Consider the following 72089-nt stretch of genomic DNA (forward strand, 5'->3'; position numbering starts at 1 on the left):
TGCAGTTACCCCTGGCAACCGCCTAAGAACTGTTTCTCTCAAATCTCCGGACTTACATTGGTACTGTGGATTGTAGTTACCCCTGGTAACTGCCTAACAACTGTTAACCCTAAATCTCTGGACTCTCACCGGTACTGTGGGTTGCAGTTACCCCTGGAAACCGCCTAGGAACTATTTCCCTAAAATTTCCGGACTCTCACCGGTTCTGTGCTTTGTAGTTACCCTTGGCTACTGCCTATGTTCAGTTTCTTCATCTTTACCTATCGCTGCAAGTTCTGTTCCTTTCCGGACAAACACCGGTACAGAAGTCGCTGTGGATCAGGGGACTTATCTATCAACTGTTTCTTATTTTTTCCAGTCGCCACGAGTGATATATCAGTCTTGACACCATCCACTCTGTGTCTCAACGTACTCCCTCTTGCACTTCCTACTCTACGGCCTCAGTAACTCTATTCCTGTGTTCTCCCCAGCCAGTGTACATCTCATGACCCTCTTTTTGTCTGCAGCCAAGTCAGTCCCCACCACTAGGAGCAACAGTGAACACCGGACTTTCAGAGCAGACTCAGGGTTTTGCTATACTGGCAGGAGAGGTTCCTTACAGTTATTACCTTGGAAATTTTTAAGAGACTCAGTTTTTATTTTGGATAAAGTCCTATAAGACGGACTTTTCTGGTCTGTTAGACACAAATCCTGAATAACCAATTCTTGAAAGATATTCAGATAACTACTTTTGAACTCAAGTGGATAAAACTTCAAGGGCATTTTAGGCCAGATTTGGAACTGTTCTCGTAATTAGATATCGAAGCATGGTCCTTTCTAGCAAAGTGTCGTTTAAGAGTTAGCTTTCTTACATACTTTTTGATATCGATGTACAATTGAAATTTATTTAATTTCTTATTTGGTGCAAACGATAAACCTTTAATGAGTACCAACTCCTCTGATTTAGATAGAATATGACTTGACAGATTGAAAATGCCATTGCTACCCAGTTGAACTTTGTCCTTTACAGATGTCTCCTCTTGTACAATCTTGCTCCTACTCCGTGACCCTCGTCTTCTACCAGACGCGTTTCAAGGGGGAAACTACTATATTTTCCCTGAGTGTGTGCTGCTGATGTAATAGTTTTTCCCGTGGTGTGGGACCTGGGGATAAAAAATCCTCACCATCACTAGTCTGAAGTTTTTATCCTCTTCTGTTCGTAATCCCTTTTATTACAGATATATTTCCTTTCTTTGATCTTTATAACTTCATTTTCAATCTGATCTAATGTCTTATTAAGCACTATTTTATTTTTATGTGGCTCCAGTAAAGTCTCTTTTTCTTGTATTTCATTCACAATGGCCTCAAAAAGTAACTTTTTTCATGAATAATTAATTTAATAAGGTTCTTTGAGCATTCATGTAGGACATTATCCCACTTGCGAATAAATTCATGGTTATCTTGTCCAAAGGTGGGAGATTTATTGATTATTAATACCCTAGGGCAGCAGTTCCCAAAGTCTGCGCTGCAGTTCCCAGGGGTGCCGTGGCGCTGTCACAGGGGTGCTGCAGCCAGCCATAGAAAAAACAAGCTGCGTGAGAGAGGAGGATGCTGGGTCCCGGCACCACGCGGATTGGTAAGTTTTTGTGTTCTTTGTTTTTTCTATGGCTGGCACGCGGCAGAGGGGGCAGAGTGAGAGGGAGCATGAGAGAAGGCAGAGGAGGGGGACAGCGTGAGAGAGGGCAGAGGAGGGGGACAGCGTGAGAGAGGGCAGAGGAGGGGGACAGCGTGAGAGAGGGCAGAGGAGGAGGACAGCGTGAGAGAGGGCAGAGGAGGGTGACAGCGTGACAGAGGGCAGAGATGGGGGACAGCGTGAGAGAGGGCAGAGGAGGGGGACAGCGTGAGAGAGGGCAGAGGAGGGGACAGCATGACATAGGGCAGGGGAGGGGGACAGCGTGACAGAGGGCAGAGAAGGGGGACAGCGTGAGAGGGGGCAGCGTGAGAGGGCAGAGGGGACAGCGTGAGAGAGGGCAGTGTGTCTGGTTGCAGAGGGGGCAGTGTGTCTGGATGCAAAGAGTGCAGAGAGTCTGGATGCAGAGGGGGCAGTGTGTCTGGATGCAGAGGGGGCAGAGTGTCTGGATACAGAGGGGGCAGAGTGTCTGGATGCAGAGGAGGCAGTGTGTCTGGATGCAGAGGAGGCAGTGTGTCTGGATGCAGAGGGGGCAGAGTGTCTGGATGCAGAGGGGGCAGAGTGTCTGGATGCAGAGGGGGCAGAGTGTCTGGATGCAGAGTGTCTGGAAGCAGAGGGGCCAGAGTGTCTGGATGCGAAGGGGGCATTTTTGCATACAACTATATAAGTATTTCTGTCCTGACCTAAATACTTATTACAATTTTTGACCCAACTACATCTAAAACAGGACTGCTCAGTAATTATTTTGGAGGGGTGCCTTGAAAAAATTATGGAGACTCTAAGGGTGCCGCGAACTGCAAAAGTTTGGGAACCACTGCCCTAGAGATCCAATCTGCTTTAAGGTAGGATTCCAAACTTTTTACATCCCACCAAATTTTTGCCTCTCTAATGAGAAGTTTTTCAACATCCCAAAACCGATTATCTAGAACATTCATATTATTTACTTCATTGACATCATCATTAAAGATCTTTTGACAGAACTCTGTCCTTTGGTTAATTCTATTCCCTGATTGACACATTGTATTAAATAAATAACACAATAAGAACCAGTATAATTTAGCAGCCTGAGTCTAAACCAAATAGAAATAATGTACACCAATTAGACACAATCAGCGCTCTACTTAATATCTGGTAAATACAATATCAACCATAAACAGATCAACAATATATATTCCATATGTACAGGCGGCCTCCCCAAGCTAGAAGACTTCTAAGTGATACATCTTCATATGTTATATTGAAAGGGATCCGACGAATGATTTTGTTAGACTATTAACAGAGATTCTGTTGAAAGGTCTATATAACAATACCATTACAAAAGAAGAATACCAGTAATTAATGATTAATTATCCTATTATTCGTATTTTCTATTTTTTGCCAAAACTACATAAAAGCCTTGTAGATCCCCCAGGTAGGCCCATCATAGCGGGCAATGAATCCCTTACATCCAACCTTTCCAAATATGTAGATGTATTTCTTAGAAAACATGTGGTAAATTTACCTTCATATTTAAAAGACACCACAAGTGTACTGCATATTTTTAAAGCGTTTGAATGGTCGTGTGACTTTTTATGGGTCACTATAGATGTGCAATCGCTTCAATATAACATGATAAAGGCATAGAAGCATGTAAGAAATATCTTGTTCTGGATACTACTCTTAATGAGACCCATAAAGTATTTATTTGTGATCTTATAAGATTCACATTAACTCATAATTATTTAAAATTTCTATTTACCAACATGTGGGACCGCTATGGGTACCATATTTGAACCAAGCTTTGTGAATTTATTAATGGGTCACTGGGAACAGAAGTACATATTGGACCCCAATTCATTTTCTGACAATATCATTCTGTATAAAAGATATATTGATTGTGACTGGATCACTGATAGATAATTTCTGGTATAAATTTATTTAAAGGAAATAGCACATGTGCAATTATATAAATAAGTGCCCTACACTATTTCCTTTAATTAAATTTATACCAGATTTACACTTATCTATGAAGTTCTAGAGATACTGTGATGTCCTGCATCTGATTTTCAGATGCAGAGAATCTAGGAGCCAGTCTTAATTAAAAGTTCCTGCCTGGACCTTCACACATCAAAAGATCTAATTAGCACTGGGCCTCTCTTCAGACAGTCCAGAATACACATTCCCAAAGAAAGGCACAAACCCCAAACAAGCCACTTCCCCACATCACAACACACAAAAGACTTCCATCCACAAAGGCTTATTGCATCAGATATATACTTAAGAAATCATGCATTCCCTCTAGCAAGGTTAAAACAAACGAGTTTCTTCCCTGGTCTCAGAAATTAAAGATTTCCCTTATCAAAATATACACATTATTGAACATTGAGCACTATTTCCTTTAAATAAATTTATACCAGAAGTTATTTATCATTGATCCAGTCACACTCCTCCCCCCCTTGTCCATGCGGCAACCAGAGTGCCATGTCAGCACAATTTGGCTCCTGGTCCGCAGTCTCCTAGGGTTACCAGAGGTGCCGAGACAGTCTATCATACCCCACCTCCCAATTTAGCAGTTTTCTGCTCAAATAGGACACAGGGTGCTCCTGCCCATCTGGCCCCACCTGACTATGTACTGCTCCCAGTTCATAATGTGATGCATCAGTTTGCACAATACAGTCCTTGTCATAATTGGGCTCCAATAGTAGAGGAGCACGAACCAGGGCTTCCTTTAATGACTGAAATGCTAGCTCACAAGCAGGTGTCCAGTCAACTACTTTGGGGAGTTTCTTCTTAGTGAGATCTGTCAGGGGCTTCACTACAGTGCTAAAGTTTGGGATGAAATGTCAGTAGTACTCTGAGGTCCCTAAGAAGGTCAGTACTTGTGTTTGGGTTGTGGGCAGGGGCCAGTCTCGAATTGCCTCTACCTTAGCTGGTTCTGGCTTAACCCTATCTCCCCCCACACGATGACCGAGGTACTGCACCTCTGACATCCCCATTTGACACTTGTCTGCTCTGATGGTCAGACCTGCCCACTGAGTTTTCTCTAACACTTGCCCTACATGTTTCAGATGATCCTGCCAGGATTTACTGAAAATGGCAATGTCATTCAAGTACGCCTGAGTAAAGCCTTTACACCCTTCCAGCAGGTAATTAACCACAAGCTGGAAGGTGGCTGGCGCATTCTTCATCCCAAATGGCATGGACTTAAACTCGAACAGGCCAAATGGAGTGATGAATGCAGACCATTCCTGAGCCTTGGGGGTCAGCGGTATCTGCCAATACTCCTTGCTCAAGTCAAAGGTGGAAATATACTTTGCTCCACCTAACTCATCTAACAGAGAGTCAATTTGGGGCAGGGGATAGGCATCAGACACGGTCACCTCGTTCAACCAGTGTAGTCTACGCAAAACCATGTTGTCTTGTCCTTCTTGGGAACCAACGGAGGATGCCCACGGACTATGCGATGGCTGGTTCACCCCTAGCTCAGGCATTTCCAGTACCTCCTTGTATATACTTTCCTTGGCCTCTGGTGAGACCCGATAAGCAGGTTGCCTAACTGGCCTATGCTCACCAGTGTCCACATGGTGCATCACCAAGGAAGTCCCACCGGGCTTCATACTGAACTGAGTCACAAAGGGCCACAGCACTGCCTCAAACTGCCCCCTCTTGCTGGCACTCAACTGCTCATCCGAGCCTACTTCCTCTACACCACCTTCCTCTCTGGTGTCCACGAGGAGGTCAGAGAGGATCACTTCCTGGTTCCTCAGTCGGTAAGCAGCAATTACCGACTCCATACGCTCGTGGTATGCCTTCAACATATTTACATGGTGGTCCGCTGCCGCCTACTGTCGATATCAAATGACACCACATAAGTGATGTCACTCAGGCATTTTGAGACCGTGTACGGTCCAGCCCAAACAGCCTGGAGCTTGTTCTGGCAAGTGGGCATCAGAACAAGGACCTTCTGCCCTACTTCAAACACTCTGGCACGCTCTCCATGATCATACCAAGTCTTCTGTTTCGTCTGCGCTTCCGTTATAGGTTAGCCTGCGCTAGCCCCATGAGACTCTCTAACGATCTCTGAGCTTTAACACATACTCCACCACAGAGACATCCTGGGTGGGTAGCTCCCCTTCCCAAAACTCCCGGAACAGGTCAAGAGGCCCACGGACATAGAGTAGTTCAAAGGGGGAGAAACCGTCAGAGTCCTGCGGCAACTCCCGATAAGCAAACAGGAGGTGCGGCAGGTAGCGTTCCCAGTCCCCCCCCTCTGAAGTTACAAATGCCTGTAACATGTGCTTCAGAGTGCCATTGAACCTCTTGCACAGTCCTTTAGTCTAGGGATGGTAGGGGATAGTACTGAGTTGCCGCACTTTGCCCAGAGACACTGGACCAGTTCACTCATGAACTGTGTCTCTTGATCAGTTAGGATCTCACTAGGGAACCCTACTCTGCTAAATACTGCTAGCAGTGCATCCGCTACCTTTTCCGCAGTTATGGAGAACAGAGCTACAGCCTCTGGATACCGGATATCGTAGTCCACCACAGTGAGGATGTATCTCTTCCCCGATCTACTGGACACAGGCAGGGGACCAACTATGTCCAAAGCCACTCACTGACAAGGTAATTGTCACTCACCAGACTGTGAGTGCTTCTTCCCGTGTGTTTAGGAACCGTGGCCGTCCACCATCCTGAGGGTCTGCGCATGCGCAGCCCTTTCAAAACCTTCAGTACCTGTTCCTTTAACTTAATTGGCTGATCAGGCAACACTCCCTATTTAAAGCACCTGCTGTCCATACCTCGTTGCCTGATCTTGGAGTCTCATTCCCCATGAGCCTCTGAAGGTGTTCCTGTGTTTCCTCGTGTATTCAGCGCTGCTGATTCCTGTGGTTTCCAGACCACTTCTACTCCTGTGGTTTCCAGACCACTTCAACTCTCCTATGTTTCATCGTGACTGTTAGCTGATTCCTATCCGCTGCCTCCGTGCACTACAGTCTTCAGACCACTTCAACTCTCCTATGTTTCATCGTGACTGTTAGCTGATTCCTATCCGCTGCCTCCGTGCACTACAGTCTTCAGACCACTTCAACTCACCTATGTTTCATCGTGACTGTTAGCTGATTCCTATCCGCTGCCTCCGTGCACTACAGTTCTCAGATTACTTCAACTCTCCTGTGTTTCATCGTGACTGTTAGCTGATTCCTATCCGCTGCCTCCGTGCACTACAGTCTTCAGCTCATCTCAACTCTCCCGTGTTTCCTCGAGACTGCTACAACTGATTCCTATCCGCTGCTCTCCGTGCTCAACAGTTCCAGCTCAGCTCTACTCTCCCGTGTTTCATCGTGGCTGCACCTGCTGGTTGCTATCCGCTACCTCCGTGTACCTGCAGAGTCCTGCTGGCTGCTACTCCTCAGTTCTACTCGTGTCTGCAGCAGCTGATCCGCTCTCCGTGCTTCTCAGTGTTCCTGCTGGTCTCTACTCGCCAGTCTGCATTGGATCTGCGCCTCACTGCTTTCATCTCGTCTAGACCATCGCTACTCTTCAGGGTCCTCCAGGAGTCCAGTTCTACATACTACTGCTTCCTGAGTATTTGTTCCCCTGCTGGTCTACCTACCTGTGCGCTGCACCTACTTGATTACCGCTTCACCCTCCAGGGACTTTGCATCCTGCCGGCCTCCAGCCGTTCAGGTATCTCTGCACTCCTGTCTGACAGCCTGCTCCTGAACCACGGTATGCATACTTCTCATTGACTGTGCTGGTGTATTGCATATCTTGCTGGACTGAGTTGTTCTCCTCTGGAGCTCACTATCCGCTGAGACTTTTGCCATCATTGACTGTGTTATCTTTTGCCCGGATAGTTTCTATGACTTTGTATTATTACAGTGCTGTTCAGTCATTACGATATTGTGCATGTCATTGTGGATCAAGTTCAAGGTGCCCGTGTATCCTCTGTATTGCAGTCTCTCCCCGTGCTCCTCCTCACAAATATATTCAGTGGTACAACTTGCTAGAGGCAGACCACTGATTCCTGTTTCCAGTGTCACCTGTTCCAGTGTCCTCTCACATAGCAGTGGTACAACTTGCTAACGCAGACCACTGACTTCCCGGATACCTTCACCTGGATCCCATTCCTTCACCCAGACAGCGGTACAACTTGCTAAACGCAGACCGCTGACTCTCATCACCTCCTCGTTTCTGTTGGACATTCCTCCTCACTATAGCAGTGGTACAACTTGCTACCGCAGACCACTGACTACCCTCACGTGTCCTTTGTCCATTCAGTTCCTCGTGTATTACTACATATATATTACCAGTGCTGCTAGTCATAGACTTTCCCGAGCATCTCTATCAGTTGCTGTCTCCTGTTCCGTGATCACCCTGCTACAAGAGTACCATATTATCACCTATACTGCTCTGGTAAGCTTATCACCTGGTGATCCCTGGGTAAAGACTCCTAGTGCCCGTGACAGTAAGATCAGGCCATGACAGACCCAGATACGGAACCTACAGCCAAAGAGATGCTGCAGCATCTGGTCACCCGTGTGGAGCAACAGGATGCTCGCCAACAGCTGTTACTTCAATGCTACCAGTCGTTAGCCTCCCAAGGAACATCTGGACAGACCGTTACAGCTAATGTTGAAGCTCCTGTGCTTTCCTCCGTTTCCCCAGTGCCATCCCAGGTGTCTACAGCTCCCACGCTACACCTGCCTACTCCGTCAAAGTACGATGGAGACCCCAAAACTTGTAGGGGTTTTCTCAACCAATGCTCAGTTCATTTTGAGCTCCAACCTCAAAATTTTTCTACCCATCGTTCCAGAGTGGCCTATCTTATCTCATTGTTTTCTGGACAAGCTCTGGCTTGGGCCTCCCCTCTGTGGGAGAGAAACGATCCTGTATTACAAGATAGTGCCAAATTCATTTCTATGTTCCGAAGTGTGTTCGATGAACCAGGTCGTGTGAACTCCGCTGCTTCCAGCATTCTTCGTTTACGTCAGGGTTCTCATACAGTAGGCCAGTACGTCATTCAATTTAGGATATTAGCCTCTGAACTTCAGTGGAACACTGAAGCATTAATTGCCGCCTTCTGGCAGGGGCTCTCCAATAAACTTAAAGATGCACTGACTACCCAAGAGCTTCCTACGTCATTAGAAGATTTGATCTCTCTTTGCCATCGTGTAGACATGAGGTTTCGTGAAAGAGAATCTGAGAAAACAACTTCAGTTAAAGCACCTCTTCGCTCAACCCCTCAATTTCGTCCAGCTTCACCTTCTGTGATTCCCATGGAGATAGGACGTTCCAAATTAACTTTAGAGGAGAGGAACCGAAGAGTAAAGAATAGACTTTGTATCTATTGTGCTGATTCCACACATATGCTCAGTTCTTGCCCTAAGAAATCGGGAAATGCCAGGCCCTAACTAGTTCTGGAGAGGTGAAGTTAGGGTCCCTGGAGTCCTCTCCATCTTCTACGAAATTAAAAGTCTGCGCTTTTGATGTTACGATTTCCTTTGCTACCAAATCCTTTGAGTCTCAAGCACTGATTGATTCTGGAGCAGCAGGAAATTTCATTTCTAAATCCCTAGTGAATCAATGGTCCCTACCAGTGATTACTTTGAAAACACCGATTACTGTGACTGCTATAGATGGATCACGGCTCATCAATGGTCTCATCACCCAGAGTACGTCTCCAGTAACGCTTCAGATTGGTGTGCTACACCATGAAGAGATTTCGTTTTTAATTCTTCCTGTTACGACAAGTCCGATTGTCTTAGGCCTTCTATGGCTTCAATGTCATTCTCCCCAGATTGACTGGCGCACTCCTCAAGTTACGTCTTGGGGAGCTGAATGTCATCATCGTTGTCTTTCTCAAGTCATTCCTCTTAAAATACAGCAATCTTCCATCTCATCTTCCTCACCGGGACTCCCTCCTCAGTATGCTTCATTTGCCGATGTTTTTGATAAAGCTCAGTCTGAACGTCTTCCTCCTCATCGTTCATGGGATTGTCCGATCGATCTTCTACCTGGCAAGACTCCTCCTAGGGGTCGGGTCTATCCACTTTCGTTACCTGAAACTCAAGCTACATCTGATTACATCCAGGAGAATCTCCAGCGAGGGTTTATTCGACCTTCCACCTCTCCCGCTGGAGCCGGGTTCTTCTTCGTAAAAAAGAAGGATGGATCACTACGCCCCTGCATAGATTTTCGTGGACTCAATGCCATTACTATTAAAAATCGGTATCCCATTCCGTTGATCACTGAGTTATTTGATCGCATCAAGGGAGCTCGGATCTTTACCAAGTTGGATCTTCGTGGTGCCTATAATTTAATTAGAATCCGGCCCGGTGACGAATGGAAGACAGCGTTCAACACCAGAGATGGGCATTATGAATATCTAGTAATGCCTTTCGGGTTGTGTAATACCCCCGCTGTTTTCCAGTGCTTCGTTAATGAGATCTTTCGGGACTTGTTATATGTATGTGTCGTTGTCTACCTGGACGACATATTGATCTTTTCACAGGACCTGCCTTCTCATCACCAACATGTGGCAGAGGTCCTTTCCAGACTCCGGAAAAATTCATTATTCTGCAAACTAGAAAAATGTTCATTCGAGTTGCCCCAGATTCCATTTTTGGGGTATATTGTTTCCGGAGTTGGCCTGAAAATGGATCCAGAAAAGGTGAATGCTGTATTACATTGGCCCCAGCCAACTACTCTTCGTGCTATCCAGCGTTTTTTAGGTTTTGCCAATTACTATAGACGCTTCATTCAAGACTTCTCGTCCATTGCATCTCCTATTGTGGCCCTGACTCGTAAAGGGGCCAATACTAAGCAATGGTCATCCGAGGCCCTCCAAGCCTTTCAATTTCTTAAAGAGTCCTTCTCCTCTGCTCCCATTCTTCGACAGCCTGATGTGACACTTCCCTTCTTCCTAGAAGTAGATGCCTCTAATGTGGGCTTAGGAGCCATTCTCTCCCAACGTTCGGAGCAACAAAAATTCCATCCTTGTGCCTTTTACTCTCGGGGTCTCCTGCCTGCGGAGAAAAATTACACTATCGGGGACAAGGAGTTGCTGGCTATCAAAGTTGCATTAGAGGAGTGGAGATACTTATTGGAAGGAGCTCGTCACCCTGTGACGATTTTCACGGATCATAAGAACTTGTCATACCTACAGTCTGCCCAATGCTTGAATCCTCGTCAAGCAAGATGGTCTCTTTTCTTTTCCCGTTTCGAATTAATCATAACCTTCAAACCAGCTGCCAAGAACAAGAAAGCTGACGCTCTATCTCGAGCTTTTGTGACGTCCTCTGACGTTGAAGAGGTTTCCAACCATTCTATACTAGACCCCAAATGTATCTCGCTGGCTGCTTCTTCCACTAAAGTGCTACCATTTGGGAAGACCCTCGTGCCTCCTACTCTTAGGAGGAAAATCCTTTTGTGGTTCCATTCTTCTCGTTTTTCTGGACATGCTGGTGAACGCAAGACCTTTGAGATTCTCTCTCGAAGTTACTGGTGGCCCTCGATGAGGAGAGACGTCAAAGAGTTTGTTGCTTCTTGTGAATTGTGTTCTCAGTTTAAATCCTCCCGCAGAACTCCAGCGGGGTTGCTGCAACCACTACCCATTCCTTCCAAGCCCTGGACCCATATTAGTATGGACTTTGTTACTGATCTGCCATCTAGTAAAAATTGTAATACTATTTGGGTAGTGGTAGACAGATTTTCGAAGATGGCTCATTTTGTCCCTTTGTCTGGTTTGCCTTCCTCATCTACTCTGGCTGAACATTTCGTTAAGGAAATCTTTCGTATTCATGGATGTCCGTCTGAGATTGTGTCAGATAGAGGAGTACAATTCGTTTCCAGATTCTGGCGGGCCCTTTGTAAAACCTTGGGCATACGATTAGCACTCTCATCTTCTTACCATCCGCAATTAAACGGACAAACTGAACGGGTCAATCAAGATCTCGAGACCTTTATAAGGATGTTCTCTTCAGCCAATCAAGACAACTGGGTAGAATTGCTTCCTTGGGCTGAATTCGCTCATAACAACATGTACCATGAGTCATCGTCCAAAACTCCATTCTTTGTGGTTTACGGTCACCATCCGTCTTTTCCGGAATTTCCTGCCCTCCCTCCCACCCAAGTTCCTGCTGTAGAGACTGTTTGTCAGACCTTCAAAAATATTTGGTCTCAGGTCAAAACCTGTTTAAAGAAGACATCTGCCAAATATAAGTCTTTCGCAGATAAGAAGAGGCGGGCTATTCCACCACTGAAAATTGGAGATCGTGTCTGGTTATCTACCAAAAATATTCGTTTGAAGGTCCCATCTATGAAATTCGCTCCCCGTTTTATTGGTCCATATAGGATCATTCAAGTGATAAATCCAGTTTGTTTCAAACTTCTACTTCCTAAGAACCTTCGTATTTCCAATGCCTTCCATGTGTCCTTGCTCAAACCTCTCATCATCAACCGTTTCTCGGCTCCTCCTTCAGCACCTCAGCCAGTTCAAGTTCATCAGGAGGAAGATTTCGAGATTACTCATGTATTGGACGCAAAAATTTCGTGAGGAGTTCTCCGTTTCCTCGTTCATTGGAAGGGCTTTGGTCCTGAGGAGCGCTCATGGATCAAAGCTGAAGATCTCAACGCCCCAGCTCTTCTTAAGAAGTTTTATTCCAAAAATCCGGACAAGCCCGGTTCCAGGCGTTCTGTGCCCACCTTTAAAAGGGGGGGTACTGTCACTCACCAGACTGTGAGTGCTTCTTCCCGTGTGTTTAGGAACCGTGGCCATCCACCATCCTGAGGGTCTGCGCATGCGCAGCCCTTTCAAAACCTTCAGTACCTGTTCCTTTAACTTAATTGGCTGATCAGGCAACACTCCCTATTTAAAGCACCTGCTGTCCATACCTCGTTGCCTGATCTTGGAGTCTCATTCCCCATGAGCCTCTGAAGGTGTTCCTGTGTTTCCTCGTGTATTCAGCGCTGCTGATTCCTGTGGTTTCCAGACCACTTCTACTCCTGTGGTTTCCAGACCACTTCAACTCTCCTATGTTTCATCGTGACTGTTAGCTGATTCCTATCCGCTGCCTCCGTGCACTACAGTCTTCAGACCACTTCAACTCTCCTATGTTTCATCGTGACTGTTAGCTGATTCCTATCCGCTGCCTCCGTGCACTACAGTCTTCAGACCACTTCAACTCACCTATGTTTCATCGTGACTGTTAGCTGATTCCTATCCGTTGCCTCCGTGCACTACAGTTCTCAGATTACTTCAACTCTCCTGTGTTTCATCGTGACTGTTAGCTGATTCCTATCCGCTGCCTCCGTGCACTACAGTCTTCAGCTCATCTCAACTCTCCCGTGTTTCCTCGAGACTGCTACAACTGATTCCTATCCGCTGCTCTCCGTGCTCAACAGTTCCAGCTCAGCTCTACTCTCCCGTGTTTCATCGTGGCTGCACCTGCTGGTTGCTATCCGCTACCTCCGTGTACCTGCAGAGTCCTGCTGGCTGCTACTCCTCAGTTCTACTCGTGTCTGCAGCAGCTGATCCGCTCTCCGTGCTTCTCAGTGTTCCTGCTGGTCTCTACTGGCCAGTCTGCATTGGATCTGCGCCTCACTGCTTTCATCTCGTCTAGACCATCGCTACTCTTCAGGGTCCTCCAGGAGTCCAGTTCTACATACTACTGCTTCCTGAGTATTTGTTCCCCTGCTGGTCTACCTACCTGTGCGCTGCACCTACTTGATTACCGCTTCACCCTCCAGGGACTTCGCATCCTGCCGGCCTCCAGCCGTTCAGGTATCTCTGCACTCCTGAACCATGGTATGCATACTTCTCATTGACTGTGCTGGTGTATTGCATATCTTGCTGGACTGAGTTGTTCTCCTCTGGAGCTCACTATCCGCTGAGACTTTTGCCATCATTGACTGTGTTATCTTTTGCCCGGATAGTTTCTATGACTTTGTATTATTACAGTGCTGTTCAGTCATTACGATATTGTGCATGTCATTGTGGATCAAGTTCAAGGTGCCCGTGTATCCTCTGTATTGCAGTCTCTCCCCGTGCTCCTCCTCACATATATATTCAGTGGTACAACTTGCTAGAGGCAGACCACTGATTCCTGTTTCCAGTGTCACCTGTTCCAGTGTCCTCTCACATAGCAGTGGTACAACTTGCTAACGCAGACCACTGACTTCCCGGATACCTTCACCTGGATCCCATTCCTTCACCCAGACAGCGGTACAACTTGCTAAACGCAGACCGCTGACTCTCATCACCTCCTCGTTTCTGTTGGACATTCCTCCTCACTATAGCAGTGGTACAACTTGCTACCGCAGACCACTGACTACCCTCACGTGTCCTTTGTCCATTCAGTTCCTCGTGTATTACTACATATATATTACCAGTGCTGCTAGTCATAGACTTTCCCGAGCATCTCTATCAGTTGCTGTCTCCTGTTCCGTGATCACCCCGCTACCAGAGTACCATATTATCACCTATACTGCTCTGGTAAGCTTATCACCTGGTGATCCTTGGGTAAAGACTCCTAGTGCCCGTGACAGTAATCCAATTATTGGCAAGGACCTAAGGGGAGCACGAGCACTGGTGTCCCGCCATAGGGATTTCATGGGCAACTGACATTAGTTGCGCGCGAAAGCCCTGTGGTACCACCAGTTGAACTTGTTCCCGGACTGGTCTAACCCCATCTACCTTTCTAGCTATATGGTACAACAACCCTTTATGCCAGCTCACACTCCCCACCTCCATCGATGGAAGGCTGCCGCCAGCCTGGCGCCTCATGTCTTCCAGGGAGGGATCAGAGAGCTGCGCTACCCTGAACTCTTCCCTGCGGCCCTCACTATCGTCTAAGTCAGTATACGCTGCAGGGGGATCTATGTTGGGATGACTAAGTTTAGTTAAAGTGGGGTCAGTCAAAGGCGGGTCACTGTGGTCAGCTATACTCACCGCTGGAGCTGGCATACTGCACACAAGATCAGACTGGCAAGATACAACATCCTATGCATTGCTAGGGGACGTAGTCTTTCCAGAGGCAAAGTGCTGGCTGTTTCCTGAAGAAATAGCAGATGTGGTCTTTTCCTCTGGGCTGGCTGAAGCTGTGGTTGCTGGTGATTGCTGTTTTTTAGCTGGGTTGTGCAGGTGTAGATCCTGAAGACTGTGCTTAGCAGCTTGGCTCCAGGTAATACAGTTGAGAAATGGGGTCACAATTCCAGCCCCAACATCGTTGGCCAAAATCACATCAGTTGGGAGGCCATCCATAACGGCAACACCTCGCAACTCCTGGCCATCTCCCCAGTCCAGATACACTCTTGCTACAGGCACTTCTTTCTCCAGTCCATCTGCCAGAGTAACTTTGGCAGTTCGACCCTGCAATACTAGAGCAGGATCAATAAGATGGGGACTCACAACAGTAATTGAGGCCCCTGAGTCTCTTAGTTCTTCACCCTGCAGGGGTCCCACTTGGACCAGCTGCAGGTTCCTCAACATGTTTTTGGTGGGTCTTTTGGACACACAGGTGACTCTCTCCACTGAGTCACCTTCAGACACGCTACACTCCATTGGGCTGGCAGAGGTGGAAACAGTCTCTAATGGCTCACCTTCGCCAGTTAAGGAAGCCAGCCGGGCCCCAGGACTCGGATTAGGGGCACGAGTCTGGGGTGCTGGGGCTGTGGGACAGTCCATCCTTAAATGACCGGTTTTCCCACAGCTGTAGCACTTTCTCTCCATCCTGGGCTCCGATGGTCTCTAATAATTTCCAGGGACAGGGTGGGGCAGTGGTTGGCGAGTGGTACCCGAAGGGTTAGGTACTTGCTTTTGGGGGTGAGTAGAAGAGGGTGTCCCCATGATTGTACAGTACTTTGGTGTTGGCTGTTAACCTGGCGCTTCTGCCAGTGTGGCCTCATTGTCACATACTGATGCGCCAAGCGGGCTGCTTTTTTCAGGGTTGCTGGGCTTTGGTCCACTACCAACTACTTCACCTCCGGCGCGCACCAGTGGTGAAATTTCTCCACTAATTCTTCCCAGGATTTGGCATCAGATCCATTAATCCATCTTATTGCCAAGTGCCGCAACTGGTTGGCAAATTCCTCATGGCTGATATGGGTGCTTTTAGCCAAGTCCCGAAACTTCTGCCGGTAGGTCTCTGGGGTAATAAAGAGGGTCCATTTTACCAAGTCGTAGTCCGCATAGTTCTCTGGGGCCACTCTGCCATAAGCTTCCACTGGACGACCTTGTAGCGTGGGAACCAGTTACTTTACCCACTTCTGTTTGGGCAAGTCATGGAGGCTACAAGACATTTCAAACATCTGCAAATGTCCATCAATATCTCCAACAGTGTCATCAAATTTGGTAAAGTGAAGAGATCCCAAGCTGGGCGCAGCAGATGACGGTTCACGGGCTGCTGCAGGAGATGGTGCCCACTGATTGCCCCAAAACTTGATGATAAGCAACCGCTCCACCTCAGTTGTTTTGTCTCCCAGGGACCCCAGCTGCTGCATTAGTACAGAAAAGTTACCCTCATCACGCTGTTGAACTTGCATCACTGGTTCACTCTATGGGAGGGGACTGTTGCTGGAAACAGGTGCTGTGTTCTGGGACTATACTGCAGGTAGCTCTATGTGTGAAGTTAATGCCTCCTCCAGGTCACTGTCAGCTTCCGCAACTGCTGACCCACACTACGCATCCCAGGCTCTTGGTGCCTTTTTCATTTCGCTCCTTGTCGCTGTGTAATAAATTTCCAACTTCTTTGCTTGGCACAGTATCTCAAGGTCTGCCTTGGACAATTTGTGACAGGATGGACCACCTATGCCACCCTGTCTGTTGCTGCTGGGAACCGATTGGGCTTACTTTGCCGCAGTTCCCTTTTGTTATTCCAAATGCACCCTCTTGCAGCAGTAGAAAGGGCTTACAAATGTTGCCACCACTGGACTTCTTACCGGCATCCAGTACTTAGTTTCTTCTGGGTAACTGACGCTGTGAGTGTACCCCATTACTGGCGTGCCTGGGCTGGTACTCCTGGCCTCTTACTATGGATCAGGGGTGCTGTGGATGGATTTCCCCTGGCCTATTACAGTGACCATAGCTGCAGAGTAGCAGGCAGAGTGGTGATACCGGAAAATCTGAGTCCAACCTCAGAAACAGCCGGAGAACGGATTAGATTTAGGGTCATCTGCAGGTCACAGGAACATAGTAATATTGAAGATGTTTTTTACATAAAGTAAAGTACATTGTACATGGCCCCATAGTTACATTACCCCTTTAAGAGCAGCAGTAACAGCGTTGGCGAGGTCAGTGACGTCATCCAGTGCAGCCGGCGTCTTATGTGTTCGGGATTGCTTGAAGTCGTGAAGTGCAACAGTCGTGATGGATCCTCGTCGTGGAACCAGGCAGCCGGACTCCAGACATCATACTAAGTGTTGTCGGTGTAGTCAGCACCGATCTTCCGTTCCCCACCCGTAGAAATTTGGAATAATTTTAGAGCCATTCATTATAACAATATTTTTTGTTATTTAATATTTATTTGTCACATATTTTATATGCTGATGAAAATTTTATATGTGTTTTTATGTGATTATATCCTCACACTTGTTTTATATATATATAGTATTTGTTGTTGATTAGGAAGATGGAAATATGTGTTTTTTGGCTCAATGTTTCTAGAATAATTTTTAAAAGAGTTTCTAAGGTGTTGGTCAGTTGGCTCCCGCGACTTGCTGCATGCACCCTATATTAAGGGAGATTTCCCATAATGATGTGTGTGCATTGCAGAGTTTTCATTCATCTAAAAAGTGGAGCTTTTGCCCGAGTTCTCCGGTACTTGGCCACATGCGTAGTTGATAGTTGGTGTGCCGGGGACGTGCACCAGATAAATTTCTTTGTCCCATTGAATAAAGTTTTACCCGAACTTCCGGCCTTTGTGGCACATGCACAGTAGCTAATTAAGCACGCTGAGGGTGCACGCCTGTCGGCGCTGGACTTTATAAATATCTTTTTAACTGCTAAGTCCAAAAATCTCATGATGAAGTCTTTAAATAAGACAAAACGCGTTGAGGATTACATGTCATCTGTCTTGGCTGAGTAAGACTGTTGCTGTATCAGCCAACTTACAGATAAGCCACTGTTTTTATTTACTTTCGAGTCTTGTCTACATTTATGGTTATCCATGCTGTTTGTCACCTATGTGAGTGTGACCGAATACAGACTATTAAAGTTATTAAGAGCATACTACACTATATTTGTTTTTTGTACCTTGTTTAAAAGTCTAGAGAGAACCTGTTGAAGACATCAAAGATTGCAGATAAGCCTGTCTATATACAAATTATGGTACGCATGTTCACATAAGGAGTGTGATATGGATAATCAATTCACACAAAATGGAAGTTGAATTAAAGCTGGTTATAAAATAATGAAAGGATGCTTAAGAGTTAATGAGTAGTGCATAAATATATATTGAAAAATTAAGCTGTTTTTTTTTTCAGACAGGGTTGCTTAAGGTGTGTGGGGAAACATGTCTAAAATGTATTTGCAAAGTAGAAACGTATTTAACTGAAATGTGCCCTCCGTTATACATGTTAGGGAATAGGGAAGCTGTGGTACAGTTAATCAGCGCTTGATAAAATGTGGCAAGATTAACTTGGATTAATGCCTATATCTGGGGGGGTGAGGGAAGATGTTGATAGTTCCTGATATGTGAAGTGATATTATTGGTCTAAAGTCTTATACGATGCTTTTATCTACGTATTAGTTTGTGGTTTTAAGAGATAAAATGCTTGCAAAAGTAATACGCCATTGCCATTGTTCTAATTTGAATTGAATGGTCTGTATTGCGCATACAATAATAAATTGAACATATTCTGAAAAGACTTCGTTTTTGGATTATTTCTGCAAAGGTCCATAACAGAGTATGCAGTGTGGTAGAGGGACCCACGTATATTTAAAGTGATTACACTATGTGTGTTTTTTTTCTTTTTCCCTGTTTCTTGAGAGGCTTCGTGGATCCATGAGATTGGTTCGATCAGCACAGCTCTGCAAATTGTTGAAGTCCACTCATTCTTCCATCATCTGGTACGCTTATATAAGTGAATCCTTTGGGATAACATTAATAGAAGGCGCCCATCTCTATGTTTTTGAACATGTTTTAATGTAATGCCTGAAACAACTGCAATCATGTAAAATGGATCTGATCTAGTTTCACTGCTGTATCATCACGTCCCGACTCTGTCAGTGAGGAGCACCAAAGAAAAGAAGACAGAAGAGGAAGAGAAGAAGACAGCAGAGGAGATGATCATAGAAAGGTAGGTAAAGAACACAGTAATAGAGATTATGAAGGGGCACAGTGTAATGATGAAGGGGACAGTGGGCATAGTGTTATGGTGAAAGAGCAAAAGCATGATGGAGGGCACAGTGTAATGATGAAGGGGCAGTGGGCACAGTGTGATGGAGTCATGTGGATGATTTTGCACAAAAAAAACCACGCAGAATAACACTGTAGAAATATACAGGTAAAGGTAAAGGGATGCTACATTTGTGAAAAGAAATTGTTTATAACTGTGTATAGTGATCTGCGAATTTCTGGTATGACATTGTTTACACTTTATCTGATATTAGGTGTTTAAAGTTAATATAGCTAACTTTGTCAAAGATTGTTTGCAGTGTGTTTTATGTCAAGGGTTAAGTTACAAAAAAGTTTGGGTAAGCAATTTCTTAGCTTTAAATGCCTTAGCTTTAAATGCCTTATATCAGACAAAGTGCAAACTTAACATTGCACTTTGTCTGATATAAGGCATTTAAAGCTAAGAAATAATTTTGTACAATTTTATTTGCACTCTGTTTTAGGTAAGAGGTTAAAAAGTTAATATGTTTTCGTATAACATTGTTTGCACTATATTTATAGTAGGTGTTAAAAGTTAATATATGCTATGCTAAAATATAGTGCTAATTCAGGGACGGGGGCCCCAAACCAGTATCTTGCCTAGGGCCCCATGAGGTCTATATCCAGCTCTGGTATGCAGCATGCTAACAACAAACTTTCTGACATGTATTTTATTTATATGAATTCACTAAGGTAATACCTCTTGCAGAGCTGTAACACTTTCAATACTAGTAATGAGCATACATATTCTTTATGTATATACATGCCTGTACATACATAAAGTAAAAGAACATGCATTTATATTTTCTTTTTCACTAAAAGATTAAAACAAATTATTTTCTGCGACATTTCAAATGCAGGAACATTAAAATACAACAGGAAATATGTATTAATCTGTATTTGTTTTTTAATAGCTAAAATTAATGAGTGTATAAAAAGTGGAGGAGTGGGTGAGGGAGGTGGAATTGGTAAAGAGTAAGTCAAAGGAAAGATTGAAATAGAGATTAAAAAGTAGATGTTTGAGTGCTGGGGAATGAAGTCCTGTAGAATGGGAATGGGAAAAAGGGAAAAAGGAGTCTTGGGGAAGAGCTGGAGATAATAGAAAGCAATCTTAGGATGGGGATAAGTGGAGATATACAATGAAAAGACATAGATGCATTGGAGGCTCAAAGATAGCCACAAGTACAAGTACATGCAATTTGCTAGGATCGAGTAAACATGTGAGGTCTTTCAAATCTTGCAACTGCTCCAAAAATGTAAATGTCAACTCATTGAGTGAATAGCGGAAACAGTATCAAAATATAAGACCAAAGGATTTCAGATGCATAAATACTTGACACTTTCCCATTGACTTCACCACTAAATATAAGTGTTGGATTTTTCATGCATTGAGAACAAAAGGTAGAGATATTAAACAGTATGGTTTTGTATGTACAGTAGTCACTGTTCTGTAATGGTGTAACAATGTATAAAAACATAATTAAGCAAATAACTTTCCAGCTAAATGTATACGGTTTGATAATGATTAAGTTTGTGAAATTGTAGAATAGCAGTGTGCCTTTCAGAACTGGAACAATTTTATATTATGACTAAATCACCTGTAACTCTACTATGTTGCATGCTAGCTTCCGTGCAAACGAAGAAGAATTAAAATGCACTGCCTTAAATGGTTATACTGTTTAGTAGAGCACTCATTATTCTTGCTCTAAGGAAATGATAGCTCATTAGACTGGCAGGTGGTTTCCTGTCCCATTTCATACAAATAACTATCAGACATTAAGAAGCATATCTTCCTATCAGGTACTGTAATTATATATATGTATTACTTTATTGTGCAACTTTTATGGGAAAATTATTTTTATTTTATTTCTATATTTATTTTATTAGATAATTGCTTGCAATAGTGTAATATATTGTTAGGTATTTTATTTACTGTATACATATTTGTTTTGTGTTTATACTGTTCTCTTCTGATTTGCAATTAATCTTGCCCAGTCTATTTTCTATATGATGAATCAGCAATGCTGCATGTAGCTGGAGCTCCCATGTTGCTGTGTCAATATTCCAAGGGGAAATGTGAGCGTTCTTTGTCTCACTTGACCATGGAGAAAAAATGCCCCAGAATGGGAACAGAAGATTATGTAATTCTTGCTAAATTAATAACTATGCCGGTTAGCTAATTGTTAATTAATATCTGGTGCCCTTTGAATCATTTTAGCGAAAAAACGAAAAACAAAATCGAAAACTATAACAGTTTTTATCTCTGTGACAGAAAACTGTTCAAATATTCCCCCATAGCAAGTATTTTTTCTTTTCAATCTACTAGAATGTATTTTTTATTTGCATACATTGCCATCTCCAAATAACACAGAATACAGTTACAAAGGTTAATAAAAAGAAAACTTTTTTAGATTGTTGTGATGAACAGTTCAGTGCTTAAAACTGGATTTTGAATATCAGAAATACTGAGGTAATAAGATAATATCAAGTAGTGCTTGTAATGTATCACAGTGTATTGATAATGTGATCCAAAGATGATGGAATTATGAGAGATAGCTTTGTGATTTGCTAGTGCTATACTCTATCCTACAGCTGACTTGGTGTGACATTATGGAACATATTTGCCACCTGACTGTAAAAAATACTGGATCTATTGATCACAAACTATTTCTTGTACTAATACAAATATTTACTGGAAAATGAGTTTATAAACAATGATAACTTAGAACTCTATGGTTCTCATTAGTTTGTGTGGAAATACTAATGGTACTTGAGTGCACTTGCACAGGTTTTCTGGTAGTTAACAGCAAGGTTACAGGAGCTGGTATTCCTGTAATCTCACTAACCTTGCAGGGAATTAAATCAGGGCTTTTGTCTTATTACATTTATTTATATTTATCCCAGGTGGTAACATTTTAAAGCAAGAAAAAACCCTATTGATTAATTAAAGGGATTTCCACCCTTTAATAATCCCATTTGCAGGTGTTTGAAATCCCTGACAAGCACTGCCTCAAAAATCTCCTAAGTACATACACATATAAAACCCATTGTGATGATATAGAGGAAGAACTGCGCTATCCTGGAATGGATGGTTTATAGATTAGAGTTCCGTCTAAGGTTTAGTGGTCACCCAATTTCACTTTTAATTACAAAATTAAAATATAGAGTGTACTTTGGCTCAATTCTCCTTTAGTGTTTAATAAACTGTTGATTTTTCTAATCAAAAGTGCGGGATCCAAACAACTTCAGAGTTGTTCTATATGTTAAATTTGTTTGAAGTTGAGAAAGACTTATTCAAAAAGACTCACTGCTATAATAAAAGCAAAAGGTGCTTCCGCAAAGTATTAGTTTAGGGGTGTGCACACCAGCGTATTGAAGGTTTAATATTTTAATTTATTTTTCTTAAAAATGTTTATTTGTCTTTTATTCAAATTTTGTTGGTTACAAGGTCATATTTAAGGTGAAACAAAGTCTGATATTATTTATCTTGATTTCAGGCTTTACATCACGGACACGTGCCATTTCAGTGAGGGTGTGTAAACCTTTTATATCCATTATATACAACCAATAAATACAAAACTGGCTGCTGGAGATTATGTCCCTGAAAAGTTAGAACATATGTGCAGATTCCCAGAGACTGGCCCACCGGAACGGTAAATTAAAGTAATCTGATTGAAACTCAGTTGGAAGATGCTGAAAGTGAATCAGCTCCTCATCGAGATCTTGTTTAATGTGGCCACTTATGTGTGTTGCCAAATTGGATACAGATCCTTTCACTTGGTGGTCTCACCTGCAGCAGGATTTGCATTTGCTGGCTACAAAATTATTAGTACAAAAGATTGCTAATGATAAATGCTAGCTAAGATTGTATAGTTACAAGCTGTCACAGATATATGAACACAATTTAGAACAATAAAGTTAAGCACCAATTTACCATAGATATGAGCAGGGGTCCGTCTACTTGCCTGCTGCAAAAATATATATTTATTAGGCAAAGGCAATGCGCCCCCTTAAGATCTAAATTCCTGCTCTGAACAGGATCGGAATAGGTGTGGATGGTCTGTCCTCACTATAAACTTCCCTTTGGCCTGAGCATAATCAGACAGACAGCATAACCACTCCTACTTAAATAATCCAATCTAGGTATGAAAATCTGAAGAATGGTGTTTACTTAGTAGTAAAGAACATGTGAGATTAAGCGGTAAAACTGTAATAAAGCAATGATAGAATGGCACTGAAAATCCCAGCACTAGATATTAGAATACAATATGGATACATTTATTTGGATTACTAAAGTGCAGTGTTCTGTAGTGAAATATTGAGATATTCCATAGGTAACAGCGTGAATGCAATTTTATTTTGCTAAATTGTACTCAAGCTAAATGCAATGTGGAAAATATTATTAGAAACTTTGTTAGAAATGAATGCTACAATTTATATGTCTCCTTTTCTATACCCTCTCTGGTAAATGTTCTCTGCATCAATTAATAAAATATGCAGGCAAATAAATGAACTGGTGTTGCACAACAACCACTGAGTCATTCAAGCAGTTATATAATATAACATACAAAATAGCATTTCCCATAGGCGCTAATGTTGAAATCACTAGAATATGTGACATTCATGTATGAATGGCTTCGCATAGAGGTTGTTATGTTAATACCATATAAAATATGGATTATATAAAACAATATGACAATATAAAATCAATAACCAACCAAAAAAAAGAACAACAAGGAGAGAGTAATTATCAACCATTTAGTCCATTTGTCCACATAAGCTGTTCCGCAATAATTGCTTTGGGTGGTAAATTCTTATGGAACATCAGTTGTTAGTTCATATCTGGATTGAATTTTCTCCTTTAGGACTTCTTCTTCATATAGATATCCTCAGGAGATGTCATCACACCATATATATTGAGAATGTTATGTTTTACATGAGATGAAGGGGTGACATTCTAGTGACACTTCAAAGTGTTTTATACTCTGGCACCATTTTTTAAGATTTTTGCTATTTAGTTTACAGTAAAGAGTAGAATGACACTTTACTAGTTCAGGGGAATACAATTTTAGAACAAAACAGCACCCTTGAATAAATGTAGGTGTTCTGACATCAATCAGTTTTTTATGTCCGTTGTTAACCACAGTGAGAACATGTGGCAATGAGATAATATGAGAGATGGCCTGCGGCTTACTGAGTAATAAACAAATTGCGTCTCATATTGAGTTAGAAGCAAAGAAAAAAAAAAGTGGTGCAAATTTGCTCCAGGACCAACCATGTTGCAATGCTAGGGGATCAAATTTATTTTTATTTGTTTGCATGCAAGGAAAATAATGTCTGCTTTTGCATGTACATGTACCACACAAATTCTGGGCAACTTTATTTTTCACTGCAATTTAGAGTTGGGCTCTAATTCAATCTGTAAATCTGTCTGAACATTTTAAATTTGCCCTCCCCCCTGCCCCTGCAGTGCAGTATTGCAAAGGGACATATTTATTATTTTTTGTTTTGCTTTTTGTCCAGATTGCATCTTGTCCAGATCTGGGAATGTTGGAGTCCTGTTTGGAAAAGAGATAGGTACATTCACATACACACACATCAACATTGATTATTTGAGGAATCATAAATACCAGTTACACCCATGCAGCCCTGCATCATATACCCAAACTGTGCTTCTTACTAAGTAAATTAGTACAGATACCATTTTAAATCTAGTTAATGAATCTGCCCTCACCACCTCCTTTGGAAGTGTTTCTCAGACGTTAGCTGCGCTCCTGTGGTACAGCTAAGTGAGGCCTCAAGTAAGAATGGAGGAGAATTGACATAATTTTGAGATTTAAGATAAACAGGAAAAAGGAGGGCAGACAGAGGAAAACAGGATAAATGAGACAAGGGAAGGAATAAACAGAAGGGAGACAAGAAGAGGACAGATGGGACAGACTGCAGGGCTGCAAATATTTGAAATTTGTTTTTACTGATAATTTTATAAATAAACAACTAATAGCAAACATTTTTTATTGACCCATAATTAATGTAATACTTAAATGAATCAAAATAGTAGCCATCTAGATGGAAAAGGGGTCTAATAACTTAAAGTAGACTCATCGTCCTATTCAGAATGAAAAACATTAATTTGGTGAATTGTATGTGTAATTTAGTAGTTGAGCAAAGCATGTCAGATTTTTTCATACCTCCCAGTGTTCCCAATTTAGATGAGACAGTCCTGATTATAATGGGTTATCCCACTGACTCGACTTGCCATGACTATTGGAAGGAATGTCATGCTTACACTTGCCATTGGTGTGCACAGCAACCGAATCATTTTAGGGGAGGGATGTTGAGAGCAGCCTAATATTTCAGGAGTGCAAGGCATGCCCACAGGGTATGTGACATGCCTCAATGTGATCAGGACATGTCCCTTTTTCAATGTCTCATTTATCAATGCTCAATTTGGGTTTCATGTGTGCCAAGAAAACTTTTCCCACACCATTACAACACCACCATCCTGCACTGTTGACACAAGGCATGATGGATTCATGAATTCATGTTGTTAAAACCAAATAATGACCCTACCATCTGCATGTTGCAGCAAAAATCAAGATTTGTCACACCATGCAATCTACTAGCGTCTGGTTTTGGTGAGCATGTGTCCGCTGTAGCCTCAGTTTCCTGTTCATAGCTGACTGGTGTGGAACCCGGTTTGGTCTTCTGCTCCTGTAGGCCATCCACTTCAAGGTTCAACATGCTGTGAGTTCAGAGATGCTCCTCTGCATATCACTGTTGTAATTTATGGTTATTTGAATTACTGTACCCTTTCTGTCAGCTTGAACCTGTCACAACTTGTCCTTGGGGTACCTGCAAATGTTGGCACAACTCAAGTGGAAGGTGCGGAAAAGACATAATACTCTGGCACTGGCGTGTAGTTTCGGGCATGCGCAGGAGGACCGGCGGTCTGACTGGAAATATTGCGTCTGGTTGCCTGGCAACCAGACAGAGGCACGGACAGGCGCCCATCCTGAAGGAGCAGCAGGACGGCGCCTGACAGAACCAATCTGGCCATTCTCATCTGAGCTCTCTCATTAACAAGGCATCATTCCCTGTAAACTCTAGAGACTGTAGTGTTTAAAAATCCCTGGAGATCAGCAGTTTCTGATATATTCAAACCACCCCTTCTGCCACTAACAAACATTCCACGGTCAAAGTCACTTAGATCCCATTTCTTCCCCACTCTGGTGTTTGTTCAGAACAACATTTGAACTTCTTGACCATGTGTCCATCCATGTATACATTGAGTTGCTGTCACGTGATAGGTTGATTAAATATTTGCATTAATGAGCAGGTGTACAGGTGTACCAGATAAAGTAGTCACTTAGTGTATCATCAAAGTTATGTTTTTGTATTTGGAATCATAGTGTAAGATAATAGTAACCTTAAATCTAGTGTGCCAATGCATCTGAAAAAAATACATGGCAATCAACTTGAAAACTGCACTGTCTTTTGCAACTGCAGAAATTACATTTCATGAGGAACGTACTTTAAAGATATGTGTAACCAGAGGGAGAACCAAGCATCATCGGGCCACCAATTGCAAAATTCAGATAAGGGCTTAGAGATGCCGTTATTACCTCCAGGACTCCACCACTTTTACTACTCTCACTTCCATACTCCATAGCAGCTGCAACCCCTGCATTGGTAGTGCTGAAAATACTGACACATGTTGTGGCAATATGTGTAACCTAAAATAAGATGCATGTCAAAGGGACGTGCTTAACTTGTGTCTGCACAACCTTACTGTATTAAACTTGCATGTGAAGCCACAATTCAGCTCAAGAGGCCACAAGTGCAGTTAAAAATACTGTTTATCAACTTTAAACAGTGTGCTAAAATTATATTTTCTATGCTGGCTTTAAGCCCATACAGCTCATGTGGGATAAGATGCAAAGAAAGTTCCAGCTACATTAATCTCTTTTGCATGACAATTGCAGCACTGTGTTTTAAAAAAAGGACCACTTGATGTAATTATTTGGTTTATTTTGACCTTTATAATAGCAATGAAGAAAGAAAAACATATGGGGCCTGATTCATCAAGGAACATAAATGCCAATACGCGCCATAGTTTGCATTAAATTGCTCTGAGCATGCTCAGAAACTGACTATACTCCAGTGAACACAAGTACATCCAATTAATCTTCGAACACAAAGAACTTCCGAAATCAAACTATTTCATGGGTAGAACGGTGACGGAAGGGGAGTATCATCACTACTATCATCACCATTTATTTATATAGCGGCACTAATTCCGCAACGCTGTACAGAGAACTCACTCACATCAGTCCCTGCCCCATTGGGGCTTACAGTCTAAGTTCCCTAACATACATACACACACAGACTGACAGACAAACACACAGACTGGGGTCAATTTTTGTTAGCAGCCAATTAACCTACCAGTATCTTTTTGGAGTGTGGGAGGAAACCGGAGCACCCGGAGGAAACCCACGCAAACACGGGTAGAACATACAAACTCCTCACAGATAAGGCCATGGTTGGTAATTGAACTCATGACCATAGTGCTGCAAGGCAGAAGTGCTAACCACTACGCAAGTAGTATGCAAGTAGTCAATCTACAGTAAGAGCGTGCCAAGAAATAGTGCACACAGTAATGTCCAATTCAAGGTTTGTGCATCTCTTAAGTAGGTGTTTTTCAGTAAAATCACTTACACAGACTACGGACAAGTATAACTGCTGAGTGATAGTGATGATGGTTGTGAATGCATGCTAGAACATTTGTTTGCAATCAAGAGCAACTGTAAAAATGCTTTCTATGTGCAGCAGACATTTATGACATCATGATAAATGTATTTCATGGAAAAAAATGAAAAATAAATATTTTTTTAATGTTTTTTCATTAAGGATTATTTTATTGACAAGTGACAATAATTGAATACTTTTTTCTGTGCATTCTGCTTAGACTTTATATTGCACATATGTATTGTACATATCCTGCAGTGTGCTGTGTCTGTCTCTATAGAGCAAATGCCGTATGTAGAATGTACCTACACCTGTATTCAACATGAGTCTTTTCTTCAGATTCGCTTCTAGTTTAATACATAAGTGCGTAAGCCCTAATTATGTGTGTTTTTAAATAAAAGCACAATGCATTCATTCTGCATGCCTTAATGAATCAGGTCAATGGTAGTTTAGAAAAAAAGTCAATAGAGACAGATTGTAAGTTTATTGGACTCTATACGAAAGACTATGGGACTACCTAACCAAAATCCCTAATTCTGAGATAAATAGTCAGAATTCTGTATTAAATGTTAGATTTCTATTTTTATGTCAGTTATGTCTTTTTATGTTAGAGTTCTATTCAGAGACAGCATTACTTGCAAAGTTAGTAAACTTGAAAATAAAACTAATTATGTTAATCCAAAGGAAGGTAAAATAAAACTCCCAGTATGACAGTTGCCAGTTTAGCCTCACAGGAGGAATAAAATGCAATAAAAATAAATCAATAATTTACTTAATGGAGCATTTACCCATTAATTTCAATAAACAATTATTATTTTTATTATTATGATTATTATGATTATGATTATTATTATTATTATTAATAATAATAATAATAATAATAATAATAATAATTTTTATTTATGGGGCACCACAAATGTCTGTAGCGCCATACAGAAACAAACAATAGGACAGTACAAGGTAAAACAGCACGGTACAGTTACAAAATAAGCACTATAACTCAGGAAGCTCAAAGGACAGTTAAAAAGACAGGCTGAAATGTTGAGGGTAGGGACATTTAGCACAAGTTGGAAACCTGTGCCCAAGAGGGTGGGCGTGACTGATAGGTTAAGAGCCACTGAAAGGTGCAGAGAAAAGCGAGAGGAGACAGAGGGCAAAAGGTCCAAGAAGGAGTTGGGCTGAGTAGCTGGAGAGCAAAGATAAAAGTGATGGAAAAAAGAGGAGAGAGGGTCCTGCTCAAAGGAGTTTCAATCTAAAGGGAGGGGCAAACAAACTAAAGATGCAAGGGTGATACAGAGATAGAGTCACACGGAATGAGAGAGGAAGGAGGAAGAAGGGATGAGAGGGAGAAGTAGCCCACAAGGTGGGTAGTTAAGCGTACAACTGAAGGGTTTTTAAGAAAAGGTGGGTTTTTAATGCCCGTTTTAAACTGCACAGATTGGGGGATGTTCTGATGGAGCAAGGGAGAGCGTTCCAATGGAGGGGGGCAGCACAGGAGAAGTCTTGAATGCGTGCATGAGAAGAGGTAATCAGAGGGGAAGAGAGGCGATGATCATTGGCTGATCGCAGTGGGCGGGCATATGCACTTCTGTTCTCTGGGTACGGTGCTCCGGCTGCTCTTCAGCAATAGTTGCATAGATGATAATCAACTAAATAGAGCCTATATTAGTGGCTCAAAGACTACAATCTGTATCTAGAGTTAAATCCAGGCAACAGGATAAACCAGTCTGACACGTTTCATCGCTATGCAGTGATTTTCTCAGATGAAGAACAGCAGTGTATATGCACAGTTATTTGTAAGACCATAGGATACATTGTATACGTAAGAGAGGCGGAGTCCCAGAGTGGCTCAGGATTGCAGCGGTCCGTGAGTAATACCTTTGGATGCACACATAGCTGTGCAAGTGGACTGACTGTACACCCCTTGATTTTTTAATTTGAAAGATCATGGTATATGCTACCTACGTGAGAGAGAGGCGGAGTCATGTGACTCAGGATCATGGTGGTCCGTGAGTGACACTTTCGTATGCACACGTAGCTGTGCGATTAGATGGACTGTATAACTCATGATTCCGGTAAGAAACCTCCATATATGCAGCTCAATTCACTGCTCAATATATATTTTGTTAACCTATAATATTGGCTGAGGACATCACATTATTATATCATTCAGGGATTATACACTTTGGAACCCACGTGTGGCGGTCTATGAAATGCTGATGAACAAATAGTTTCCTTTTTGGATGCATTATATGTTGGCTCCGGATTGTTTTGAGACATTACGTTATACATATTAAGCATGTCAAATAGCTTAAACATACGGAATATATGAATTACCACATTAGAAAGAGCCACTATTAATTAATTATTTCTTTGTGAATTGATTCCAATTTTTGCATGGGCTCATATTGGACATTATTGGTGCATGTGTTTATTTCCAAGCTTTATATTAATCGTGATTTTTGAGATTGTATTTTTATACATTGCATTTTAACATATTTTATGTATTAATAAATGAGTTAATTGGTGAATTATCTGCAGTACACATATTCATTATTTGTGTGATTCAAAGTCCATTGCTGCAACTTTCTGGTTTTTGTTGTGAAATTTTTTGGGGGGCCGCAGATCCCTCGCAGCTGTCCTTTGCATCACCACCATTAAGGTGTTTTTCTTACATACTAAACAAGCAGTTTGATAGGAAGTGATCTAGTAAAGAATTGTGTTTGGAAGGCCAGTGGAATGTAAGCTGTGCAGGAGAAGATGGTAATCAACAGTGTCAAAAAAAGCAGAGAGGTCTTTGAGACTGAATATGGAGGAGTGACACTTTACTGTAAGTAGAGAATTGGTCATTTTTGTGAGTGCAGTCTCAGAGGAGTGTTGGGGGTGGTAGCCCAGAGCCGTAACTTAGAATTCTAGCGCCTGGGGGGAGAAAGACAAATGCCGCCCCCCTGGACCTCAATTTTAACCAAATTAACCTAAAATATTCCTAAATTGCGCCCCCCTTCAGCGTTGCGCCCTGGGCGGTCGCCCCTGTCACACAGCCCTAGTTACGGCCCTGTGGTAGACCAATTGCATACGGTTGAGAATGGAGAGAGATGGGAGAAAGTTAGATAGTTTAGATCTATAGTGGAGAAGAGAAATAGGGGTGCTGGTTCAAGAGATGTTTTTTTTAGAATTGGTGAGGATAGAAATATGCCAGTTGCGAAAGACAGGTTGAAGAGGTGACCTAGAGGTGGCCATGGAGTGGGGGAGAAGGAGCAGAGACGTTACTTCAAGCTGTCCTCCTTATTAAAAATATTCCACATATTGCAATACATATTAAGCTGAACAACTCCTGCCAAAGAAGTCTTCCCCTTCTTGGCAGTCCTATAATATATATCTATATCTACATCTATACACAGCTTTACTCACATATGCCCCCGTGCCCAGCAGCTGTACTCACACATGTCCCCCCTGTACCCAGCATCCTTACTCACACATGCACCCCCTCTTCACAGCAGCTTTACTCACACATGCCCCCCCTATGCCCAGCAGTTTTACTCACAAATGTCCACTCTGCCCAGCAGCTTTACTCACACATGCACCCTCTGTCCATCTGCTTTACTCACACACACCCTCTCTGGCCAGCAACTTTACATACACATGCCCCCTCTGTCCATCAGCTTTACTCACACACACCCTCTCTGGCCAGCAACTTTACATACACATGCCCCCTCTGCCCAACAGCTTTATACACACATGACCCTCTGCCCACATGCTTTAGACACACATGCTCCCTCTGCCCATGTGCTTTACACACACATGCCCCCTCTGCCCACTTGCTGTACACACACAGCCAAGCAGCTTTACACACACATACCCTCTCTGCCCACATGCCCTTCTGCACAGTGGAAAGACAGCACACTGGGTACCCAGCCTTTCACCAATTCCAGGAAGAAAATCAGCAAGTATTATACACTACTGAATCCTACTGTTACACCACAACATTGGAACATCGAGTGGGAACTTGAATTTTGGGAAATGTAGGTTGATTTAGGAGACAACTCATCAGAAAGGGGACTGAGTTGTAAATATCGTTAATTATGTAGACTAAAATTTGATTGCTGCTATCCCCTCCATAAGACTGGATAGTTATTTTATCTGTAGGCACTGCTGCTACTCAATACCTGTTGTTTGCTGTTATTCTTTCGAAGTTTGAACACTTAGATTGATCAATTTTGAACAATTTTGCTGCTAAACCCCTGTGCTATTTTAAGCCATGTATGTATTTATTTATTTATTTATTTATGTATTTATTCATTTATGTATCTCTATTTATTTATGAATCTGTCTATGATCACTTGTTGATTTTAATAGAAGATTTTCTGTAGTGTTTTAGTTTATAACTATGGATTGTGAAGTATTGACAATTATCAGGTACTTGTACAAAACTAGTTGAACTGGTTGGCTATCTATATTTTATTTGAGTTTGTTTATTGAATTCTTTGCTTTATGGATGGATGATTATTGCAATAAAATTACATGAATTTTAATACTTATATTATATTGGCATAGGTCTAATTGTTGGAGAGGACCAGATATATACAGTTATGTCCAAAAGTTTTGAGAATGACACAAATATTATTTTTCACATAGTCTGCTGCCTCAGTTTTTATGATGGCAATTCACATATACTCCAGAATGTCATGAAGAGTGATCAGATGAATTGCAATTAATTTCAAAATCTCACTTTGCCATGATAATGAACTTTATCCCAAAAACAACATTTCCACTGCATTTCAACCCTGCCACAAAAGGACCAGCAGACATCAGGTCAGTGATTCTCTCGTTAACACATGTGAGAGTGTTGACGAGGACAAGGCTGGAGATCACTCTGTCAAGCTGATTGAGTTAGAATAACAGACTATGGGGTAAATGTATGAACCTCCGGATTCTTTATCTCCGGCGAGTTCAGCGTCTTCAGCGCTTAAATTTAAAGCGGCGCTGCCTTGTAAAGGGAAGTTTCCCTGTTTTAAAAGGAGTGTGGTGCTTGAAATCATTGTTCTTCCTCTGTTAACCATGGTTACCTGCAATGAAACATATGCAGTCATTATTGCTTTGCACAAAAAGGGCTTCACAGGCAAGGATATTGCTGCTAGTAAGATTGCACGTAAATCAACCATTTATTCGATCATCGAGAGGTTCAATAGTTGTGAAGAAAGCTTCAGGACACCCAAGAACATCCAGCAAGCGCCCGGACCATCTCGGAAGGTTTAATCAGCGGAGGGATTTGGCTTGCTCAGAAATGGCAGTAGGCAGGTGTGAGTGCATCTGCATGCACAGTGAAGTGAAGACTTTTGGAGGATGGCCTGGTGTCAAGAAGGCCAGCAAAGAAGCCACTTCTCTCTAGGAAAATTATCAGGGACAGACTGATATTTTGCAAAAGGTACAGGGATTGGACTCCTGAGGACTGGGGTAAAGTCATTTTCTCTGATGAATCCCCTTTCAGATTGTTTGGGCCATCTGGAAAAATGCTTGTCCAGAGAAGGAAAGGTGAGCGCTACCATCAGTCCTGTGTCATGCCAACAGTAAAGCATCCTGAGACCATTCATGTGTGAGGTTGCTTCTCCGCCAAGGGAGTGGGCTCACTTACAATTTTGACCTAAGAACACAGCCATGAATAAAGAATGGTAATAAAACATCCTCCAAGAGCAACTTTTCCCAACCATCCAAGAACAGTTTGGTGACGAACAATGCCTTTTTCAGCATGATGGAGCACCATGCTGTAAGCCAAAACTGATAACTAAGTGGCTCAGGGATCAAAACATCGAAATATTCAGTCCATGGCCAGGAAACGACCCAGACTTTAATCCTATTGAAAACTTGTGGTAGATCCTCAAGAGGCGGGTGGACAAACAAAAACCCACAAATTCTGACAAACTCATTGATTAGGCAAGAGTTGATTGACAGCATGCCAGGGTGAATTGCAGTGGTCTTAAAAAAAGAAGGGTCAACACGGCAAATATTGACTCTTTGCATAAACTTAATGTAATTGTTAATAAAAGCTTTTGACACTTAAAATGCTTGTAATTTTACTTCAGTATACCATAGAAACATCTGACAAAAAGGTCTAAAAACACTGAAGCAGCAAACTTTGTGAAAACCAATACTTGTGTCATTCTCAAAACTTTTGCCCACAAATGAACATGAGATTGCTATCAATACATATAGTGGGACATTAATATCTGACATCTATATGAGCAATAAGATATCACAAGCAATTGGTTAGCTACCACAAATGGCCCATATATCTAATAAAGTATTATATTCAACCAACTTCAACCATCAAACTATTACTAATGGTAAAATATATAATTATAGACTTACCGGTCACTGGGTCCATTACCATATCCTAATCCATATAAACAGATCAAAAAGTCTGATAGCAAGTTGAACCTAAAACTACACAATAATAGGCCCAATGAATGCATAACCACTACCACAGTTGCTCATTACTCTAATTGCTTACTAATCAAATATTGGCAAAGGACACATTTAGTAAATACATGTATTAAATGTAATGTAAAATGTATTAAAACTATTAAAATCAAGTCAATGAGCGCATAAAAATTAATACTACATACTCACTCTGCCAAGCAGCTTTACACACACACATAACCCCTCTGCCACACAACTTTACACACACATGCCCCCTCCCCATCACATTACCGCTTCTTCTTATCTTTTTATCCATCATTGACAGCACAGAACAAGGAAGATTTCCAACAGCAGCTCCAACACTGTGTACCATGTGACCGCTGCAGCCACATGACCTGGTAATGTCACAGGGACTCTGATCGGGATCTAGCCACTACCTTATGGAGATGCGATGCAGGCAGCCTGTGCAGTCCGTGCATAGTACTCACTGCAGGGGCATCATTCATTCACAGAATATTGCACTACAAGCTGTAGTACAATATTCAATGAATTAATGACACTGCCGCATTTAGTAGTATGCAATGTGACAGCCTAGGAACTGGCAGCAGAGGCTGCATGCCCAACACTCCGACTGCCCCCTCCCCCCACCCTCACTTCCCAGGAAACACTAAACAATTAAAACATAAAAAAGCAGCAAAAAAAAAAAAGAAAAGAGGAAAAAACAAAAAAGCAAATAAAAAAATGTTGGTGATCTGCAGGAGTAATCTCGTTGCCCTTGAGACTGAGTCATTAAGGAGAGCAAAGCCAGAAAAAGGAGTAACTTTGCACCTTGGCAAAATCATGTTGCATTGGAGGCAGAGGTAAATTTAAAATGTGGGGTATGGCATGTCCTAGATCAACTTTAAATTTCAGTGCAAAAATAAAGTTATCAAGTATTTGTGTGCTACATGACAGACAAGTCAGTATTTTCCTTATGTGCAAAATAATTAAAACTAATTTTCACCCCTTGAAGTGTAACAGTATCAAATTTACTCCTTTTTTGCATTGCCTTGTATATAATATATACATCTATTTGATTTTTGATTTGCTTCCCTTTTGTCTTCCAGATACCTCAAAAGAGTAAATTGCAGCCACAGCAGATATTGACAATCTTTGGACTAGGTCAAGGCTATTTTATCATTGATTTTGAGAAGAATCATCTGACACCAGAAGTATTACTTTCAGGGTAATGTCTCCCAGTCATTGGTGTAGTTCCATTCTTCAGACCTCAAATATAAATTTGAGGTTCAGGTTGAATTGTCTATTGCAGTAAACTGTTAAGTGAAGGGAGAAAAATGTTTGTACTGTAAGTGTTTTGCTTTCCCTTGCTATATCCCAAAGCTTCCAACACAAATAATTAATAGGACTGTAGCAATTAGAGGCCTTGGTAAGAAAATTAGAATGAAAATAATGAGATCTGAGGAAAAAAATAAGGTGATAAAATAGTAGGGATGTGCACCGGCCACTTTTGGTGTCTCGTGTTTTGTGTTTTGGGTTCGGATTTGCTTGAGGTTTTGGGTTCAGATTTGTTTCACAAAACACCTGACGAAAGGTTTTGGTTCGGATTTAAGGTTTTGGATTCGGATTTATTTTGAAAAAAACATAAAAATTGTTAAAAATCAAGTTTTTTTGGTTTATTTTCACTCCTACGCTATTATTAACCTCAATAACATTCAATAACAATCATTTCCACTAATTTCTAGTCTATTCTGAACACCTCACAATATTGTTTTTAGTCCAAAACATTTCACCGAGGTAGCTTTCTGTACTGCATAGTGGAGTGGTCCCGGTACCCAATTTGGTAACGGGGCCACAATACCTCCTCCGACTTTCAAGTGTAGTGTTTCTAAGTTATAAACCCTACAGTAGTTCGAGCACGTCAATACCTCTTGTTTTAGACGACCATGGTACTGAGCATTCATCATTGAAATCCCATCAAGTATGTGAAAGACAGACAGGGTCGAAGTGTTATTTGTTGACTTTGTTAACCAAAAAACTGTCCCTGTTGCAAATATTCGTGCAATGAAGAGTGACTTTTTCATTTAAAGGCTCAAGCTTTCAAGTGTAGTGTTTCTAAGTTATAAACACTACAGTAGTTCGAGCACGTCAATACCTCTTGTTTTAGACGACCATGGTACTGAGCATTCATCATTGAGATCCCATCAAGTATGTGAAAGACAGACAGGGTCGAAGTGTTATTTGTTGACTTTGTTAAACAAAAAACTGTCCCTGTTGCAAATATTCGTGCAATGAAGAGTGACTTTTTCATTTAAAGGATCAAGCTTTCCAGTGTAGTGTTTCTAAGTTATAAACAGTACAGTAGTTCGAGGACGTCAATACCTTTTTTTTTTCATTATGACTGGGCATTTAACTTTTGGTTTAATTTGTTTAATTGGTTTTAATTTTGTTTTACTTTGTGCTCATGGCAAACGTCTGTTGGACGGTCAATTGTTTTGTGAAAGACGTAGCGGTCTTACGACTTCCTCTCTTGGAAGATGACCGACTAACAGCAGCAACAGCAGCAGTGGCAGTAGTAGGCGTACCGCTGCAGGATTCCTCGGATGAATTCCTTATTGAAGAGGTCTCAGTCTGGCTGGTGACTTTGGCTGCAGGACTGAATCTGATGGAGATCGTGGAGGAAGTTGACGAGGAGGGTGTTGCTGGTGTGTATCCAACATGACCAAGGGATTTAGGTGTCCCTGTACTGATGACGGTCCTAGCCCCAGTTCCTGAACTAACCACTGAACTATGAAGGTTATTCAGGTGACGCATAAGGGAGGATGTTCCTAGGTGGGCAAGATCCTTACCCCTGCTTATTTGAGCTTTACATAAGCTACATATGGCCATACATTGGTTGGCCAGATTTGGATAACAATAACTCCAGACCGAAAAGGTGCATTTTTTGGTCTTCTGACCAGGCATGACAATGGGCTTTTTAATCCCATGGACATCAGCTGTTTCCCCCCCTGGTGCCTCATTTACAATAACCACATCAGCATCCTCATCATCAAGTTCCTCCACATTGCCAGCTACATCAATAGCCTCCTCCCAAACCACCTCTTTCCGTACAGTGATGGGAAGGTCAGGCTTGACAACCACCAACACCCTTGGACTCGCCTTGGGGATTTGTGATAATTTCTCTTTAGAAGGCAGAGTTGTTTGCTGTTTTGTTGCTGACAGCATAACTCTCTTCAATTTTTTGTAGGGGGGAGGAGGAGGAGGGCTAAGATCCTTGGGTGAAGCTGAACCACTAGTCATGAACACGGGCCAGGGCCTAAGCCGTTCCTTGCCACTCCGTGTCGTAAATGGCATATTGGCAACTTTACGTTTCTCCTCAGATGATTTTAAGTTTCTCTTTTTGCTACTTTTACTGAACTTGGGCTTTTTGGATTTTACATGCCCTGTACTAGGAGATTGGGCATCAGGCTTGCCAGACGACGTTGATGGCATTTCATCGTCTATGTCATGACTAGTGGCAGCAGCTTCAGCATTAGGAGGAAGTGGGTCTTGATCTTTCCCTACTTTATCCTCCAAATTTTTGTTCTGCATTATATGTAGCACAAGAGAGTGTACCCCTAAGCCACACACACTCGGCAAAGCCTTTAAAAATTATATGCAGCACAGGAGAGTACCACTGGACTGGAGTTATACAGCAGTACCACTGGACTTATACTGCAGAATCAGTGAAATTTGTAATATGGCAGTAACAACAATGGACTTATACTGCTGAATCAGTGAACTTTGTAATATTGCAGTACCACTGGACTTATACTGCAGAATCAGTGAAATTTGTAATATGGCAGTAACAATGGACTTATACTGCAAAATCAGTGAACTTTGTAATATTGCAGTACCACTGGACTTATACTGCAGAATGAGTGAACTTTGTAATGTTGCAGTACCAATGGACTTATACTGCAGAATGTGTGAACTTTGTAATATTGCAGTACCACTGGACTTATACTGCAGAATGAGTGAACTTTGTAATATTGCAGTACCAATGGACTTATACTGCAGAATGAGTGAACTTTGTAATATAGCAGTACCACTAGACTTATACTGCTGAATCAGTGAACTTTGTAATATAGCAGTACCAATGGACTTATACTGCAGGATTGTTTTGGGATATTTTTTTTTTTATAGAGTCTTATTAATTGGTTTTAGCTGTACTATGTGAAGACTGAGAGATAAAAGCTGATAATTGTCTTCTCTCTCAAGTAATGTCTTTTTTTCAGATATTTTTAAATGATATTCTACAGCACAAGAACAGTATCATTTGTGTTTCATATAAATCCTAATTCAACCAGAAGGCTTTGGTGGGTCTTGGGCACTTAATATAGGGTGGCCCAGATTATCTAAAATTAAGAGTGTAGAGAGAGAAAAACTGTGTTATTGTTACCCTCATTTCTCTCTATTGCAGCCCCCTCCCTATAGTTTTTATTACAGCCCCCTCCCTATAAATCACAGTGGATGTTTGAGTGGGGTGGCCAATAAAGGAGAGGGGATAGACTGCACCGAGCAACCAATTTGGACTAGGTTTGACTGGGCCAATTGATAAGGCATTAAGGTGCATGTGTAGTTCATTCCTTCCCTGGCTTTGAAAGGAGAAAGATCTCTTTCCTTACAAACAGCATATCAAAGCTTCACCTCAAAGATGATTACATATTAATGCTTAGTATCAGAGGGAAGCTCTATTCACAGGAAGCAATGCATTATCTAAACTAGAGATTCAAATACTATATAACAATAAAATATAACAGATATACAGTAATCTGAAATTCATAAAACAACTGTAGCATTGAAACATTTCCACTCTATTTTTAACACGCAGGAACCTCCTGGTGTGCAAGCAAGCCAGGAATGTGGTGGTCAAGATAACACCACCCCCCTGCCTAGCTGAGACAAGAGGCTAATTTACGTATGGTTTCCTGTGTACAGACTCTCAAAAAATATGTACCTAAATATGGTTACTGCATTTACAATAATATACCAAGCACACTGTACCAATAATAGGAATACATTTATACCTGTGGAACCAACCTCGCAACATTTAAGAACAGTGTAATTGTAACATAATGCACACATAGGGTAGTACATTTTTTAACAAGCTATTTAGCAGTAGCTGGTGAGAGGGGATGCCAAGCGAGCTGAACCTTTGTTTTAATGGATCAGCCTGGCACCCTGCTCTTATCACAAGCAGATCACCTGATTATGTGGAGGATCATGGACAAACACTAAATGAGTGCCTCTGCTATGTAATATACAGCAATGTCTGTTTTCAGGCTATATGATATGTTGAGCTTCTGGGTCATGGAAAATACATATTGTTTGATTTACATACCATGACTGCCACTTGATCATGCCATTTGTCGAACTAAAAGGTACTATATCTCTGCATATATTTCATTGATAGCAACTATGTACATATTTTAAATACAGCAAATGCACTGCAGCATCTAGTATTAGAGCTGTGATGGTCAACAGGTGACCTGGTGAGCCATCACATGCTGCTTCCAGCTCTATGCCCCTGCTCTGACTTTAGCCCCACCCTCTTCACCCATGGGCCCGGCTCCTATTGAATAAGAGTTGTGGCCATGCGTGAAGCTAAATGTATCATAAAGCAGAGAGTAAAACTGAACATGGCTGAAGCAGTTGGCTCCCTCATTGCATGGCCTCCTCTGCACACTGCAGGAAGGTCATGCAGCACATCTAATCAAAGGAGAGAGTGCAGTGTTGTCTACACCACGTCGTTTCCCTCCTTCCTATGCAAGAAATTATATATTGAATTTTATTGACAAGGTAAGCAGGAATTTCTAGGCAGGGTGGTATTAATAATTACCAATCGCTTTCCAATAAAAAATATAAGAACCACTAATTAGTTGCTAATTATTAATTAGTTTAAAACAATATGTTTACATACATGAAGCGCTTCCCTTCTTTGCAGCAAATAACGTTCCACACTCCGTTGAAGATGTTCTAGTGTGGAGTAATCTCTATATAAAACACATACAACTGCACATTTATAATACAGTACAAATCCAAAACAATAAAGGTTCTATGGGAAGATGTGAATTTTCATCTAGTGTTCCACCATCCAGCACCGTGTCACCACCGGCATATCCCCCATAAGGATGTCTACGCACAAGATGGATCTATAACATGAGCCTTGTAATGATCTCATAGATGGCTTCTCTGCATACCACCAACTTCATCATCATCATCATTATCAACATTTATTTATATAGCGCCAGCAAATTCCGTAGCGCTTTACAATTGGGAACAAACATTAATAAGACAATACTGGGTAATACATACAGACAGAGAGGTAAGAGAACCCTGCTCGAAAGCTTACAATCTATAGGACAATGGGAGTTAGAAACACAAGGGCATGTGCTACATCATATTGCACAATGGACCAGCCAGACTGCAAAAGGTAAAAGTACTGAGTGGGCTATGTCTGTTGCAATGTTGGTCAGAGGGTTGTTGTCCTGCGTTAGCAGTGTAGAGGATGGTAATACCGTAATCTAGGGAAATTAAGATGATGGTTGAGGAATATCATAACCTTTGGGCCTGATTCATTAAGGATCTTAAATGAAGAGGATTCTTATTTCAGTCTCCTGGACAAAACCATGTTACAATGCAAGGGGTGCAAATTAGTATTCTGTTTGGCACATAAGTTAAATACTGACTGTTTTTTCATGTAACGCATGTAATCTTGGCTGGAACAATGTATTGATATTGCTGGGCACTAGGCAATTAGGAACAGCGTCAGTGACCCAGAAGGAACGTGGTTCTGTGAGCATGTTAGTGTTCTTCTGAATTGTCATCTGACCTGATCACACTGGGACCTTCCACCAGTATGTGTGAGCAATAAACATCTTGCTTTAAAGACCTGCTTGGAATCATCTTCAATATTGCTGTTTTCCTGTGATCTACAGATTAGACCCTAAAATCTAATCCGTTCTCCGGCTGTCTCTGCGGTTTGGACCCAAGATATTCCAGTGCCAACGCTCTGCGCTACCCAGCAGCCCTGGTTAGTGTGATAGGCCAGGGGGAATCCATTCACAGCAACCCGGATCCATAGTAAGAGGTCCGGAGTTACCAGCCAGGTACCCCAGCAAGGAGACACGCTAGCAGCATCAGTGACCCAGAAGGAACGTGGTTCTGAGTGCCATAGAAGGAGCTCAGTGGTGGCAGCAGGCCCCTCCCTCTGTGGCAGGAGTGGCTTATTCGAAATAACGAATGGAAACAGTGGCAAAGTAAGCCCAGCCGATTCCCAGCAACAACAGACAGGGTGGCATAGGCGGTCCATCCTGTCACACCGATCATTATGCTCAGCCGGGTAATGATAGGCGCACACCTCTGTCATACGCATTGGATCAGGCGCATGCTTTTAATAGGTCTTGTGATACCCCTACTGACTTCTCTTGTCATCCAGAAATGCAGGTCAGCAGTAGGTTGGAGTATTGCAGCCAAGGAGACGTTTCAGTATCAACAAGAAGACAGCGTCTATCCGACACTCCAAGTGCAGCATCGGTGACAAGGACGTCCTGGTTTCAAGGAGCGGCAAGCCCAGGGATCACATCTTGGGGTGAGTGTGAACAAGAATTGTTATCCACATGATCCCATAGTCCTCCCATTTCCTCTACAAGTAGTGGATCCTCCTCGGACCGTGAGAGCAGTCCACGCAAATTAATGAGAATTTTGAGCGAGCATTTTAGTGGTAGCAAAAGTCAGAAAAAAGTAGTGCATGCAGCTGAGAGCGGTAGTGCGGACAAGGGTCCAGTGGTCCATTGTTCATATTGTCTCGACCTGCATCCCGCAGCTCCTGTCTGCAGGTACTTTGTTGGACCTTTTGCATATATTGTATTCTGCCTGTAGTACCACTGCCCACCAAAGGGGCCACTGTGGTACTTAGACTGCTCTTGCCTGCCTCGTCATTGCTGGAAGCTTTACACCTGCTTCTGGCCTATATAAGCCTGCCTGTCCCAAGCAACCTTTACCAGATCATCAAGTCACACAATCTGATGGGAAGCAATCCTTTGACTCCTGACTATTTCATTGCTGCTATGTGTTCATCGCTGCTGTATATTGGATTTCCTTCATCTCTACATACCTGTTCCTATACTCGTGGTAAATGCTATGATCTACACCTGTCATCCAATCGGCTTGCATTACTGACTACTGCTGTTCCGTTCCACATCTCTGTGGTAAGCTGTGGCTCATCGTTGCTGTATACCTGGATTTCACTACCTGTTCATCTCCAGTATACTTCACTGAACCTGTGTTATGTTCCACTCTCTAGTGGTACTTGTTGTGACATTGATCATTACGTACGCAGTCTATATTGATGAATATTGCTGACAGTTACTGTTCTGCATTTCTTCATGACCATCATTTGCATCTTAAACCGGTATTACCTGTGTTTCTAATAAACCACTTCATTCACTTACCCTTTCTCCGTGGTCTTACCTTGGAAACCCTGACACATATACAGCGCTGACAGCAGGAATTAGAAACAGCTCTAGAGATAGAATTAAAAAAAGTTTTTAGGATATCTTTATTATTGCCAAAGCAGGGAAGAAAGGATTTATGAAGGCTAAAGAGAGAGGTGGTATAAGTGAGGTCGCTTACAAGTCGTTTCCTAATCGGGTTACAGTGTATAGCGTTTTTGCGGCAATTTACCGGCAGTGTATAGCGTTTTTGCGGCAATTTACTTAGAAACTAGACCGGAGGCATTGGTAGATGTCTGGCGGTACTTGCATTTGATCACAGGGATTTATAAAAAAGATGGGGGTTCCATGGTGTAAATACAATGAAAGCTTTTGAGAGAAAGTTACCGGGCGTCATCTCATTCTGTTCGACTGTAAAGCTGTTAAAAGTTGGATGGAGATGGTGCGACCCAAGTAGAGTGATACACAGGATAATAGAGTAGAGAGATTTAGTATGCAGGGGAGGCGTAGCTCTCCCCCAGCACAAAATAAAAACCGGTGTTTTGCGTTCAACAATGGCACATGCACAGAAGAAAATATGTGTAAGTACAGACATGTATGTGCAAAATGTCATGGAGCTCATCCCGCCCGAGATTGCCCAAGAGCTATGTCCGGGGCAGGTAGAGGTAGGGGAGACTCAGGGCCTGCTCAATAAGGCAGCATCGCCGGTCCAGATACAGCATCTGGATAGGTGGCTTCACCTTTTTCCGGACAGGAAACAGGAGGAGGTTTTGAGTTTAGGTTTTCATTTTGGTTTTTCCCTTCCCATCGTTGGCGTAGTTAAGGCTTGTGCAAATAAGAATTTGCGTTCAGTCTATGCTTTTCCAGAGGTTTTCGCAGACAAGGTAAAGAAGGAGGTGGATTTGGGACACATGGCTGGCCCTTTTGCATATCCTTCAATACCTGGCTTGGTTATCTCCCCAGTAGGGATAGTACCTAAGAAAGCAGTGGGGAAATTTAGGCTTATCCAGCATCTTTCAGATCCCTCGAGGCAATCGGTTAACGATGCTATAGCCATAGAAGACAGTTCCGTAAACTATCAGTCATTTGATGAAGCCTTAGACATGGTCAGATCGTTCGGATCAGGGGCGCTGTTAGCAAAGTTAGATATTGAATCTGCCTTTCGCTTGCTTCCCCTACATCCGGAGCCATTCCGGTTCATGGGTATCTGTCTTCCAGATGTATTTTACGTGGATAGGTGTTTACCGAGGGGTTGTGCGGTGTCCTGTGCATACTTTGAAGCGTTCAGCTCATTCCTGCACTGGTGTATGCAGGTAGGAACGGGTCACGTGGGTATTGCCCACTATTTGGACGATTTATTGATCATTGGACCGCCAGATTCGTTGGTGTGCGCTAATATATTGTTTTCTGCTAAGGCGTTATTTGCTGTTTTGGGAGTGCCAGTCGCACATGACAAAATGGAAGGTCCCTTACCTTGTTTGTCATTTCTAGGAATAGAGATTGACACATGGAAGGGTGTTGCAGGTTACCCCAGGAGAAAGTGATGAAGCTGGTGAGGTTAATTAAACTTACCTTGTTGTCACGTTCTATTACGCTGCATCAGGCTCAGTCACTGTTAGGCTCCTTTAACTTTGCTTGCAGAATTATTTCCATGGGATAAGTATTCTGCAGGAAGATGCAGCTGGCTACAGTAGGGATGTCACGCTACAATGCACGGATCACGCTGTCTAACGAAGTTAAAGGTGATTTGCGGATGTGGTTGAGGTTCTTGGAGAACTTTAATGGCATTCGTATTTGATCGGCTCCACAGGTGTCCAGTCGTCACCTTGACCTATTAATGGTTGCTGCTGGGTCTGTTGGTTTTGGAGCTTCTTTTAGTGGCACGTGATGTGCAGAGCGGTGGCCATAATCATGGCGTTCCAGCGGGCCAGTAGATAATCTGCTGGTGCTAGAATTGTTCCCCATTGTGTGGTGGCGGTAGAGCTCTGGGTGTCGCATTTGCAAGGGCGGCAGGTGATTTTCTGGTGCGATAACCTGAGTGTTGTACAGTGTTAACAAGCAGAGTGCATCTTCCATTCCAGCTATTGAATTGTTGCGGCATCTAGTGTTGCGCTGTTTGGAGCATGATATTACATTCAGGGCTAAACATGTCCCTGGCGTGGAAAACGAAGTGGCTGATGCTTTATCACGAGAGCAATGGGGACGCTTTAGGGAGTTGGCTCCACAGGCTGAACTTATGGGTACGATATGTCCCCCTTTTCTTTGGCAGGTAGTTGAGCAGGCATTGTAGGTCTCGCTGAAACATCGTTGGTTCCTTCCACCAGAAGATCATATCGGGCTGCCTGGCTACAATGGCCACAATATATACAGTTGCGTGGTCGGTGCGATTCAGGTCAGAGCGCTGACATGTTAGATTTCATTTGGCCCAATTACAAAGAAGGCGTCTCTAAGATGTCCATGGCTTCCATGCTTGCTGCCATTTCCTTTATGGCCAGACTTCATTGGTGTGTGGATTTTACTAAGGGGTTTTTAATCTCAAAAGCTCTAAAAGGTTGGTCACAAATTCAACCAGTAAGGGAGGATTTGAAAAGGCCGGCTGATAAAAACATACTGGTAAACTTATGGTTGCTCTTGCACATCTCACTGATAATGCTTATGAGGCCAGCTTTTTCGCTAGCTTTCTTTGGCGAGTTTAGGGTGAGTGAGTTAGTGGCTCAGTCTACGCACGATCCTTGGAACGCAATATCTGCTAGGCATATGTTTGTGGAAGTTAATCAATTGTCTTGTTAAATCCTTAGATGGACCCTCAAAACTAGGATCAGGGAACATCTAAGAAATATTAGGATAGGATCGGAAAACCACCACCTATCCAGACACTATAAGGACACCCATAACTGCAGCCATCAAGGCACAACCTTTATTGGTATTAAACAAGTGACCCAGAATTGGAGAGGGGGTAACATAATACCCAAATTGTATAGGGAGGAATCCAAAGCTATTTATTTTGTTAGAACCCTTACTCCAAATGGACTAAACATAGAATTAGACCTCACCTTGCATTGATGTATAGACTTGTCCTCCCACGGTGGTGCCATTTGTACGACACCTTGCCAGGCCAGGTATTGTTTCATCTATCCATGGGAAAGGTTCGAGTCCTACGGCCATACCACCCTGGCCATGCCCAAACCCACCCAAACTTGGAAGCCAAGCAAGCCGGAGCTTGGTAAGTAACGGGATAGGAGACTACCCGAGAACACCTAGTGCAGTAGGAACTCGCCTCTCCATTTGGACTGTGTTCATACTGGCACATATGGGCAGGTGGTCGTACAAGGAAGCCTACCGGCAATAATAGTAATATTATCTACATTGTCATCATAACGTTATACATCAAATATATCATGACAATATACATATATTACAGAACGGAGGTACAGTGTGAACATCCCGTGCATCAGGTGTTGTTATATGCAGGGAATATATTAGATCACTTCTATGCTCTTAACTATGCGCAGATTTGTATTTATTGTACATACTTATGCAGGGAACATATTAGATTACTATTATGCCCTTAACTACGAACAGATTTGTATTTATTGTACACACCTTTGTGTACTTCATCCAGCATAAAGATCAGTCATTATGTGTGCAAATCTATATGTACACATGAAGACCATCCTTATAAATACCCTTACAAACAAACTGTTTAGGCATGCCAAGGTTGTCAATTCAAGACGAGTACATTAAAATATATACATCTTGCGTGAGTGTATATTGTGCAGATGTATGTATTTAGTAACTTTTATATCTATACCATATTTTTATTTGTCAGACATACATATATCTGTTTTATGCATATGATCGGGCTATCACATGAGTTATCCCGAGATATATGCTATATGTATGCAACCAGAAGGTTTTGTGATATATATTCCTGTTTGATTCCATTATATTACAGGTTAATTCCACATCATGGCTCCCAGGGTTCACAAAGTTTGAGTGCAAAAACACTTGAACGATTAGGCACACCATGAACCATAGATAGATTAACAGCGTGATCACCCAATCAGAGACTATTATACCACTAGAAGCTCTATAAATGAACACCCACTAGTATTGGAAATATCTCCCTTGAGAAAGTCTGCTAAGACGAAACGCGTTGGAACTCCGCCCTCATCCGTCTATTGGCCAATAGCAACCCGACCGGAAGTGACTTCAGACGCGGAAGTTAGAACCGGAAGCGTGCCGCACGCTGCTCGTGGGCCGCTACTCCATCTCCACAGTAGCGGGATTGATCACCCACTAACGTGGATTCTATCTGGATTCTGACATACGCTCACTCGCGCCCACTCTAGAGCGGGATATCCAAGCCTGGACAATATATCTCCAACCGCAAGTATTAGCCCTAGTTGTATGGGGGACCACATTATTGGATACAGGATGGTCTGTTTACTATTCCTAATTGCCTAGTGCCCAGCAATATCAATACATTGTTCCAGCCAAGATACAAATCATCATATGTGACCATCCACGATAAATATTGCAGTGACTTTTGGGTTTGAAACGCTACACATTTGCAACAATTGATATTACCGTTCCATCCATCAATACGCGAATATCATTTTATATTCTGAACTTTCATTCATTGGACTTTATTACCACTGCACGATTGTATTGAGATATCTGTATTCACTATATTGGCAATAGTATATTATCCCAGTCTCGGGATTTCAGCCAAACACCACTATAGATGTCTTAATTGTTTTTGAACTGCATTTGTTTAGCACTGTATATTGTAGATACCAGTTTTTATTTTGTTTCAGTTTAAATATATAGGCAATTAAAAGGTGATATTTTATCATACCAGCTTGTCCAATAGTGGATCCAATTAAATGTTTTTATAAGGTTTAGTACTATTTAAATATCTGCTTAAACCTGACTTGGACTTTTTAACGCAACATAAGTACATGTATTTATATGTTCCAGAACTGTTTTATCAATAGTCCTCTATCTTATCTCAGTTAATATATGGATAGGGATCAATAAAAGAGACCTTGTATACCATAGAGTATTTTCTAATCAGTAGAGGTTACCCACTACCATACATCTGGCACACCATACAATACATATTAGTATCTTAATTACTTAGCCAGTGAGCGCACAGGATAATTTTGCGTGTCATTAAATTAGTAGTAATGGTTCTGTGGCCATGTGAGGTGCCTGAGTGGCATATGGTGATAAAATGGTTGGAGTAATATGTGGGGAAGTCTGAAGGGTATTTTAGAGTACAAAGTAGGATGTGAGGGCATGTGAGGCATTTTAGGGTTAGTGGTAGGGTCGTGAGTTAGAATGTTTGAGTGAAATGTGAAAGCATTTTAGGATGAGTGAGTGACTGATGTGGGAGTGTATTTTGGGGCATTTTTATTATTGATATTAAGAGTACTGTGCAACCCTTTTGAAAGTTAGAGGCCTTTTAAGTGATTCAGTTTGTCCAACTTTATTAGAATGTGCATAATAAGAATGTGTACATTTTTCACCGCAAATTAGTGCACATGTATTCAACTTTTTTGTGTCTTGTGGAAAAAGAGAAAAAGGCTGATCTCTCTCAAGTGAGCACAGACCCTCATCTTAATCTTTACCTACAATAAACCATTAACTGCAATATTTTTTCTATTCTATACTTAAAAGTCTTACATTACATAAAAGAGCTGCTACTGACAAATTTTCTTATGACAGTTTCAGAAAATGCTGCACTATTTGAAATCACATGTGATTCATACAAGTAGTAGATTTTTCTGCACACCCCTTCCTAATAAAAAAATCATTCAGTACCACTTAAGTGCAAAAGACACAGGATAACTACACCCAAGAAAACTAACAAGTACATATCCACATTGAGACATGTTATTCAGTTTAAGACTACTTATTTACAGCACATATAACATTTACCAAGCTGTGTAAACCCAAGTTGTGACCATTTCAAAATGAAGACCATACTGGCGATACTGGCAGTAAGGGTTAACTCACCTCTTTGTCCTGCTCAGTCTTTGCAGATGTGCACGTGTGAGTAGGCTTGTCCACGTTTGGTCTTTCAGTTCCACCCATTAATAAATCAGCCTCTTGGATCCACTGCATCATGTAGGTCTGAATGAAATATTCAAAAACAATCCTTAGTTAGTAAAATGTTGTATTATATAACTAAACCACATGGGGTAGTTTAAGACACAACTAAAACAAATAATGTAAATATTGATGTATGATCCTTGAAAATATAATGCACTCTTGAAGCACCAATCCAATTAAAAAATGGTGTGTTTTTGTTAACTTAAATCACTGTGGCAGGCTTTAAGAAGAAGCTAGGTAATTAACATTTTCCTTTGTTTGTTCCTCTAACATGCTATTAATGATTTATAGTTCTGAACAGTTTGCACAGTGTTGTGTAACTACCATGGCAACCACCGTCATATGGCATGATGTAGTGAGCAAATAAGCTTTGGAACACCCCTCTAAGATCAGTCTGCACTGTAAAATTCTCCCTCTCCTTCCCCCCCCCCCCCCCCCTTTGCCATCACATGACATATTAACAGTCTGTGAATCTGTGAGTGTAACTGGCAGCCAGATATGAAAGGTGTCTCCAGCGCAAGACCCAAACTGTACAAAATGTGTCAGCAGCCACCTATAGAAAAACTCTGATCAACCAATGATTTAAAATGTGAACATTGCAAATCAACATAAATATAGGCATGGCGCTAGTGGGAATTATATAAACACATGTAGTTAAACATCAAACATCTTATGATACATATTTCTATATCTCTATAGAGTCTATCAGAGAAACAACTTCTTCTATCGCTTGAAATCACTGAAGAGGACATTCCAATGGCCAAAAAAATGGATCGACATATACCGATGATGACAACAATAGATGACAGAGAGTCACTCATTCTTTCTCTTGTATTCACGTGATGTTATATGTAAGGGAAGAGAAGAAATGACAGGAAAAACATCATAGTGCAGATGGTTAAAAATGCGACTAATGTTTATGATACTGGTGATTTCTTAGCATGCAACACCTCACGTCTTCTGGTGAAAAGTTCTGCAAAATTCCAAAATCCTCCCTTAGGGGTGCACACTTCCAAAAGTAATCTCCAATCATAAGCCTGTAGTATGGAACATATTGTAGAACTCCTCTTTCTTAATGCATTTCACTGATTAGCACGGATCCATATATATAAAAAAAACAGGCACCCATAGTGCATTATCTTTTTAAAATAAAATAATTATTTATTTCCAAACATCCAGCTTAAAAGCGGGTATACAAAAAAAACCATAAAAAAAAATGCATAAAATCTTCTGCAACAAATCTCAGCACATCACGTCCAAGTTGGACTCTTACCCAAAGGCAGATGTAAAACAGTACAAGCGGAGAGCCGTAACTGACCAAGAATAACTGTCCAGCAATCTTACATAGAAACCATTTTGTCTCAAAATCGCTGTTTAAACGCTGTGGGCATAGGGTTTTCATTAAATATATATCAATCTCATTTCAGAACATTCTAATTCAGTACTGAAGGATTTTTTTCTCCAATCGCTTTCAATCGGATGATATGATGATATGAGGAAAACGGAATATAGTAGAACTAAGGGTAGATTTTATAATAACAAGAAGGAAGTGCAGAATAAATATTTCAACAGAGAGACCTATGGTAGACGTAATTGCCAACTATATGATCGTATAAGATCCCTTCATCAAAAAGATAATTACAGAAGGGTCACTTACTCTCCCATGAAAGAAAGACCACATTCGCGAGTTATGAATGAGTGGCAAAATGTTGGCAGGTATAGATCCCCTAGTCAAAGTAATTGGAGAGAGAGAAAATACAGTTTTAAAGGTTCACCTCGATATCCAATCAGGACTAGGGATAGATATGAGCTTTTGAATCAACATAAATTTTTTGGGGAAAATCATACAGATCCATAAGAAACTTAGGAGAAAAAGGGGAAAGAGAGGGGGGAATCTTAAACAGAAAGTAATAACACAAAAAAAATAAGATTAACCTTCAGTCACCGAAGGTAGAGGGAGTGAAAATATATTACTTAAGTAAATATACCTTGTCCATAAATAAAGAAAGTCTCCTAGCCAAAAGGTTTAAATTTGCCCCATCCAATGACCCTAATAGCTTTAATATTTATGTGGAATTTCTTCAGAAATTCATTAGGAACATTAGTTTGAAAAAGTTTTTTCACAAACAAAATGGAGAAGAATGCAGTGAAAATTGTAAACATGCTTTTTTAAAAAAGTCAATTTTTTTTCCTACACACTGCAAAAGAGCTATTGTTGAAACATTTGAAATGTTTGTGAAGGAAGATCTATGGAAATTAAAGTTTAAGAAAAAGAAACCTAATCTCAGTAAAGCAGAAAGAGCAGCTTTGAAATCATTGGAAAAAATTAACATATAGTGATTAAGCCCAGGGGAAGTATAGTAATACAGAATATAGAGAAGTACAATGAAGCGATTCTTAGACAATAAAGTGATGTAGACACATACAAAACAACTAAGGGCTGATCCATCAGAGTATTATTGAGAAATTAGATCGTTTGTTGGAAAAATATGAAAAAAAGTAACTATCTCCCCCAGGATAGGGAATATATTAAGATCTTAAATCCATCCATTCCAGTCGTATACACTCTGCCTAAAGTTCATAAAAGCCTCACTGCACCTCCAGGGAGACCGATAGTAGCTGGAACAGAAGGCATTACTTCCAATCTGTCACATTTTTTAGATTCTTAATTACATCCTTTTATAAAATATATTAGATCCCATGAAAGAGATACGATGGACGTACTCAACAAATTGGAAAATATACAGTGGCAAGAGGGGTATACTGTTGACTCTGCCGATGTAAGTTCTTTGTACACTATTATTGACCATGATGAAGGGTTGGAAGCTGAACATAGCTTAAATGGATGGTAGTTTAAATGAATTCATCATAGAGGGCATAAAGTTTATTCTGAAGAATAATTTCTTTTGGCATGGGACAATTTTTATGACCAAAATCAGGGGACAGCCATCATCATCATCATTTATTTATATAGCGCCACTGATTCCGCAGCGCTGTACAGAGAACTCATTCACATCAGTCCCTGCCCCATTGGAGCTTACAGTCTAAATTCCTTAACATACACACACAGACAGACAGAGAGACTAGGGTCAATTTTTGATAGCAGCCAATTAACCTACCAGTATGTTTTTGGAGTGTGGGAGGAAACTTGAGATCCCGAAGGAAACCCACGCAAACACGGGGAGAACATACAAACTCCACACAGATAATGGCCATGGTCGGGAATTGAACTCATGACCCCAGTGCTGTGAGGCAGAAGTGCTAGCCACTTAGCCATCGTGCTGCCATGGGGACCAGATTTGCCCTAGTTATACAAATATGTTCCTGGGGTGGTGGGAGGATACCCACATTTGGAACCGCCATGATGTGGGGGAAAATCTGGTCTCCTGGTCTAGATATAAAGACGACGTTCTATTCATATGGCGAGGGAACAATGTATCCTTAAAGGAACGTATCAGATGGAACTGTACGGAATTGGCTGTTTTCCAAGAACAAGCAGATTCCTTAAAAAAATAATTTTTACAATGAGGATACACAAATGATCACCTGGATAAGGTAATAAATAAAGTTGGGGATATGGATAGGAGGGTACTTTTGGTTTAAAAAAATAGGGAGGAAGAACACATGAAATTTACAAAAACTATGGGTATTCCTTTTGTTACACAATACAACAGGTATTATAAGGATATAGAAAAAAAACATCAAACGTTATTGGTCAATCTTATGCAAAGATCCTCTCTTACAAAGAACTATCTCTAAGTATCCTAGAATTATTTATAGGAAGACCCCTACTATTAGGAGTTACCTGGTTAAAAGTCACCTTAGGAAACAGAAAAGGGACATTAAGATCAAGGTACTTTTTCGATGTGGGTCGTGCACTGTATGCAGAAATACCCCAAAAAAAATTAAAAGTAGAATGAAGGTACAATCATCCTCAACAAGTCAAGGTTTTAATATTAAGAATTTTATAACTTGCAATTCAATGTAAGAGAGAGGTGGGCGGAACATCTAAAGAACATCAAAAAGGGTTATGAATTGCACTCTTTATCATCGAATTTTACGAAGTTTCATAATTGCGATATTAAATATATTGAATTTTTTTGTGGGTTATTAAAGATTGGAGGCGATTAGAGAAAACAATGCTCCAGTACTGAATTAACCCGTTCTGAAATGAGATTGATATATTCAATGGAAACACTAAGCCCACAGGGCTTAAACATTGATTTTGAGACAAAATGGTTTCTTATATAAGATTACTGGACAGTGATTCTTGGTCATAACCTGCAGTCACACCTTCCTGTAAAACCTTAGTCTTATTAGATCTTGGAAGCTAAGCAGAGTTTGGCAGCGTTGATATGTGGATGGGGGACCATTTCGGTGCTGCAGATTATGTCTAAAAGAATATGTTTAGGAATTCTGTATTATTTTATATTTTTTATAGGTGTAAGTGGTTCTTATATATACATAGGATTGTGACCTATTTATGGGAATAAGTACTTTATAAGATCCATAAATAGTATTGCTAAGTAAAATGCATCATGGATCCTTTAGGAAATAAACACGAATCTGTCATATGTTACACTAACTAAGATATGTGGAAATAAGGAGTTAATATATATTCTCCCCTATATTATTGTGAATTTATGAAGAAATGTTTTGTTTTGTTGTATTTTATATACGGTTGAATTAATAATATTTTGGAGATGATTATATGTACAGAATTGTCAGGTAATAAGTGCAGAATTAGTTTTTTATATATCCATTAGTGCGCAATCCATTTTAGAAGTCTGGACTTATAGAAACGGAGTCCAGAACCAGATATGGACGTTTTTTAGACAGGTGTGTGTGATACAATTAGATAGTGATAGGTTAGCTTCAGTTGAAATAGGAAAAAAATGTAAGAGCCCCGTTAGCATTGAGAAAGATAGAACGATTGAAATGCGTTGGGTGCTGGGGTACACATTTAGTCTGGTGCAACTCTTTTCCTGTGGTGGGCACTAGTGGAGGAAGCTGGCTCTCCGCTTGTACAGTTTTACACGCTGTTTACCATCTGCCTTAGGGTAAGAGTCCAACTTGGAAGTGATGTGCTGAGATTTGTTGCAGAAGATTTTATGCATTTTTTATGGTTTTTTGTATACCCGCTTTTATCATGAGAAGCTGGATGTTTGGAAATAAATAATTATTTTATTTTAAAAAGATAATGCACTATGGTTGCTTGTTTTTTTTTTTTTTATATATATGGATCAATGCTAACCAGTGAAATGCATTAAGAAGGAGGAGTTTTACGATATGTTCCATACTACAGGTTTATGATTTGAGATTACTCTCGTAAGTGTGCACCCCTAAGGGGGATTTGGAAATTTGGAGAACTTTCACTGGGAGACGTGAGGTGTTGCATGATAAGAAATCACCAGTATCAAGACAAGGAAAGAGTGACTCCTCATCGATATGTCGATCCCTTTTTTTAGCGATTAGATTGTCCTCTTCAGTGATTTGAAGCTATAGAAGAAGTTGTTTCTCTGATAGACTCTATTGAGACTATGTATCATGAGATGTTTGATATTTAACTACATGTGATTATATTATCCATACTAGCGCCATGCCTATATTTTTGTTGATTGGCAGCCATACTTGTCTACCAACAGTGAGATTTTGAAAAGGAGATAATGATTTGTAGGAAGACAACTAAGAAAATCAGATGCATGTCTAAAAGGTACTGAACTTGCTATTGAAAGAAAGAAACACTGGTCATTTACACGTTAAACACATATTATTTGAACAAATACATTAGCAATAAACATATTTTATACATTGTGTTAAAGTCAGCTTCCGTGTAGGTTACAAATACTTGAAATGACATGCTAACATTCGTCCCAAAAATATTTAATGGACATCAGCAGTAGGAAATCTTGCAGTTCTTCCCATGAAACACAATAAATGCAATAAATATTATGCAACTTTGTATTTATTATTAACTACTGTTTCTTAATTCTAGGACTCAGTAAACCCATATTGGGAAATATGTCAAACTTCACTCCATCCACGGATTACTTTTATCATACTGACTTTAGTTCTGAAGAAACAGTTTGCCGAATGGACACTGTCAAAGAATTTTTGAAAGTATTTGTACCTGTTACATTTTCTTTTATATTTGTATTTGGGCTTGTGGGAAACATACTAGTTGTTATAACTTTCAGTCGCTACAAGAAGGAAAAGAATATGACAGATGTCTTTCTTCTAAATATGGCAATAGCAGACATATTATTGATTTTTACTCTTCCATTCTGGGCTTTATATTATTATTATAAACAAGATTGGATTTTTGAGGACTTTATGTGCAAATTGGTAAGAAGCATCTATGCAATAAATTTCAATTGCAGCATGTTATTGTTAGCATGTGTAGGCATTGATCGATATGTTGCCATTGTACAGGTTACTAAGTCATTTAGATTCAGAAATATAGCACTGGCATATAAACGAGTACTGTGCTTATCAGTATGGATCATGTCTGCCTGTCTATCCACCATAACATATGTATTTACTGAATGTTATAAATTAGAAGGAGATCAGTCCATGGTTTGCGAAGCACGTTACTCCACAGATATAACACCACTGAAATGGAAATTAGCAGCTATAATTGTGGAGGTTGGTGTAGGGTTTCTGATTCCTTTTCTCATTATGCTATTTTGCTATACATCTATAATTAAAACCCTTCTGCAGGCAAAAAATTCTCAAAGACACAAGGCAATACATGTAATTGTCGCAGTAGTGGCTGTGTTTCTGTTCTGCCAGGTCCCGTACAATGTGCTTCTTTTGGCAAAGGCTTCAGATTTGATGGACAAACGTTATTGCTCTAAAATCATTAAACATTCTTATGCATTATCTATTACAAAGGCACTGGCTTTTTTCCATTGCTGTCTAAATCCAGTAATCTATGCCTTTATTGGTGTAAAATTTCGAAATTATTTTGTGAAAATAATGCAAGATATATGGTGTATGCGAAAACTGTACAGGTCTAGAACTCGCCTTTCAAGATTATCGTCTGACATGTACACATCAAGGAGAACAAGTGAAGTCTTTACTAGTGAAGGTGGATCATCCTTTACCATGTAACAAGAAAAAAGACTATGGGGGTATTCAATTGACCGCAAGTTTTTTTTTAAGACCAAGTTAATTCATTTTAATGCTGTTTTTTATCATCTTCGAGCGGGTTAACTTTACCTGCGATTTAATTCCATTTTTATCGCTCCGCTTTTTTTTCATGAAAAGGTCCTCTTGCGCTCCATTAGAAGGTCTATTGAAAGAATAGGGTGGTTAAGAGCCCGCCGCGTTAAAAGCTATTCAATTGTTTTTTAATGCGGCGCGTTAAACAGGCCAGTATGCTGTTTTATCTTGCACCTCTTTGGGGTGTGCTAAAAATAAAAAACATAAGAACACTATTTGAAATAATGTAATAATGAAAAAAAAAAGATAAACTATGTTTATCAGTAATGCATAACATGTGAAAGTTGATTTTCTTGTAAAAAAAATAATGTAAAAACAGAATCAAAAAAAATATAAAAGTCACTAATTAAATACATTTATGTATGTTTTTGGTACAAATATGTATGTACTAATGTGTTTGACATTTTATAGATGATTCTATAGTATAAAATAGTGAAATCAAAAAATATGCTAAAGAAAGTACTGTAATGTAGATATTATCAAATAGAATGGTTGTGTAATGCAATCTAATGTATGAAAATGTATGCCAATCCTTTTTTTGTGTTATACATGACCGCATTAAAACTCCCCTTCACTACCCTAAAAACTCACAAACACCAATGATTAACGTGCGGGGGTAGCGTTCCCTCTTTTTCAATTGAATTGCACGAGTTTTAACGCTGCGTTAACTAGAAACGGTCGCTATAGCAGTTAAAAACCCGTGTATGATTTTTTTTTTTTACGCTGCGGGAAAAAACAGCAACTCGCTGTCAATTGAATACCCCCCTAGTTGTTGCATACCTTAAATTATAAACCATCCAGATTTATTTTCTCTGGATGACATTTTTTGCATACAATTTAATATGCAACAAACAAATCTAAAGAAAAACAATTTACTTACAAAACATACAAATTTATATTTTTTTTAACTTAAGCCAAGACTGACAATGTGTCAATTTCCAGAAGTTCTCCTGTTCATGAGAGTATTATTGTTATTATTATTTTTATTATTCCTTAATGGCTTCAGCCACAGTCAGTCTCCCTGACCTGCTGTTAATAAAAGACACAGACTAAAGTCATTATATTCTGGGTCAAACATGACACAGATTGACACAAAATTTAAACACCCTGAGAGCGAAAAAGCCCTTTGTGACATAAGTAAGCTGAGCAAAAAAATTTTTTTATACTGTCGCTAGCCTGAAATGCTCAGCATATCTCTCCCATGCATTGATAGAAGTTAGGGATGCTTGTTTTTCACACTTGCTTCATAATCTCTGCTGTGTATGCTTTCCAACTGTATAGGGCTCTGCTATGTATACTGGTCATCAGAAAGGGGCTCTGCTTTTAATATTGTCACCCAGAATCTAGCTCTGCCATCTTTACTTCTCAATCCAAGGAGTGATTCAATTCTGCCGCGAATAACGCAGCGTTAACAGTATTACCATTAATACTGTAATTTTAACCCGGATGTCAACTCGCGGCTCAGGGAGCCGCAAGTAAAAATCCAGCATTGGAATTACCGTAATAAGGGTAATTATGCGCAGTTTTACCGTATTAACGGTAAAACTGCTAGCGATGTGTTATTGCCGGCAGAATTGAATCGGCCTCTAAGAGCTTTATTTTCTAAACTGCGAATTTCAAAAAGTGGAGATGTTGCCTATAGCAACCAATCAGATTCTAGTTATCATATATTTAGTACATTCTATGAAATGACAGCTAGAATCTGATTGGTTGCTATAGGCAACATCTCCACTTTTTCAATCCTGCAGTTTAGTAGATATACCCCTAAATCTTTTCCTTCACTAAATCAGCTCTGTTTTGTATAGTCGACACAAGAATGGACAGTGTCTGCTGGTCATTTGATGAGTATGATGAGCTGGTCATTTGCTGGGGATAGTGTGTAGTAAATGCCTAAGAAAAGGAGAACCGGGCAGCACATATGTACATGAGGATTCATACGCTAAATCCTCTAAATTTTACTGGGGCACTATTTGAGTATGCTATGTAATTGATAACTATTTGTATGAAAATAAAAATATGCTTACTCTTTTTATAAACCATGCCCAAGTTGTAATTTTGAGCAGCATTTTACACACTCTGCTTTGTCTCTATATTACATGCTAGTCATCCATTTATAGATGTTGGCTTACTAAAACATTTAACTATAATGGGCTATATTATAATTGCATATTATATTATGAGCTATGCTAACATTTTCTATTATATTATAAAATATAATTCACATTGGACAGCATGAACCTTGGAATTCTTTAAAAGTTTCTAAGCTTAAAGTCTATAGCTTAAAAAGCCAAAGTAAAAGCCAGTCCTAAAAGCTTACTTACGTGGGTTCTCAGATTCAGTATATCTGGCTGGTCTTTTAGAATACCGCTGCTGCTCCTATCACTAATTCTGGCATGGTGTCAATGGACAACACGCTACTTGTCTGAGACAATATCAGATTGGCGCGAGTCCAACTATGCAACAATTGTCTTCCTTCTATAGACCCATTTGTTTTCAGATATTTAACCGAAAATGGAATTTTTCTTTAACATCTTACACCCAGAACTTGGAAGGGTTGCAGTGGGGTTATAGCGTAATGTGATGGTACAAAGATGGAGCAGAGCATTGTAAAATTAATCTAGTCTATATGTTTTATTCTATAAGAATGTGCTTCTGAAAACTTAAATAAAGATTTAAATTGAAAAATAATGATATGTATTTATGTCGATAGCTCTAACATCTTTTCTTTGTTGAGGTCAATCAAAAAATACAAGTGTTAAATAAGGTGTTTATATTATGCTAGCAATGTTTAATAATTATAAAACAATATGACATAAGATAAAAATTACACCCATACTAGAAACCCATACAGATTTACAAACAAAAGTCTGGACTTTACATAATATAACACAATCAGGGCCGCCATCAGTGGATTACAGGAGTGATATCCCCACATTACAAAACCAATAATATAAGCTCTAGGCTAAAGCGTATACTCACATGCTGCTTCACTATTTCAGTATGTATCATACTCTAAAAAATGAATAGTGAAAATAACAAATGTTATTTGTTCAAAAGTAAAAAAATAAAGAAATTAACAAAATTTAAATAAAATAAGATAGGATATTTGGGGGTATATTTACTAAGCTGCGGGTTTGAAAAAGTGGGGATGTTGCCTGTAGCAACCAATCAGATTCTAGCTTTCATTTATTTAGTACTTTCTACAGAATGACAGCTAGAATCTGATTGGTTGCTATAGGCAACATCCCCACTTTTTCAAACCTGCAGCTTGGTAAATCTAGTCCTTGGACTTTGCTAGGAATTGAACCTAAAATCCTGCATTACAAATGCAATGACATTACCTCTAGGTCAAAGCTCAGACTTTCACTGTTCACTACTTATAACAATATGGGGTCTACTTAACATTGGTGGGCAGTGGGCGACAGTAAGATTAATTTTGTATCGATGTATACCACAGCTATACAAAATGTTAGTTTAATTTTTCAAGGCATGGCTCATTGGCGAGCCCTGGCAAACTGTCCCCATCTAATCTAAGTAAAACCTTCTTCACCGGCAGCCTAATGCTGGAGGCGAATTGAGGATCTGACCCCAGTGGCTACTGTGCATCCGTAGATATATTCGTGCATGCGCACTGCGATAGGACCTGGCGCTGGATGAAGAGAGACTTCTCCATTAGGCGATGGATTCCATAGCACTCTATTAACAAGCTAATCCCACCTTAAGATGGCAGAAGTTGTTCACCGCTTGTTAAATTTGGGTCCCATCACAATCCCCTTAGAAGTCTATTGGGACTGTAGTGACCAGCATTACACAGGTTAACGCAGGAGAAATCTTTGATTTCTCCTGCTTTAACCCCCTGATAAATTAAAAAAACAAATGTGATGACCATTCTCTGGAGCAAACAGCCATTTTCTACAGATTTTTGGCTCATCGCAATTTAGTAAATAGACCCCTACAAACAAGCAAGTTAGCAATAGGGTACTTTTTTCAGTGGCACAAAAAATTGTCAGCCATGCTTGCTAGCAGACTGCGTTCACGTCGGCAGTCAACAAAAATACTACTGTATCTATGCATTAAAATGTGCGAGGTTGGTTGAAACACTGACCAAGGTTGCCTAAACTTTTACATACATCTGTGTGTATATATGTATATATATATATATATATATATATATATATATATATATATATATATATATGTGTATGTTTTCAAAATAAAAACATATTATTTTTACCCCACTAGATTGTAATAAGAAAACACTTATATATTTTTTAAAATGTACACACTATTTTAGACATAATAGTTAATACATATCTGAACATTTATGTGCGCTAACATTGTTCGATTTCAGCATTCATGCTACAGTTCACATGGTTGTACAAGAGGAATAAAAGTGCAATCAATTACACCAACAATAGAAGGAAAACTGTAGATTGCATTAAAGTATTTCTACATTATGGACAATGATGCTTCTTCCTCAGGAAAATAGCAGCGTCGGTAGACCAGGTAAAGCCATGCTGTGTGGCAAGTTTAAAAACAACTGCCCCATCTAGCCAAAACACGTCACTTACTAACCAAGGGTTACAGCTGCAGACGTGGCAAGAAAAACCTACCCTATGCTGCCTCTGAAGATGGTCTCTCCTCTGGTAAGTTAAGCCAACTTGAAAAGCAACTGTAAGATGGCAATCTTTCCTTTCATTCTCACCTTGTCAAAACCACAAACCACCAAGACAGCAAGAAAGTGACATCCTGTGTATAAAAATATTTATGTTTACATCTGCCGTAATAAAATGATTGCAGTACCAACAAGCTTATGTAGCAGTTCTAAAGCATTTATACAGGTTATTTCAGTTCCTAATGTATGTGCATAAGAAACATCTAAATTGTCTTCAGAGTATGGCTTAAACTACTGTATCATGCTTGGTGTCCATGCTGTTAAACAGTATGACTCCTAGCTTAAAGATTAACAAACCTTTCATCCTCTTTCAAAGTTTGAAATTAAATCTATTTTTAAAACGCATAACACAATAAATAATTTCCAGGATTTAAATACAGGTAACAACACTAACATTTAAATTTACCATGATCTTTATGCTTACCATGCACTGTTTCCAAGTAAGGCAGTCTAAAATCATACACATACAAACATAAATTAGGGCACATATTATGAGCTCAACCAGCAATCAGAATATGATGCCTGTATTTTGGCTTTCCGTGAGGCCAAATTTATCAAGCCATTGATGACTAGATCTGTGGCCTGATGAATTCAGCCGTAGGCCTCTGTACTACTCAGTTGCTGCAGGTACGTACATACTGTCAGCCCCTGCAGAGCTGGCGGATCGTCCAGCACTACAGTCGCCTGATCCGACGACCCTATTAAGTGTTAAAAAATAGAATTTTTTTTTTTAAAAAAGAGACGCGTCGGGTCCTCCCCTCATAATGCTATTAACCCTAGTGCTGCCCAGCTAGTGCTGGATTCTGCAAAACTGGAGGGGGAAATGCATGGGATCCCCCTGATTTTACCAAAAACAGCACTAGGCCAACCAGCTGGGGAGGGGGGCACTATAGCAGGGAGACACACAGCAAGTGCCATAATGACAACCCAACCCCAGACTGTTCAGCATGTGGCTGTATTCCTTAAGGAGTGGGGTCCGCCAAAAACTTGTGCAGCCCCCCCATCCCCTCTAGGAAGAAACAGCACCATGCTGAAAGCACTAGTACTCTTCTTACACCACTGGCGCAGTGGGTGTAGGGTAATAGTGTAGTGTATGAAAACATTTAAAAAACCATTTTAGTTTGTGGAAATACAAGTCCTAGTCAGCCCAGGCTGCCATTAATAGTCTGGGCATGCTGATGCTTGTAGAACTACAGGAACCAATATACCAATAGCAGCCAGGGCATGCTGGCACTTGGAGAACCACAAGTACCACCATGGCCTGACACCCAGTGTGACCTGTAGCACCACAAAGTAAAATGTTAAATAAAACACAACACCCTCTTTCACACCACATTAGTTTAATAAAAAATAGTAAAACCCCATATACATACCATCAGATGTCTTCATCTTTATCGGATTCAATCTTGTAAGCTTTCAGTCCAAGGCTTGTAACTATAACCAAACAAAACCATAATATTCCCAAAGGTCCAGTAGCTTTCTAAAAACAAAACATTACAGGTGCAGGACATGTTAAAAAAAAAAGCACCCAAAAATTATATTGTCCATGAAAAACATCTTCTTTTCTTCTGTCCAAACTACCCCAAAATGGCTTGAGAAACATCTGTTGTCCTTCAGTTCCAATGACCCCATAATATTTCCACTGGAAAAGGCTTGTCAAAAAAAATCAACCATAATGAACAGACTTTGCTCCTCTATGGAGAAACACACGGTGCTGAATAGAATGAAATCAGATGCATGGTCTATTTATACTGAATGGAGATTTACCACACATTTGCCCCCTTCATTCCGATTTCACGGCAACCAGCACTAGCCTGGCAGCACTAGGGTTAATAGCAATAGGAAGGGGGACCCCACTTTTTTTTTTTTAAATCTATTTTTTAACACTTTAGAGAGCTGTACGTATCTGCAGTGCATGACTAGTAGAGAGACCTGTGGCCGAATTCCTTGTGATCCATGCCTTGATGAATTCGGCAGCACAGAAAGCCAAAATACGGCCGACCCACTGGCTAACTTACACTAGCTGCAGAGCTGGAGCAAGAAATACGGCAAGAGTGGAAGGTTACTTCACAGCCGTAGAGCTTCCTATGGCTGTGACTCAACTCAAGTTAGGCATGCTGACACTCAACATTGACTATGGCCACACGCCCCTTCCCTGCTCGATCACTCTACTTTTTCATCCCCTTTATCATAGGCTGTAGTAAGTCCCCTTTCTGTGCATTAGAGCAGGTAAAAGAGCGGTTTTGATGCCAGTATCTGCCCATTCTGAACATGTGTAGAGTGATTTTGAGTACAATACACTCAAAACCATGCCCTAATGAATCAGCCCCATGTGCTTACTCAGCATAACATACATTACTAGAATGCAGAACAGAGAACCGGAACCACCCAACATGCATAGCCAATGACCTCACTTCCTGTCAGGCTCTGGCAGGTCATTCATTTACATCCTTTCTTTCAAAATACAGATAATAGGTTAGGCCTAAAGTGGCAATGGGGTAGGATGAGGTGGCAAGCTAATGGAAGAAAAGGCCATGGAAGCGTTACCACTAAGTTACATAGTCCTGGAATTTCGGGTTAGGCTTAGACATCTGACCAGACCTTGTGACGATAGGAAGCATCACTGGTTGATGATTTCCCAAAAGTCCACCTGACTATTCACTCAGGTCAAGTCATAGATTTGAGTCTGAAGTTATTGTCATGTGCACATCAGATCTTGACTCCTGTGAAGTGTGAATTAGTTGGATTGGCTGCTGGAGGAACTTCCTCAGGCATACTCAACACAAATGGCAATGGTTATTGTCATGTGCAAGCTAATGTTTAGGCATAAATCTGCAAATGACCGTGGATATTCCTCAAAACCAGGGACGGTTAATTTCGGATGATTTGAATGGTTCATGTGTGGACACTGCTATGGACGTTTATATGCAAACCGCCCTGAAATATTTGGGCCCAGCGGACATTACAACTAAAATGCAACTTATACAGCAGTTCCAGGAGAAGGAAGCTGCTGACCGTCAGGAGAGACAGAGACACGCTGCTATGGAGGCAGCAGAGAGGCGTGCTGCTATGGAGGCAGCTGAGAGGCGCGCTGCTATGGAGGCAGCGGAGCGCCAAGCAGAGCGACAGGCAGAAAGAGAATCTGCCGAGCGAGAGGCAGATAGGAGATATGAGCTGGAGCTTGCCAAGCTCAAACGCCAGCCAGAAGCCAAAGACACTGGTATTAGCCGACCCCGTCCTGAGAATTTCCCTGTATTGGAAAAAGACGGGGATGTAGATGCTTTTTTGCGAGGATTTGAAAAGACTTGCCGACAGTATGGTCTGCCCAAAGATCAGTGGGCACAATATTTAACCCCTGGTTTGCGAGGTAAAGCATTAGAAGCCTTTGCAGATCTTCCACCTGAGATGGACGGAAATTATGAGGCAATCAAAAGTGCCCTGTTGCAACGCTTTAACATCACCCCAGAGGCGCATAGGCAGAAATTCAGAGATTTAAAACGCAGTGCCTCTGACACATATTCAGGACTTGTGGCCCAGCTGTGTGCTTTATTCAAACAGTGGGTTGGAGGGCTACAGATCACCACCTTTGATGCTCTGCAAGATTTGATGATCCAGGAGCAGTTTCTGACTTTGTGCCCAGCTGATGTGAAGGAATGGGTAGTGGATCGGGACCCTACATCATCTGCGGAAGCAGCTAAACTGGCTGACAAGTACACTGTCACCCGGGCACCTGCAGCTAAAAGAGGAACTTTTGTGCCAGGGCAGTCGGCCTGGAAAGGGGGCCGGCCAGGAGGATCAACGCCACCCCACTCAACACCATCACCCACTGTTTCTTCATCTTTTGGAAGGGTTGGGGCCAAGCCTGCTGTGGGAGACACCCGCAGGTGTTTTGTGTGCAACCAGGTGGGGCACATTAGTACCGCCTGTCCAGAGAAGAAGACCAGTTCACCCTCCGCTGGGGGGGTACCTTCCCTGCAATCTTCACCAGCTGTCCTGTGTGTTGCGGGACCAGAAGGGGGCCGAACGGACAACCTACAAACAGTCACTGTGGGTGGCAAGGTAACTGTGGGGTTAAGAGACACTGGTGCAGATGTTAAGTTAGTACATTCAGAACTGGTAGGGGTAGAGGACTTCATTCCAGGAAAATGTATTTCTGTGAAAGGGGTTGGTGGAATTAACCTTACTGTACCTGTAGCCAAAGTTTACCTTGATTGGGGTGCTGGAAGAAGTATAAGGGATGTCGGGGTCTCGGATAATATGCATATACTTGTGTTACTGGGGACAGATTTAGGAAGAATGTTGTCTCAGTATGTCTGTAATGACAATCTCATTGCCACCCCTGTTACTGTGTCAGAATCAACTGAAAGTACCAAAGTTTGTTCCCAGGTAGCAGGAGGTGACAAGGAAAAGGTCTGTTCAATTGCACCTGAAATGTGTAAACCAGGATGTGACAGGGACAGGGAATGTCTTATTATATCTGATGTGTGTAATGATTTTAATGCCGCCCATGTTACAGTACCAGAACCTGCTGAGAGTAACCATGTTTTTTCCCAGGCACCAGGAGGTGACCAGGAAAGAGAATGTATTATTGTACCTAATGCGAATAATGAGGATAATGCCAATAACAGTATTGTGTTAGAATCCAAACCTGTCTTCACACTGACATCTTGTCATGGGATAGGGACAGCGGACATTGTTATTGCAGATATTGGCATTAATACTGGTGTAAATATTATGCTTACTAGAAATGGGACAGATGCCCATGTGATTACTTCTGTTGTGCTAGAGAAAGACAATGTTTCTACCCAGGTAATATGCCCAGAAGATGTTGTACAAGGTAACTGGGAGGGCGGGCAGAGTGAAGATGTATATTCTGTGCCGGAACCAGCTGCACACAGAGCTGGTGAGCATGGGGGGGAGACACCTAGTCCTGACCAACGGGAAATAGCGAGTGACAGCAATCCTTACCGTGCTGCTGGGACCTGTAGTTCGAATGTTCACCACTCAGATCTACATCTGAGTTCTGACCATTCATCTGAGTTTTCTATAGAGACAGGGGGGTCAGTGGCTAGCCCACTCTCACTTAGCCAGCCGTCTAACAGCTTAGAGGAGGTAGATGAGGGGCCCAAACTCCCTGTTACTCTACACCCCCAGATAGATGAGTCCAAAAGGGAGGGGAGCATCCTGTTCCGTAGCCCCCAAGATAAGAAGTGCAGTGTCAGGAATCTCAGGCCATTGTTCCCTCAGGCTTTAACTTAGAGGACATGAGAATTAGAGACAAAGTGCACACTGCAACAGGGTTGGTACATAAGAACATGACGCAGGCCCAGACAAGCCAGAAGCAGTGGTATGATCCCCCTGCCAGGATGATAGAGAGAAATTATCATGATAATCTGTTGAAGGCTTCTAATGACAGTGATGCGTGTGCCCTGACAGTCTGTAGATTGCCAGATGAGGGGAAGAAGGACTTGACATTGGATCTAGAAGCTGCAGCGCAAGGGATAGGACCCCTTAAGAATGCAGAGGTTAGCCCACAGATATTGCCGGACCAGAAGTCCCAGCTGTCTGAGATATGTAACCCCTTTTTAACCCTTCTCCCCAGAGAACCTATTGAGACCCAGCTAACAGCTATTCCATTTGAACCAGGTGGGATCTGTGGGAGATGGCTTGGGCAATGACCTGTCAGTCAATTCCCATGCCATCTCTTAAAAAGAGATGGTGTCATGTGCAAGCTAATGTTTAGGCATAAATCTGCAAATATATGTTGTGAATTACTTCCTAGAAATAGTGGGACATGGTTCTCTTAGAAGCTGTTAGATCAAGGGGTTTTGTGTATGTTAAACCACCCAGGGGAGCTGGTAGATAAGGGTAGCACCTTATGCCATTTATGGCAGGACGCAAATGTGAAAGCCTTTGAACAAATCTCTTGCAAGACAATGAAATCTCACACATGTTTGGGAGGCCCCAGACATGCCGACTGCAGAGACTGGGTTGTATGTAAATGACAGATTCAAGCTGAATAAGGTGGGGGGGGGGGGGCTGTGGGCCCTGTAGCTGGGTTTTAAAACTGTACTGAAAATGTAACCCCTGGTTCTTCTGAGGGAGTCAATTCGATATTGAAGAGGTCCCATTTTTCCTGCTTCTCCCGGCAACGGAAACTTGATTCTAAGTGAGGTATCAATTCTGTGTTTTATCCTTTTTATTTTATAAGAAACAATTGCACTCTATTTGTATGTCATTTTATTATCTTTTTATCTTAAGCATTGTGGATGTGTCTTCCATGTTAAATTACACTTAATAAGTTCTAGTCTCTGTGTTCTTATGAATTCACGCGACAGTTTGGTCCAGACGCTACCTAATTGAAACTGTGCAAACCTTGTGGTTTAAGTGAACTCTGATTAAAGTAACTTGTGTTGGATTAATGCTAGGGAGAACCGAAGGCTTCCTAAATAAGAGGGTCAGCTCTTATCCGAAAAAACCTTGGTGGTGGTAATTAGTATCGCAAAGCTAGTGTGTGGCATAGATAGGGAAGTATTTAATCATTTTAGACATACCAAGTGGTTGTTGTGTGGTTAACCCTGTGTCACATAAGCGTCACGCAGACTCAGGTGAGTGCTGTTCGTGACAGTTATGCTCATAGGTGGCACCCTTAGGTCATACCACATCACTGTTGGGATGAGCAGATTCTCGGAGGACGGTGGCAATTCTATCATATCCACAAGGAGTTTGTATTCAGACAGCTTGACTTGAATCAAGATGTGGAAGATGTTGTGCTGCTCAGTCATAACTTCTTTTGTTGGACAGCTGCTTTGAGGTAAGTACTGTTTGTACTCGTGTTTGTACTTGCTGTGCAATGAGAGACCTTGAGCAGTGCAACATTATCCGCTGGGCAGGTGAAACCATCCCTTGCTGTATTTCTTAGGTTATGCAATGCTGCAAAGATATTGGTGTTATCATGTGTGCATTTTTACAGCAGGCGTTTGGCTGAGCGGACAGCTCTTTCTGCTAGCCCACTGGATTGAGGATAGTGGGGCTGCTGGTAGTGTGTTGAAAGTCCCAGACATTTGCCAAAGTCCACATTTAGCATCCATGATGCTGAAGATTTTAGTCTCAGGCATGTCAGCAATAACTTGTTCGACTGTTCTCAATGGGTGTTGAGGCCTCAGCAGCGCTTTACTTAGGTACACAGGGTCTATGCATAGTCTGACTGATCCGTCTTTTTCACTGCAGCTACCATGGCTGAGACCCACTGTGTTGCTTCCTCTATTAGGGTAATTATATTGAAACTTGTCCTTGTCTAGTTCAGCAAGCACTTTGCCCTTCATGGCTATGGGGATGCAGCGGGTTGCATAGACCTATATGTATGGGGACAATTGATTCAACCAGTCACTTGTGGTAAATGACTGGGAGTTTACCAATGGTATCACAGTCAAACAGATCTTTGAATTCCTTGAGTTCTGGAGTTTCGGGCTGTACCATGTGGACTTCAGCTCCAAGGTGTATCAAGCCCAGTTAAACTACATACTGCCGATTCCCTCTTCATTGAAACATAGCTTAATAACAGTTAAATTAACACTCTAAATTCTTATCTACAAATAAAAACACTGACAACTTTATTTTGGCAAACAAAAGGTCAGTTTATAAATTACAAATTATAAAGGGTGGCGGCGAGAACGATCCAATCAGCCAACGACTAATAGCACTAACCACTGGTCCCAGGACCTAGCCCTTTACGATCGGCCGGTGCTGAATCTGGCATCATCGTGACTACTCCCCTCTGGGCTCACAAGGACGTACGTGCACAGTGCAGGTCGAGGGGTCCTCGCACACAGGCACTAAGAGCCAGGGTGCTTCAAAAGGTGTAGTGACGTGCAGCCAATCAGCAGTAGCACAGTGTGAATTAGCCGCTGATTGCAAAAGCTCTCCTGCCTACTCTGTCTCTTTTCAACATAGTAAATACATCTAATTATATAAAATTCCAGAACCGTGAGGGAGGGAGGGAATTCCTGAAGACTAGAGGAAGAACGCCTATTGAAGCACTAATATATATACACAAAGCCTAACTCCACCCCCCTACATCCATAGTAGGCAGCCGGTCACCAGACTTAACCCTGTAAGGTAAGTGCCTGCTTCGTGACAAGCAGATCTATCTGCATTCAGCTTAAGGCCTCATTTTTAATAAACTGCATACTGCTGATTCCCTCTTCATTGAAACATAGCGTAATAACAGTTAAATTAACACTCTAAATTCTTATCTACAAATAAAAACACTGACAACTTTATTTTGGCAATCAAAAGGTCACAGTTTATTAATTACAAATTATAAAGGGTGTGGCGAGAGCGATCCAATCAGCTAATGACTAATAGCAAAACTGAACAGTGTATGGCCCACAGGCACTAAACACTGGTCCCAGGACCTAGTCCTTTACGATTGGCCGGTGCTAAATCTGGCGTCATCGTGACTACTCCCCTCTGGGCTCACAAGGACGTACGCGCACAGTGCAGGTCGAGGGATCCTCCCCCATAAGGCATCAGATGATGCACGTAGCACAAAGAACTGAAGCAATATGGGAAGGGTGGGGGATGTTCACCCATTTGAAGGTGAAAACCCATAAAACCCCGGAGGCTCACCACTAATCAGGCCTTTATCCGAGGAGATAATTGGAGAAAACCCCTTCATGCCCACCATGTGAAAACGACGAGCGGAGAAGCCCTGGGTTAACAAGGGGGGAGGGGGAGTGATATACTGAATACTGAAATTATCTGTTTGGTCTTATATATGTTTTGTACGCATCCAATTTCCATCTGCCTAAAGCTTTAATGGCGCTCATGGAAGAGCCACTCTCAGCAGCGCCTGCAGCCGCCCCAATCTTAAAGGAGTGAGTGTCAAAGAGTGACGGGTCTAAACCCACGTGCACTTGTGCACGCTTGAATGTAGCTGTAAATTGAAATTTTGAGAGAGGAGCTCTGTCAGCATGAACTAACCAGGGTTCAGCCCCCCGGGGTCTAACCCCTTGAAATTTATTACACAATGCTACAGGACAAATATCACTATTGTTAGATCTAAAATTCTGACCCAAGTCTGCCTGTGGTGTCAAGTATATCTGGAAGCGCTTCAATCAGCTGGAGAGAATTGACACAGACCAAGTTCTGTATACAAGGAATATTCTCTAGTTTATTGATACAAAGATACGAGTTTTTATAGCCTACTGAATAAATGAATCCTACGTCATATGCATACAATTCTATACCATTAGTCTATGAGAGGCACTACTGATTAACTTTCTCATGTATTCTTGAAGTGTTTACTTTTCTCCCCCTTCTAAGGACAGACGAGCCTATAGATTTTTTTTATCTCAAGGGGAGCTGGAGATATGCTATGTGCAACATCAGGGGCACAGCTCCCATACTGCCAGCTGGATATGAAAATGTTCATTGTCTCATATTTTGCTACATTTATTTTGGTGTTCTCCATCAGCTCAGCTTCAAGGGTACAGGCTCACATCAGCAGAAAAATTAATAATCTCTTCTAGCAAATAATATTTCTATGCAAGTTACAATAAAATGGCTGAACAAAGGCCTTATGAGGCCTTAACAAAAAATCATATTTAGCACTATCTTCTTGTGCCGAGATGGAAATCCAGTGACCACGAGCCAACTGATGTGTTTTGGATCTAAGGATTTAACAAGACAATTTATTAACATCCACAAACATATGCCTAGCAGATATTACGTTCCAAGGATCGTGCGTAGACTGAGGCACTAACTCACTCACCCTAAACTCGCCAAAGAAAGCTAGCGAAAAAGCTGGCCTCATAAGCATTATCAGTGAGATGTGCAAGAGCAACCATAAATTTACCAGTATGTTTTTATCAGCGGGCCTTTTCAAATCCTCCCTTACTGGTTGAATTTGTGACCAACCTTTTAGAGCTTTTGAGATTAAAAACCCCTTAGTAAAATCCACACACCAATGAAGTCTGACCATAAAGGAAATGGCAGCAAGCATGGAAGCCATGGACATCTTAGAGACGCCTTCTTTGTAATTGGGCCAAATGAAATCTAACATGTCAGCGCTCTGACCTGAATCGCACCGACCACGCAACTGTATATATTGTGGCCATTGTAGCCAGGCAGCCCGATATGATCTTCTGGTGGAAGGAACCAATGATGTTTCAGCGAGGCCTACAATGCCTGCTTGACTACCTGCCAAACAAAAGGGGGACATATCGTACCCATAAGTTCAGCCTGTGAAGCCAACTCCCTAAAGCGTCCCCATTGCTCTCGTGATAAAGCATCAGCCACTTCGTTTTCCACGTCAGGGACATGTTTAGCCCTGAATGTAATATCATGCTCCAAACAGCGCAACACTAGATGCCGCAACAATTCAATAGCTGGAATGGAAGATGCACTCTGCTTGTTAACACTGTACTACACTCAGGTTATCGCACCAGAAAATCACCTGCCGCCCTTGCAAATGCGACACCCAGAGCTCTACCGCCACCACACAATGGGGAACAATTCTAGCACCAGCAGATTATCTACTAGCCCGCTGGAACGCCATGATTATGGCCACCGCTCTGCACATCACGTGCCACTAAAAGAAGCTCCAAAACCAACAGACCCAGCAGCAACCATTAATAGGTCAAGGTGACGACTGGACACCTGTGGAGCCGATCAAATACGAATGCCATTAAAGTTCTCCAAGAACCTCAACCACATCCGCAAATCACCTTTAACTTCGTTAGACAGCGTGATCCGTGCATGGTAGCGTGACATCCCTACTGTAGCCAGCTGCATCTTCCTGCAGAATACTTATCCCATGGAAATAATTCTGCAAGCAAAGTTAAAGGAGCCTAACAGTGACTGAGCCTGATGCAGCGTAATAGAATGTGACAACAAGGTAAGTTTAATTAACCTCACCAGCTTCATCACTTTCTCCTGGGGTAACCTGCAACACCCTTCTATGTGTCAATCTCTATTCCTAGAAATGACAAACAAGGTAAGGGACCTTCCATTTTGTCATGTGCGACTGGCACTCCCAAAACAGCAAATAACGCCTTAGCAGAAAACAATATATTAGCGCACACCAACGAATCTGGCGGTCCAATGATCAATAAATCGTCCAAATAGTGGGCAATACCCACGTGACCTGTTCCTACCTGCAAACACCAGTGCAGGAATGAGCTGAACGCTTCAAAGTATGCACAGGACACCGCACAACCCCTCGGTAAACACCTATCCACGTAAAATACATCTGGAAGACAGATACCCATGAACTGGAATGGCTCCGGATGTAGGGGAAGCAAGCGAAAGGCAGATTCAATATCTAACTTTGCTAACAGCGCCCCTGATCCGAACGATCTGACCATGTCTAAGGCTTCATCAAATGA

At 41.4% G+C, this 72089-nt stretch overlaps 1 protein-coding gene across 5 annotated transcripts; it reads left to right on the forward strand.

The window, feature by feature from the left end:
* The first annotated feature begins 18450 nt into the window (after window positions 1–18450).
* Window positions 18451–58712, forward strand: CCR6 (C-C motif chemokine receptor 6). Of its 5 annotated transcripts, none has more exons than XM_075203355.1 (4): window positions 18451–18946; window positions 22521–22676; window positions 35295–35413; window positions 54796–58712. In XM_075203355.1, exon 4 carries the CDS (start codon window positions 54822–54824, stop codon window positions 55911–55913), a length of 1092 nt encoding a protein of 363 aa, XP_075059456.1. In that variant the 5' UTR covers window positions 18451–18946; window positions 22521–22676; window positions 35295–35413; window positions 54796–54821; the 3' UTR covers window positions 55914–58712. The 5 variants fall into 5 exon arrangements, with proteins under 5 accessions (XP_075059456.1, XP_075059457.1, XP_075059459.1 ...); XM_075203356.1 differs by having other exon boundaries at window positions 22521–22555; XM_075203358.1 differs by having other exon boundaries at window positions 22521–22555; window positions 35295–35349.
* The last annotated feature ends 13377 nt before the right edge of the window (window positions 58713–72089 follow it).

Source organism: Mixophyes fleayi, chromosome 3, assembly GCF_038048845.1.
Source record: "Mixophyes fleayi isolate aMixFle1 chromosome 3, aMixFle1.hap1, whole genome shotgun sequence".
Lineage (NCBI taxonomy): Eukaryota > Metazoa > Chordata > Amphibia > Anura > Limnodynastidae > Mixophyes > Mixophyes fleayi.

Bases quoted from the DNA above. Each gene is read 5' to 3' on its own strand.
- CCR6 (XM_075203355.1), top strand. From the start codon at position 54,822: ATGTCAAACTTCACTCCATCCACGGATTACTTTTATCATACTGACTTT.